The sequence below is a fragment of the Pagrus pagrus genome (genome assembly GCF_965226575.1).
Source record: "Pagrus pagrus genome assembly, chromosome: 20".
NCBI lineage: Eukaryota > Metazoa > Chordata > Actinopteri > Spariformes > Sparidae > Pagrus > Pagrus pagrus.
In genome coordinates this window covers 18,937,642-19,003,989 of record NC_140207.1, presented here as the reverse complement: position 1 = coordinate 19,003,989, position 66,348 = coordinate 18,937,642, and the positions used below count along the sequence as shown (strand labels likewise).

The 66,348-nt window shown below is 40.6% G+C and overlaps 6 protein-coding genes across 15 annotated transcripts in view; 4 read left to right on the top strand and 2 right to left on the bottom strand.

Moving 5' to 3' along the window:
- Positions 1–1,485, bottom strand: part of LOC311249283 (homeodomain-interacting protein kinase 2-like) — an 11,107-nt gene extending 9,622 nt beyond the window's left edge. For all 4 annotated transcript variants that reach the window (XM_084340203.1, XM_084340202.1, XM_084340204.1 and 1 more), the window contains exon 1: positions 1,168–1,485. The gene's annotated coding sequence lies outside the window, so the exon portion shown is untranslated. The remainder of the gene's footprint in view (positions 1–1,167) is intronic.
- A 7,076-nt stretch (positions 1,486–8,561) lies between these two features.
- Positions 8,562–14,792, top strand: LOC311249395 (uncharacterized protein). Of its 5 annotated transcripts, XR_014621176.1 has the most exons (6): positions 8,562–9,110; positions 9,194–9,399; positions 12,934–13,075; positions 13,145–13,259; positions 13,332–13,397; positions 13,498–14,792. XR_014621176.1 is itself a non-coding variant. In XM_084340406.1 (5 exons), exons 1-5 carry the CDS (start codon positions 9,099–9,101, stop codon positions 13,334–13,336), a joined length of 480 nt encoding a protein of 159 aa, XP_084196532.1. In that variant the 5' UTR covers positions 8,562–9,098; the 3' UTR covers positions 13,337–14,792. The 5 variants fall into 5 exon arrangements, 2 of the variants coding, with proteins under 2 accessions (XP_084196532.1, XP_084196531.1); XM_084340406.1 differs by having other exon boundaries at positions 13,332–14,792; XR_014621177.1 differs by lacking the exons at positions 8,562–9,110; positions 9,194–9,399 and having other exon boundaries at positions 12,627–13,066; positions 13,332–13,928; positions 14,160–14,792.
- Positions 14,793–21,227: 6,435 nt separating this feature from the next.
- LOC311249834 (uncharacterized protein) lies at positions 21,228–36,850 on the top strand. The gene is made up of 17 exons (XM_084341150.1): positions 21,228–21,407; positions 22,231–22,371; positions 22,611–22,728; positions 23,233–23,375; positions 24,145–24,222; positions 24,480–24,569; positions 24,651–24,825; positions 25,141–25,363; positions 28,989–29,134; positions 30,127–30,308; positions 31,673–31,813; positions 32,220–32,337; positions 32,797–32,939; positions 33,975–34,052; positions 34,547–34,636; positions 34,740–34,920; positions 36,377–36,850. The coding sequence occupies exons 1-17, from the start codon at positions 21,231–21,233 to the stop codon at positions 36,619–36,621; spliced, it is 2,469 nt and encodes an 822-aa protein (XP_084197276.1). The 5' UTR covers positions 21,228–21,230; the 3' UTR covers positions 36,622–36,850.
- A 3,221-nt stretch (positions 36,851–40,071) lies between these two features.
- LOC311249560 (leukocyte elastase inhibitor-like) lies at positions 40,072–48,885 on the top strand. 3 transcript variants are annotated; one of them, XM_084340675.1, is made up of 10 exons: positions 40,072–40,184; positions 41,006–41,187; positions 43,911–44,015; positions 45,314–45,454; positions 45,730–45,847; positions 46,133–46,275; positions 46,826–46,903; positions 47,183–47,272; positions 47,373–47,553; positions 47,712–48,885. In XM_084340675.1, exons 2-10 carry the CDS (start codon positions 41,011–41,013, stop codon positions 47,936–47,938), a joined length of 1,260 nt encoding a protein of 419 aa, XP_084196801.1. In that variant the 5' UTR covers positions 40,072–40,184; positions 41,006–41,010; the 3' UTR covers positions 47,939–48,885. The 3 variants fall into 3 exon arrangements, with proteins under 3 accessions (XP_084196801.1, XP_084196803.1, XP_084196802.1); XM_084340676.1 differs by having other exon boundaries at positions 40,081–40,170; XM_084340677.1 differs by lacking the exon at positions 43,911–44,015.
- A 285-nt stretch (positions 48,886–49,170) lies between these two features.
- pigm (phosphatidylinositol glycan anchor biosynthesis, class M) lies at positions 49,171–52,812 on the top strand. The gene is made up of 8 exons (XM_084340396.1): positions 49,171–49,558; positions 50,026–50,199; positions 50,352–50,472; positions 50,572–50,821; positions 51,371–51,474; positions 51,671–51,825; positions 52,243–52,344; positions 52,570–52,812. Exons 1-8 carry the CDS (start codon positions 49,388–49,390, stop codon positions 52,735–52,737), a joined length of 1,245 nt encoding a protein of 414 aa, XP_084196522.1. The 5' UTR covers positions 49,171–49,387; the 3' UTR covers positions 52,738–52,812.
- Positions 52,813–61,391: 8,579 nt separating this feature from the next.
- Positions 61,392–66,348, bottom strand: part of ahrra (aryl-hydrocarbon receptor repressor a) — a 66,920-nt gene continuing 61,963 nt past the window's right edge. Inside the window, exon 9 of the mRNA XM_084340564.1 lies at positions 61,392–64,930. Within this exon, the coding sequence (XP_084196690.1) occupies positions 63,787–64,930 (1,144 nt within the window). The 3' untranslated portion in view covers positions 61,392–63,786. The remainder of the gene's footprint in view (positions 64,931–66,348) is intronic.

Genomic DNA, 66,348 nt, shown 5'->3' with positions numbered 1-66,348 from the left:
CAGCCAGCCTGTCCCTCCAAGAACACAACCATTTGCCCAATGTCCCATTCATATACTGTATATCTGCCACAACCTCTGTTGCACAGTTTAGCCTGCGCCATCAGCAGGCTAAACTGTGCGCACCTTGATTAAAAAGCAGGCAGTTAACAACAGGACTTCTCCAAAATAAGCACACAACAGTCTGTTCTTCTCTGCACGAAAAACTGATAAAGCCACTATGTTGTTTATTAGTCGCAAGTTATGCGTCGTGGAGGAGACGTGGTATGGACGCCACTCTCATCTCTTCCCAACTTTTTCCAATACCAACAGTGCTGACTGAGCACAACAGTGAAAAGTCCTTCAAAAAGTATGATCAATTGTGAACTTGAACTCTCTCCGACAACGTATCCGGTTACACTTTATGTTCAGTTTCAACAATTATAGCAGCAAACAGAGCGGCAAACAGAGAGACGGCCCTGGTGTGTTTACGTGCTCATCTCCTCACGTTCCATCGTCTCCAGTGCACGAGACAAAAACGTTGTTGTTTTTTGGCATTTTTCAAAAAAAAGTCCCGGTCCTCATCTTTCCCCCTCAATTTTGTTGTTGTTACATTACAGATGAGGATTTTACATCTTAAACCCGTGATTAGCTCATAAAATATGATGCAGTGTTACAGATTTCAATACCAGTTGATTCTTTCATTATAACAGCCTATCGTGTAAAGTAGGTAGGCCTTTCCTCCAAGAACACAACCATTTGCCCAATGTCCCATTCATATACTGTATATCTGCCACAACCTTTGTTGCGCAGTTGTTGTTTTTTGGCATTTTTCAAATAAAGTCCCGTCCTCATCTTTTCCCCTCAATTTTCCTCATTAAATATGTAAAAATGGATGCCCTCAACAATAATAACAGTATTTAAAAATCACTACACAACCGTGAACATATTCCTCACCTGTGGCGGGACTTTCAGCACATTCTTATCATCTAAAAATCATTTTCCATGGAGAAACGTCAGTGTCACCCAAAACTGACTTTTCCTGGAAAGCTAGCTAAAATGCTATCAATATCCTATCTGTAAATTCAACAATTTACCAAGAGTATAATGCACATTGTCAACCGAAACCCACTTCTACACGTTTAAGAAGATGAACAAATACATTTGGTGTGATAATTAAAGATGTCCTACCTGCAGAGACTCTGGACAGCAGGTGCCTCGCCACAGGGGGTCCACCAGAAACCACTTCTCCAGCAGTTAAAGGTGATCCACGCTCTGCACTAGTAGTAGTAGTAGTAGTAGTAGTAGTTTTTTCAGAAAAAAAGTCTTTCAGGTGATCAGGAATAATCCAAAGGTTTATTTGAGTTTTCCAGGTGGTCGGTATAATCCAAAGGTTTGGCTGAGAAGAAGTTTTCCAGTCTATCAGGTTTTCAAGAGATTCAAACTTTCCAACAGCAGATCCGCAGTAGGTCAACTTATCGAAGTTTAATGTGCGAACAGGGAAATGGCCGCCGGGCTGCGGCTTTTATAGCTCTGGTCAACGTTCTGTTTCCATGGCCTACAGTGGCGCGCGTGCGTGTGTACGTGCGTGTGCGTGATGGAGTGACAGATTCTGTGCAGCAAATTGATTTATTTAGTTTTCTTGTGTAAAAGGTCCTCATTCAATAATATGTCATTTAAATGTGTCTATAATGTAACTTCATTCATGCCAATAAAGTTTATTTGAATTGACAGATGTAAACTGTGGGATTTGTGTGTGTGCAGCAGGTGTTTCTACAAGAGCTCCACTCATAATCTTCACTTTGTGAGGGTCTAAAATAATGAACGTGAGGACAGAGATTAATAAATACATAATAAACAAGAGAGAAAGAGGGAGAGAGGCTTCTGGAGGCGCCTGCCTGCCTCATCCTATGGAAGCATGTTTCCACCAGTTAAAGAAAGAAAAATTATTTTTAAAAAAAAGTCAAAATCATGAGATAAAAAGTCACAGTATGAAATAAAAAGTAAAATTATTATTATAGAAATGTCAAATTAAAGAGCCACCCACCCTCCAGAGAACAAAGCGTCACACACAGCATTAAAATGAATAATAATTATGGTGTACAAGTTCGCATCCAAAAGTGGAGCGTAACGCAGAACATGTTTTCTGTTTTGTGCGATTACTTAGTGTAATAAAAGTGGGTTATATGCAGTCAAGTGGTTTTTCTATGTAATTTCTGTTAATTTCCTATTATATTTTTTCTATTGTTAACAGACAAGACCAGTTAATCCTGTTGAAATACATCGATCAGGCATAACATTACGACCACCTGCCTAATGTTGTGAAGGTTCCCCTTGTGCAGCCAAAACATCTCTGACCTGTCAAGACATGGACTTCAGACCTCTGAGGGGGTCCTGTGGTGTCTGGCATCAGGGCGTTTTATAGTGGATCCTCTGGGTCCTGTATGGGTCCAGGATGACATCAACTCCAGATTCTAGCAGTATTAAAGTGGTCCCATATTTCATTTTACACTATTCTTACACTGTAGTATTGCTACTTTTACTTAAATACAAGATCTGTTTACTTCTTCCACCTCTGCCATCGACTTATTCCTTCATAGATTTGTGTTGAGAGGAAGGAGTTGTGTGTGTATGTGTGTGAGTTTTCGCAGACTTCTCTCCTTTGTGAAGTGCTTAAAACCTGTCCAATGTGCTCATCTTCCTACTCCCCTGATCATTGATGGTTTTACCAGATCTCTTGGATATGTGGGAATTTTAAAAGATATGTTCTGCATTCTACAAATGAATCCAGACCACTCAGTGTACCTGCTTGTTCAAAGAGCCTCCTGGTGACAAAGTTGTAGGAGCAGTTTAACAACAATGCACCTGATTCACCTGATTCACATGAACATGGCTGAGGTTAAAAACACATCTCACAGCAGACTGTGTCACCTCAAATGTCTGAGTGTTTTATTGATTGTGACACTAAACCAGTTGTATTGAGATAGTATGGTGACAAAGTGAGTTCAGTGGACTGCTGTGCTGCTGCCTTTGTGCGCTTCGGTTGACATCCTCTCTCAGGACTGCCAGGGACACGGGTGGAGTCCTGCCCTGTGACACCAACATAAATATGTTTCAGCGGTTTTTATTATGCAGGAAGGAAAATAGCATTTCAGTTCAATTCAAACCTTTATTTAAGCCTCAGATAACTGAGGTGTTCCTCATTTTGACTGAGTTTAAATCATTTGAAAAGATCAGTACTAATGGCACACTGAGGTGCAGTGTTTTGAGATCATCTTCTTGACTTGTTCAGGGGTAGTGAGAGTATTGATATGAACACAAGGGTTATTACTTTACAGTACCAGTGGACTATTAAGTGTTGGTCTGCAGACTGAATTATCTCTAATGTATCTAACATTCTGTCACAGGTTATTTTAGCCTAGAAAAGATTCATAGGTTCCATATTTTACACTGAGTATTGGAGCAGTGAAATATATTTAAAGACTTAAGTTATATGAAATATCAGTATATGTAAACATTCTATGTTTGTAATCTTATTCAGCTATTTTCTTGCTTAGTGAACTGAAACACAGATGACCACTGCTCTCCAGCCGGTCCTGTGTTGCAAAGAATTCTGGGAGAGCGTTATCTAGTGTGTCTTCTGAGATGCATTGAAGCACCTTAGCATCAAAAGAATTTGTACATTTCTTATCATGTCATGTCCACGTCATGAATGCACTGGAAACAGAAGAGAAAACAATAATAATCAAAATCAGAATCAGAATCAGAAATACTTTATTGAGACTTTATTAAGTCTTAGAAAATAAGCGGAAAAATAAAAAGTATAAATAAGCAAGAATAATAAAAATAGAATAAAAACATAAAAATTGTACATCTATATATACACAGTGTAATAAATAATGCTACAGTAGAAATATGGGTTATTGCATATTATTTGTGTTAATTATTGCACATTAAATACAAAAGAGAGAAGCAACGTTTCCAGAGTCCCCCTATTAACTCAGAGTGTCTGACACAGAGCGAGGAGTTGAACAGTTTGATGGCCACAGTCAGGAATGATTTCTTGTGGCACTCTGTGGTGTATCTTGGTGGAGCAGTCTAGTACTGAATGTACTCCTGTGGCTGACCACCACGTCATGGAGTGGATGGGAGCCATTGTCCAAGATGCCATGTAACTTGGACAGCATCCTCCTCTCTGACACCACCGTCAGAGAGTCCAGTTCCACCCTCACAACTTCACTGGCCTTGCGGATCAGTCTGTTCAGACTTTTGGCGTCCGCTACCCTCAGCCCCCTGCCCCAAGCACACAACAGCATAGAGTATAGCACTGGCCACCACAGACTCATAAAACATCCTGAGCATATGTTGCAGGTCCCGAGTGGAGGGACAGGCAGATTACTGTGTAACTGTATAACAGAAGAAACGAAGAGCAGAAGTTGCTTTCACAATGGCAGCTCTCGTATGAATTTATTCAAAATAAACACATTACCTTTATCTCTCTCTTAGTCATTACAAATTAGTGACCGACCGATTATCGGCCACCGATATATTGGGGCCCGATAGAACGGCCCAATTTCTATCGGGGGTTCCATCGTATCGGTGAAATGTTGCGCCGATAGAAAAAAAAAGTGTGACAATGACAAAAGCACGTGCTGGTGTACTGATTTATTTTGTCCAGTGGGACGCGCTGAGCTCAGCCTGAGACTCACATTTCAGTGAAGTCCCTCCCCCACTCTAGACCACGAAACCTCCTGACCACCTGAGCCAACCAGTGTTGCCAACTTAGCGACTTTGTCGCTATATTTAGCAAATTTTCAGACCCCTCTAGCGACTCTTTTTCAAAAAAGCGACTAGCGACAAATCTAGCGACTTTTTCTGGTGTTATTGGAGACTTGTGGAGACCCTGACGTGAAAGCACGTATCGTTCAACGAGCAGCGGGTGCTGCCGTCCCAAAGCACTCACAGGCGGCCCAGTCCTCGCGCAACAGTCCCTCCCAGCTGCAGTCAGAGCAGGAGAAGTTCACCCCTCCCGTCCAGTCTGTGAGTTGCGCATGCGCGAAGCCGCCGCTGGCTGATCCCACCCTGGGTTACAGTCAGGGCTGGATGTAAATATAAAATTTTCTTTGTCCAAAATAAATCACTGCACTAAAATAAGTTCATTTGTAGTTCTAACCACATTAAGGGTGTTTTTTTAATCTCTCCCACAACGTTATTCCTCTCTCCTACAGCGTCCCTTACAATTAAATGCACATGGCCAGTTATGCAAATTAGGTGATGACGTCATTTAGCAACTTCTAGCGACTTTTAGGACAGCCAATAGCGACTTTCCTTACTGAGGAGTTGGCAACACTGCAGTCAGCTGATCAACCAGCGGACTTTTCCCCCTTTTCCACAAGCCACGGTAAGTTAGTTCATGAAATAAGTAACTGTAAACATGAAAACATCATGGAACAACAATTATAGGCCCATGGATTAAAGTTTCCCCTGAGCTGACAGTCAAGAACCGCCTGCCCATGTTCCTGAGCTTTGTGCCAGGGTTAAAGGATAAATTCACTTGAAAATTCAAATTCAGACATTATCGACTCAGACTCACGCTGAAGGAAAGTTGGGTGAAGTTCAGTCATCCACAAAAAAGTTTATGGAGCTTCACAGCAAAATAAAAGTTACTTACACCCTCGACATGCAGCTTGTGCACCCACTTCAGACGGGGTGGATGAACGTCTTTTAGCTTAGCAACTGCAGTGAAAGTTATGGCTTTAAAAAGGGTGTCACTTAGTTTCAAGTCAATTTGGGATCTCCATCACCATTTACTACAGTATTTTAGGACAATGCCGCAATAATGTTTAGCACAGAAATGTTTTGTTGACTACGAAACTTCAGCCAACTTTCAATCTGCGTGAGGATGAGTAGATAATGACTGAATTTTCATTTTTGGGTGACCTTATCCTTTACACATGTCAGCTGGAAGAGACACAAGCAATGTGGCTGTGCACAGAGATCGCTCATCACACTTCAGACATTTCAAGCCGTGTGTCCGGAGGACTTTGGGACACTAGCATCTCTTCTCGATGAGGTTAGACCTGCCATGGATTATATTATCTGAGTTTCCTGCTGTGCAACTCTCTCCCTCTTCCAGGCGCTTTATGAATATGTTAAATGTTCATCTGTAGAAGTCAACAAAAAGTCAAGTTTGTATTCAAAACACTTCACGTCAAATGAATGAGGGCATTATCACTCCATAATAACGAAGTGCCTGGAGAAGCTGCTGCTGAACAATATTTCGCCAGTTGTCACCCCACAGCTGGATCACTTCCAGTGTGCCTATAAGGCTAGGAGGGGCACAGAGGATGCTGTGGCCTGCCTGCTTTACCTCCTCCCTCAGCACCTGGACTCACCAGGTCACTCTGTCAATATTCTGTTTGTGGACTTTAGCTCTGCTTTCAACACCATCCAAGGGTATTTGATGATCCAGAAGCTATGCCATTTCAACACCCCCTCCCATCTGATCCACCTCATTCACAATTTCCTCACTGACAACCACATCACCTACACTCACCACTGACACCGGAGCACCGCAGAGTTGTGTGCTGAGAACATTCCTGTACACACTCTACACCAATGACTGCACCAGGCCATCACCAATCACCACGTACCTCAAATACTCTGACGACACAGCCACAAGACCATTGCAACACTTCACCCAGTGGTGTGTAGATAACCATATCTCATGTCATCAAGACAAAAGAGTACTTTTTGTTTTGTTTTGTTCAGTATAGTATATATAAGTGATCCAGTGATAAATGTATACATTCACTGCTATTGGAAACAGGAACTGTCAATAGCTTACTTGGCATACTTTAAATGGCATTAATTTGTTCATTCCTCCAGGCCTCTCTGTGGCACCATCAGGACAGTTTAAGGTGTGACTCCACCTGGTGTCAGCAGTGAACCTCTGTTTGGATAAGATGAGAAAGGCAGTACAGACAGCCATGTCCTGTGTTTGTCTGAAATGACTGACATCTGCATATCTGATGTACCAAAGTTATATTTCATCAAATTTGGGACACACAGACAAAACTCCTTATATTTGAGAATTTATGAGATGTCATCTGTACTGAAGAATTAGTTATAGAAATATTATAGATTTTTAAATAATCAATAATCTGTTAAACTGATAAACCATCATCTTCAAGGTACGAGGATGCTACTGAGTGAATAGGAAGTCTGTGGTGTGATATCTGTAGGACCAGTTAGTTAAGCTACGAGGCATAAAAATGGGTTTTAAATGGGAGAAAATGGCGACGTTCTGAACTTTGAACCAAAATGGCAGACTTCCCGTTGGACTGAGGGTATGCGTCCAAGAGGGTTTTTTGTGCGTCTGGTAATGATACATATGTATACCGAATTTTGTTCATGTACATGCATGTAGGAGGCGGGGCTTCAAGTTAGAAATATTCCAGGGGGCGCTATAGAGCCAATTTTTACACTTAACACAGTATTGATGCATATACGTAATCATGGCCAGCCCCTCTACATGTGTGACCAATTTGGTGAAGATGGGAAATTGTATGTGGAAGTTATAAGGACTTCCTGCGCGATGGCCAAGGACCAAAATCGTCCGCACCGCCACGCCCACCAAGCACAACACAGGCTGTTGAAGGTCTAAGGATGCTACTGAGTGAATGTGAAGTCTGTGGTGTTAAATCTGTAGGACGAGTTAGTGAAAGTACGAGGCATAGACATATTGGGTCCGTACAGAATGGGAAAAGCTATAAGGGGGGTCATCAAAATTAACTGCACCGCCACGCCCACCAGGGATATCGGAGGCGAAAGCTTTTGACAGGGTGTCATCATCAAAGTCTCAGGATGATACTTAGTGAGTGTGAAGTCTGTGGCGTTAAATCTGTCGGACTATCCATATGTGATTGCTGAGAAACCCATTGTCGGGGTTCGATACTTTGAAACGCTGGTTTGGAAAGATGATGGCCCAGTCGGCAAACTTTAGTTTGGTGATTTTCTTTTATTACACCAAAAACCCAAAGACAAAAATACCCACAGGTGGCAAAGCAACAAAAAAAACGCAGGAATATTTACAATATGACAGAGTAAAAAAAATATTTACAAGGAACAGGCAGCAACTGTCATCCACATGCCACTCAGCCGAATTCTCCCTTCAAGTGAGCCGAGCTCTCGTTAAATACCCCCTTGGCCCCCCCTCCGGGCAAACCAATTAACAAAACACAGGGGTTAAGAAACATAAACTGGGAAACAAAGCACAAAACTAACAGAACCCCTTTAAATCTAACCCCAGTACTGTGGCACTAATAACCCCTCATATATCTGTGCCACTTTTCCCACAGAACACATACATTAACAATATTTCAAAACAATTAACACAGACATAGTTTAGTCCATGGTCACCTGACCCATGGAAGCGCGCCACAGTGCGCTACTTATGACGTGGCCCGGAACTGCCTCGGTTCGGCCCGTGAACCCGAGACAGACCTCCGCAGCAACAGCAGGTGAGCGTGTGTGTAGGTAGGTGTGTGTGTGTGTGTGTGTGTGTGTGTATGTGTCGCGTAGGCGCCGAGTGTGCACCCTCGACGACCCACGGAGGGGAGAACAGAGTTCAGGGTAAAAAGTTTATGTCACTGCTGGACCGCGAGATGCGGCCGCCGGGGAAACAGGTGATAAGGAGCTTGGCTCCGCCGGAACAATGAGGGCGCAGCGCGCGCCCCCGACACCGGCACTCTCAGAGAGAGAGCGCGCCGGTCAGGGAATGACGGGCGTTCAACAGCGCTCCGCCACACCCATCAAAAACACACGGGTATTAGTATGGCTTTGTTTGTCCCCAAAATAGGCCCAGGTGAATTCTGGGTGCATTAATCAAAGCCTCTTCCAATTGGCTCGTTAGAAAACAATAGGAGGGAATATATATAAGGCTTTGCAGAGATGGCATCGGTGTTGGAAGTAGGGAGATTAGTAACTGAAAAACAAGCAAACAATAGAAGTCATGGACAAAAAGATTCTCAAAGAAATCCTGGATTTAAAAATCCACAACATTCTGCCCGATGGCCTGACCAAACACCAGAGGTATAGTATAAAAAGAAGAGCTTCAACTTATGTGCTCAAGGGTAAGTATTGAATTGATCTACCGTCATTTACAATAAGTACATCTGTTCTGTTGTATAAAGACTGAGGACTTGTTCTTGTCCAGAGCACGGTCTTTACTACATATGTAGAAGAAGACAGGACAAGACGGAGCACCTGGCCAAAGTGGTCACCTCAGCCACAGAGGCAGACCTGGTGTTTAGGGAGATGCACTGCAGTCCACTGGGCTCCCACTGCGGTGTCGAAAAAACACACCATGCCATTATCAGCCGTTATTACTGGCCTGGAATGGAGGCTGACATCCGTAAGTGGGTAAGTAAGTTGGCTCACCCAAATTTCCCTTCAGTTTTTGACATTAAGGCCTACTTAACAAAACAATCTTTCAAGTTGAAGCAACAATACATTGGCTTGAATTAAACAGTCAGTATCTTATTGAAACCAAAGGCCTATGAGCCACATTTATTTGAATAGTTTTTGGCTTCAGGTTGCCCAGTGTCCAGACTGGCAGGCCAAGCGGGCAAGTCTAGGGAAAAGACACAGTACAAGCCAGTACAAGTGAGGTTACTTGTGCAACTGCCTCTCGCATGCAGCAAAATGTGCTTACCTACCAACTACTTCTTGTACAGATGTCAAATTATTAGGGCCGGGACTTTAACGCTTTAATTAAGATTCATTAATTACACAAAAATTAACGCATAAAAAAAATTAACGCATTTTAATCGCACTTATTTTTGCATCGCCGAACGTTTCTCACTGGATGAGTTTCAGGCGTACCGATTATACTGGAGCACAATTATTTAACAAGTTAAAAAGCCGCCGACACTGGCGCCCTGGCAGTAGCAACATAAGCAAGACAGCACCGCTGTCCAGCTCCTCTCTCAGGCCGGCCTTGAAAGTCGTCAGATCATGTCTGTGACTGGACACATGAGAGCAGCTAGGGATGGCGCGCTGATCCGCCCTGGCAACATATAGCAACATAAGCAAGACAGCTGGACTTTCAACGCGTTACACCAACCACAGCACGCTGTCCAGCTCCTCTCTCAGGCCGGCCTTGAAAGTGAAAGTTAAAACTTTACCGAAAAATCCTTGTCGCTGCTGAATCATTGTAGGTGATTATTTATTATTTATTTCACTCGTAAGGCCGTGTAATAAGCGGGATAATGTATAGTTACATTACATTATCCCTTACTTACATCAGGCTGAGTTCAACAAATCAATTTATGCTACTGCGATTTAAGTAGTTAAATACAGTAATCATCATAGTGTAGTGGCAGGAAAGACCATTTACCAAATAACGTGTTACTTAAACATTTTTCATTGTGCTGTGCTCTAAAAATAAACTAACAAACTAGTGTAGAGTCCTGTATAAGGAATGTTCATATGGAATGTTTCATCAACTAACGATTAATGAATTAATCAATAATTTTCATCCCTAGTCTGTTGGTCTTGGTTAAGTACCACCTTGAAAAAAAAATAAACAATGTTTTGTTGCTTAAGCTTATGTATTCAGTCATTATTCAATGGTATACCAAAACCCATATGAAAAACTGTCACTGTTCTCAGGTCAAATATTTATATGCGATTAAAAATGCGATTAATTTCGATTAATTAATTACAAAGCCTCTAATTAATTAGATTAATTTTTTTAATCGAGTCCCGGCCCTACTTATTATCCTATGCTGTTTTCAGGTTTCAGAGCCATTTTAGCTGGTGGGGATGGATCTGATGAGGCTTACTGTTACAGAGGATGGTAATCAATACATTTGTGTAATGGTTGATTATTTCACAAAGTGGGCAGAGGCCTACCCTCTGAAGAGTAAGTCTGCAGTGGAGGTGACCAAGTGTATTCTTGATTTTGTATACACATTTGGTGCACCTCAGAGACTGCTTACAGACCAGGGCACAGAGTTAAAAAACCAGGTAAAAATATGAGAAACATTTACAGTGGGTACGGAAAGTATTCAGACCCCTTTAAATGTTTCACTCTTTGTTTCATTGCAGCCATTTGCTAAAATCGAAAAAGTTCATTTTATTTCTCATTAATGTACACAGCACCCCATCTTGACATAAAAAACAGAAATGTAGAAAATTTTGCAAATTTATTAAAAAAGAAAAACTGAAATATCACATATTATATAGTATTCAGACCCTTTGCTGTGACACTCATATTTAACTCACAAGCTGTCCATTTCTTCTGATCCTCCTTGAGATGGTTCTACTCCTTCATTTGAGTCCAGCTGTGTTTAATTAAACTGATTGGACTTGATTAGGAAAGGCACACACCTGTCTATATAAGACCTTACAGCTCACAGTGCATGTCAGAGTAAATGAGAATCATGAGGTCGAAGGAACTGCCCAAGGAGCTGAGAGACAGAATTATGGCAAGGCACAGATCTGGCCAAGGTTACAAAAGAATTTCTGCAGCACTCAAGGTTCCTAAGAGCACAGTGGCCTCCATAATCCTTAAATGGAAGAAGTTTGGGATGACCAGAACTCTTCCTAGACCTGGCCGTCCAGCCAAACTGAGCAATCGTGGGAGAAGAGCCTTGGTGAGAGAGGTAAAGAAGAACCCAAAGATCACTGTGGCTGAGCTCCAGAGATGCAGTAGGGAGATGGGAGAAAGTTCCACAAAGTCAACTATCACTGCAGCCCTCCACCAGTCGGGGCTTTATGGCAGAGTGGCCCGACGGAAGCCTCTCCTCAGTGCAAGACATATGAAAGGCCGCATAGAGTTTGCCAAAAAACACATGAAGGACTCCCAGACTATGAGAAATAAGATTCTCTGGTCTGATGAGACCAAGATTGAACTTTATGGCGTTAATTCTAAGCGGTATGTGTGGAGAAAACCAGGCACTGCTCATCACCTGCCCAATACAAAAACAGTGAAACATGGTGGTGGCAGCATCGTGCTATGGGGGTGTTTTTCAGCTGCAGGGACAGGACGACTGGTTGCAATTGAAGGAAAGATGAATGCGGCCAAGTACAGAGATATCCTGGAAAAAACCTCTTCCAGAATGCTCAGGACCTCAGACTGGGCCGAAGGTTCACCTTCCAACAAGACAATGACCCTAAGCACACAGCTAAAATAACAAAGGAGTGGCTTCGGAACAACTCTGTGACCATTCTTGACTGGCCCAGCCAGAGCCCTGACCTAAACCCAATTGAGCATCTCTGTAGAGACCTGAAAATGGCTGTCCACCAACGTTCACCACCCAACCTGAGAGAACTGGAGAGGATCTGCAAGGAAGAATGGCAGAGGATCCCCAAATCCTGGTGTGAAAAACTTGTTGCATCATTCCCAAGAAGACTTATGGCTGTACTAGCTCAAAAGGGTGCTTCTACTCAATACTGAGCAAAGGGTCTGAATACTTATGACCATGTGATATTTCAGTTTTTCTTTTTTAATAAATTTGCAAAAATTTCTACATTTCTGTTTTTTTCTGTCAAGATGGGATGCTGAGTGTACATTAATGAGAAATAAAATGAACTTTTTTGATTTTAGCAAGTGGCTGCAATGAAACAGAGTAAAAAATTTAAAGGGGTCTGAATACTTTCCGTACCCACTGTATATGTCACTCAAGTATACAGCAAATGCTGAATCATTTTCAAAATTGAATTTAAGGTGAATCATAGACTCTGTGATTCCCTGGGGATTCAGAGAAGCTTCTGTGCCCCTTACCACCCACAAACGAATGGCTTGGTGGAGAAACTAAATGGCACCATCCAGAGATAGGATGCATATTGTGATATTGGCAGGTAATCATACACCCATGACATGAATGGTATAGACTGAATTGGTGACATTAAAAGGCTGCTGTTTAGTTGACTAATATGCATAATTGTCAGGTCCCTCAACAAGCTGGCCCATAAGCGGCCCAGCACATGGGACCAGTACTTGCAGGCTGCCATGTGGGCCAAGGTGGGGCCTTACAAGCTTTACACAGCCGATTTCCAAAGCCTGGCACCTGGGAGGGAAGTAGTAAGTGAAGTGAGTTTTGTGAGTTGTTTCAGATTTTTCCTCCTTGATAAGTTAATAATTTCAATATTCTTTGTGCAGATCTTAAATGGATATCTGGAGGTGGTGTCAAAAACCATCCCTGCAAGGGTGAAGGTGGTGGACTCATTTGAGATGACATCGATCTGGAATGGAACATCAAGGGGGGATGAGAATGGTGAGAATAATGGTTGTTTTCAAATGTGTTCACTACAATTACACATCTTAAATCTGAAATTCTCACTTGCAGCTTGACGTATCAGAGTGGGATGTGCTCATTGGGGCTGTCTGCAAGGACCGACACTGGACCTTGGTCGTAAGTGTATTTTGATGACTGCCATTTATGCAACTATATACACACAAGTCAATTCTAGTGCATCGAGGTATGCTATCTGTAAAAGGCCATGTATCCAAAGGAAAGGAGGTCAATCATTGTCGACCCCTTTGGAGCCACTCCCACTCAGATACAACCGTGCAGGGATTCAACAAGGTCAGTAAATCCAGGATTTATTATGCATGTGCAAGTAACAAATGTAACAGTTTTCTTTTATTTTTGCTTTAGGTCCTTCATGCGGAAAAAGGGTCTCAACATTTCAAGGTGGACCTGCAATACAGTCCAGCATCCACGCCAGTTAAATTCCACATCCTGTGGTGTGATTGTCTGCAAAGTAAGATTATGTACCCTTTGAAGCATTATAAGTGTGCGAACTGAGTCGCACTGACAGTTACCTGTGCTTTAAGATTGCAGAGCTACTCCTTAGGGAGCAGACAATCGTTTTCCCGGTCGAAAAGGTGGGAATTGACCACCTTCGGACAGAATTGGCCCTTACGCTGATCAACCAATCTGGTAAGCTTCAATCTATTTATCGACCTAGCTGAAATCTGCATACACTTGAACCAGTGTGAAATTGAAATATCTGTTAATAGACAACATGGCAGATTTGTGTTGGTTCTGTGGGAGGAGGGACACAGGAGGCGGCGACCCTTTGGAGACAACTGTGGATGACTGGGTAGGAAGACTACAGTTAAAGAGTGGATGTCATTTTTCCCAAAATCTCATTTGCATATCTTCTTTCAGATTGAATGCGACACATGTAGCCTATGGTTCCACTGGGTGTGTGTGGGGGAACCTAATTTGCAGCAGGAGTTTACGTGTCCTGCCTGCAAGTGACCCCAACCCAGCTGTCCCTGCTCCGCTACATCAGCTGGCCGGCTGGTACCGCCATCGCTGAGAGAAAACGCTCTCCTGTTTCACTACTTGGCAGTGCCTTGTCTGCTCAGTCGTCTCCTGGATCCACATACATTATAATTTGTATCAGATATTCTGTCAATGAAACTGTGATTTGTTCTTTTCTGTACATGTGACATCTATTGCATGTCTGTCTGTCCTGGGAGAGGGAGGACAGAGGATGTTGTTCATTGTACAGATTATAAAGCCCATTGTGATTGCAATGTGATTGTGATTTTGAGCTATATAAATAAAATCAATTTGACATTGAATGTCTTTTGCCTGCGTATATTACAAGCCCATTTATTTTTTTAAATCATGAAGTTTGATTTAGATAATCCGACAAATGGCCACTTCAGAAGGATTGTTATACCATTGGCCCCCGTGGATCATTTCCCTCTTGTTTTACTCTCCATATCTGTAAATTTGTTCATCACGATCTTTGTATATTCTGATGTATTTTGCTAATCTTGTATTCAATATTTGATTTTGGTCTGTGCTGAATTTAAAACACAACAGTTTGACGCCTATGTTTTCTTGCCAGGGCTGTCAGTGGACTAGTTTTTGGTGTTATTTCGGGGCCGATGGGTGTTCTTTGAACTTCACTATTTCCAGATGCTTACATCAAGAATTTGTGACACCCCAATAACTTTTGAATTAACTGCTTTCAAATGGCTGCTTATTTGTTATTGGACCATCACAGTACCGACATGGTGAATAGACACTGCAGTCACAAGTTGATCTGGCCACCTACACCCAGACCCCATTACATTGTCATTTATTTTGGCCAACTTCTCGAGATACATGGCTCTGGCCAATTGTTCCTCTCTCTTCTGCCCGTACTTGTCGTCGTTTCAACTCACTTTTGTTGTGAAGACACTCCCCACCTTGAAACTCCAGTGTTGCCTTCAGGTCGTCCTCACTCTCCACAGTCACGGTGAAAGTGACTGGGCAGCCCTGAAATCGGCAGTAACCCAGGCACCAGAATTCTGGGCATTTGTTTGAGCCTGTGCCTCTTGAAGGCTATGGAGCAAAATGGGTGGATGGTCCTCACTCCTTTAGAGATTAAGTTGGTCCACTGCATTCCTGCAAACCCTCTGTGTTTTCTTTTTTGTTTTAAGACAGTCCACTCTTTATTATCAGTTAAAAAGAATGATGGATTTCTTGGTAGTGGGATCCTGATGAATCCCTCGTCCTCTGATGTGTTGCTCCAGGTTTCCTATAGATAATGCACAATGTTATTGCTGTGCCATTAAATATTTATGTTTTAATGTTTCTTATTATCTTGCACTGTACATTAATAACAAGCTCTAAACATTTGTACTTTAAAAGGTGTGTTATTACTTGGCTTACGAATAAAGAAAAGATTTAGAAATGAGAAATGTAATGCAGATGCCCAAGTATGCAATAATAATTTAAAGTAAGGTATAATTCAGTACTCAACACAGGTATGACAATATTAACTTCATGTACCCTTAATAACACAAGATGTGATCAATTCATTGTAATAATGGCATATAAGAATGTAGGCAGTTTCAGTACAAAAATAAACCAACATTTAACTTTCAGTTCTGGCCATTTAATGAACATTTAATATTAAAATACAAGCCATACCACTAAAAAACTGTCAAATGACAATAAGTAGTAAAGCTATCACTACAATTAAAAATGCTTTTTAAGGTTGAATTACGGTAAGATGCAATTAGTAATAGAGTTCCCATAACTGTTTTCACAATACGTAGTGTTTCTATTTGGTGAATATAATTTAGGATCAGCATAATGGTGGTGGTGATGATGGTGTGATTGATTACTACAATATTTCTTAAAACACTTATTTACAGCAACCCTTGTGTCTTTAGATTATTTTAAATAGGCTACTAAAAATCATCACCTATATTCATTAAAACATTTCTGTATATACACTGTAAATAATTACAAAGGAACATGTGCCATTCAGTAGACGTAAACATGTAAATGGCAAACGGACTGCCTGTTTATATCACTATTGTCCAAACTGCTTTACAATGTATGCCTCATATTCACCCATGACCCATCCAAACACACACATTCATAGTTTGATGGAGGAGGCAACCTTGTAAGTTGCCAACTTGCTGATCCAGAGCAATCTGGAGTTAGTGTCCAAGTCAGTGAGCCTTTGACAAAATGTACAGAGGAGCCAGGGACTGAAAGTGGGACATTTCAATTACCAGACATGGCTTTATTGCTCCACAAAGATAACCAAGATGTTTAAATGCAAATAACACACAATGATGACGAACTTTTTCTGAAGATTTGTCTTCATCAGGCTCTTTGCTGTCTTGGGAGAGGAGGGAAGAGGACGACGGCTGTGGCTTGAAAGAACGACAACACACATTTGAGCATGTAAATAGACAGATAGGTGGACAGATACGCTGTCCTGTGTCAATTTCAGAGCCGATTGCATGAATTTTTTTATTGCTTCCTCTGGGCAGTGTTGCCAGATCAGATTGACAGTTTCCAGCCCAATCACATCTTAGAACCCGCCCAATCCAATAAAAACCAGCCCAAACCACGAAGTTGCCAGACACCTGTGTAAAACCCGTAAAATCACAACACATGCAATAGGAAACACATCCAGAGCTTCATATCTGCATCAAATAACCACAGATAAATGATAGACAAATAGGTTTTTGCAAATTGCAACCAACAAGAGTGCAGTAAATCAACCATAGGCTACACAAATTTCAAAATGAACCTCTGGCATCCTAGCGCCAGGCCCAGTAATAATGCCAGCTGCACTTTTAAGCCGTGTAGGCCTAATACATTTCATTATTTACATGACAAATGACCTGTATGAGGACTACATGCAAAACAATTTAAAACAAAACAAAATTATGCACACACAGAGCGCCTCTCCCTCCCTCTCTTTTTCTCCTCCCTCCCTCCCTCCCTCCTTCTCTTTTTCTCCTCGCTGCTTTCCACCCCTGTGGTGCTGAAAGACGCACAGCGACCTGGCCGTACAGCAGCTGATTGAGATTCCGAACACACAAAACCACGAAAAACTAGTTTTTAATTCAACGACCAAATGCCATAGAGTAAGTTACCACGATCTATTAATTTTTTTAAAGAGAGAGAGAGAGAGAGAGATGTTTTCACAATGTTAAAAACTCGCCAAATGTGGACAAAAGCAGCCCAAATTTTATTCACCCGCCCAATGTATTTTTTTCCCCCTCTGGCGTAAACAAAAGTTGCCCAATCTGGCAACACTGCTTCTGGGTTGTTCTGTTCTTCCTGTCGCGCATGCTGCGGCTCTCTGGAGATCCAGTATGGTTTCCTTCAGAGTTTTGTTTTCGTTTGAGGTAGTTTCCACTTTGGTAGTGACTGCATTAATGGTGAGTTTGACATCCTTATTTTCCATCTGTAAAGTTTCGAGCTGTGACTGGGTGTATTCGAGACTGGTTTTTAGGTCTTTTATGTCCGCGTGTAGTATTTCCAGGATTGAAAGTTTATTATTTATGGACTCAAGCACACTGACCTCGATAGCCGTGGTCCCACCATCATCCGTTTCTGGGGGCCAGTCTCGTCGTGGCTGTTTCTGCGGCCGCCGAAGCTCAGCTGGTAAAAGTAGGCTACTCGTCCAGGAAGTGCTACAGTATAGGTTATCCTGAGTATGTGTTAGTGATTCGGGGAAGATAGCCGGGTCTTTTTTAGTCGGATTTGAGAGTTGTTTGTGAGTTGTTTACGTCTTGTTTCGTTCGTCGTCTCACCGAGACGGATGAGACATCTTTCTTGTCAAAATGATCAATACTTTCCTTAAAAACCTGTTGTATATCACCTGATACATGTATTCTGCCCTCTAGTGGATTATCATCCCACTGCAGGCGGTGGCGGGGCTTTTTTGGCCTTTTCAAAATGGACACCGTCATTAAATCATCCACACACTTTTGGCAGGAAAATCTTTGCTAATTTTCGAGAAGATTAACATTTTTATTGTTACTAATTTTTTTAAATAAATAGTTTCTGTATTGAAACGATGCATAATTACTTAATAATTCATTCTTTATATTACAGTTAAATCGTGTTAAAAACGTGTGTATCAAATTTGATACTGCAGGTAGCTATATAAGGTGCGTTATCCCTGAACGGTCATGTGACATTTTTATAATGTAATCTACATCATGCCTACCACAATACAAACAAACACTATTTTGATGATTTAATTAATCTAATTAATGACTGAAATGCCATCTTAAAATACAATTTGGGTATTTTCACAATAACAATTCCTCTGAAATCATAATCGCTATGCTGTATTGACCAATTTGTTATGTGTGTAATTTTAGATGTCAAAAAGAATAGAGGAAGAAGTTGATGCACGATAGTTGATGGCGATTCAAGTGACATCGAGCAGTTAGGGGAAGATGATGAGGAGGAATGGACTCCTCAGGCCATGCATGATGATGGAAGTTCAGATAGCAGTGATGAGGAAGAGCATCAAGATGAAAGTGTAGCCCAGACAAGCATGGAAGTTGAGGTCCCAACAACAACACAAGACAGAGATGCAAGCATGCACCGGCAATCACTTCTCACATGTCTACTGTGAGAGGTGTAAGGTGCATCTTTGCCTGAGCAAGGACAGAAACTGTTTTTGTGCCTACCACAAAGTGAAATAAAAAGGCTGTGAAAAGTTTTATGTAAAAAAAAAACCAAAGAGAAAAACTGCCTGAAATGTTCTATATTTTCAAAATGTGGCATAATTTGTTTTGTATCTTAAATTAACATTGTTGTGAGCAAAAAGTTGCCAAAAACGCCCAATGTATCAAATGTGATACAAAAAATATATCACAAACAAAACGATATGGCAACATTTTTTGGGACGATTTTGTTAAAAGGTTTATAAACATCTCAGTTCCACAAAAATCAGAATTTTCTGGCTATTTTTTCCCTTAGGTAAAGTCAGCAGAAATGCATCCATCCACCCACCTATGTGCTCACTGTGAGGTCTGTGGATTAACCAGGTCATGATTTATGAAAAGAGACAGATTGCTATCTAGTTACATTAAATTTGAGAGAAGACGTCTCAGCAGCAGACATCTCCAAAACTCCACACACCTTGATGAGAGGGCTGACAGATTGCATCTTCATTCCCTTTTGTGTCTTCAAGAGCGTGGTGACGTGTGAATGTAAAAATGGCATTTTCATTATAGTGCAACTTAAATAAAACTTAATAGGCATGTTATAGGCTGCATTGTCTATACTGCATTTTGATTTTCAATTTTTTGAATCTAAATTTGAATATTGTCTCCACAGTCTTAGAAAATATCAAATTCCATTATCATGGTCATCGTCCAATTCTCAGAAAAATGCATTTTCATGTTGTGTCCAAAAGGCCCCCCACTTCCTCCTTTACAGCCGTAATAATAACTACAGCCATTAGAGGTCCCCACCTAAAAAGAAGAATTAATAAGGGTTGTGATGACCTGCTTTCACAGTAAACCTATTTGTTTTTTTTTCTGGTGACGATGTGCTGTTTTCTTAAGATGGTCCCTCACAGACACATCTGGTGGAACATGACATTGATGTTGGAGACGCGGCACCGATAAAGCAGTCCTTCTAAGAAACCTCCCCTGAGAAACGAGAGCAGTTGGACGTTAAATAAATGTTAGAAAATCCTGCCAAAATCTACCAGCCAGACAGCTAGCCTGCCCTCAGATGGAGGATTATGTGGTGGTTAGTGCTGCAAAGATTATAAGTAAACTTGATCTCTTTAAAGGTAACTGGCAAACCCTATTTAATCACCTGGCCTGGGAATGCCTCTTCATGAACCTGGTAAAGTGTGAGTTTGCTAAGGCCATGGTGACAAACATTGGTATGGTGGTTGGGCAGGGTAAATTATGTCTTGTAACAGCCAAAGTAAAGGCAATGAAGAACAGGGAGCTGATCCGATTTCTTGGAATGATAGGTTACGACCAGGGGTTTTAGTCTCAGCAGTTGTTGCCTCTCTGACTGACCTCATGTTCCAGATCAGATCTTTGTCAGAGAGCTTTTGATGATGTTAAAGCTCTTCTCACCTGAGCTCCTGTGCTTGAAGCCCCATGCCATTGAATGCCATCACAGTGAATGCTGGCAATATGGGTGCTGTTTAACTCCGACCAGTTTAACTCCTACCAGCTGAATTACTCAATAGTAGAGGCAAGACAAATGACTTTACCGTGGTTGGGTGTGTCTTTGACTGATATTTCTACTTTTCACACTTTTCTCAAGTTGTGACAAGACCTTTGTGAAATTGGTGTGTCTTTTATAAGAGGTTGTCAAACAGAACAGAAGGCGTCCTTCTGCTGATTTTTCAAAATCACTTGTGACTTGAAGACCTGTTACTTGATTATTAATTGATTTTGATGATGATGATGTGAAAAGAGGCTTAATATGCAACTTGCAGTTCTTGATTTCTCCCCTTTTCACCCGGTTTCCAATGACAACATGTCAACCAGTGATGGACGTTGTATTGAGTCTGGTGATATTTCACTTTTGTTTAAATCTGAATCAGTTTTGATTTTTGCGGGAAAAAATGACTTATAATGAGCTGCTCTGAGCTAATCTTATATGTACATATGACATCTCTCTAGAAAGTTGCATGTTAGAGACTTATTTTGCCCGGACCCTCGTGCTAAAGGTATCCCGTTCAGCAGCTTTGTAATCCAGCCTTGAATTGCAGTGTCTTTTGGGAGACGTAAAAATAAACCCATAATGATCCAATGCTGAATGTCTTCTGTGATTATTTATCCATTTTTCATGTTGTTATTGCTGTTGTTGTCAGTAAGATCGGCTTTGAGTTGTTCATATGTCACATAATCAGTGTGTCTTGTCTAAACAGGAGACTTACACGCTACAGTTTATCATGTGTTAAATAATGCACTGTCATTCTTTTCTGTATTAGACAAAATGGCAACATCAACCCCGCTATCTGAGGCCAACTCCACCTTCGCTCTGGCTTTGTTCAAAAAGCTGAGTGAGGACAACAAGACCGCGAATGTCTTCTACTCCCCTTTCAGCGTCTCTTCAGCCCTGGCTATGGTGATGCTGGGGGCCAGAGGCAACACAGCCACACAGATGTCAGAGGTACAGAAGACTCACACACAGACACACACTCACGCACATACTCACTCACACACACACAGTTACAGTTCTCATGTGAAAACACCCATTTGGACTGCAGTATTGATATAGTTTTGATATACACCCAGATGTCATGTCAAGACAGTTAATCTTGTGCATCATCGTGTTGGAGTTTTGCCACCACATTATTGCTTCAGAATGATAAGAAGCAGGCATCGAAGTGTGGCAGAGAGGCTCAGCTGAGACAGACACAGCTGAGTTTACAACTTGTGCTGTGACAAGTACGAGCCTCTCGTCCATGGCGCCTTAAGCACTGAACCCTCAAGGACCTAGTTTATATCACTTGGTAAGTGTTTAATTGAGAGAGGTTGCAAGGGCCCGAAATGGTATAAATTTCAAGTTAATGAAATGAATCCACCCAGAGCCTGGACTAGAGCAGGTGCAGATGATGCAGCAGGTCGCCCAAAAGCCACAGATTCCCCAGGTTTGGCCTTTGGTCTCTTTACAGCAACTAATGACACAGTGACACCAAAATCATCCAGTTTTGTCCATTAATACCAGACAGCATTCCATGCAAGCACATTAGCATTGACAAATTGAGTAGTATTTATAAAAGGACAGCAGTAATATCCAAGTATTAATTAACTCTGTCAGCAGTTTTAGCCATTAAGTTGCAAAAAGTGTTCAGTTTTCTATTAATAGTTGCCTCAACAGAGCGTATGCATGGAGAAGCAGGGTTAATGATGATTATTGGTGTCTATTATCTTTAGCACAAGGTAGCTCAGTGTGTCTTTATCATACGCATGTCTTTTCTGGCTGTTTGCAGTGCCTGAAACCCCAGAGCAGTCAAGATGATGTCCACGCTAAGTTTGCCAAACTGCTGAGTGATCTCAACAAGGCAGATGCTCCTTATACCCTCAGTGTGGCCAACAAGCTGTATGGGGAGCAGTCCTACCAGTTTGTTAAGGTGTGTGTGTGTCCAACCAAGTCCTTAACAAAGAAATCTACTGTCCAGATGCATTAAACAACTTTAACAAATTCTCCACAGGCTTGTATCTGTAACTGAGACGTACGGGGAGGGTCTTTTTGTTATTTCACGTTTTTTATTGACATAAACATATGGCCAATAAAAAAGTGATTAATAGATGTAAATTGCTACAAATGGTTACAAAGAGCCCCTTTAAAATGTGCTGTTTATCATTCCAGGATTTCTTAGCAGAAACCAAAAAGCACTACAATGCTGAGCTGGAGTCTGTCGACTTCAGAACCAAAGCCGAGGCGGCCAGGGTCAACATCAATAGCTGGGTGGAGAAGCAGACGCAAGGTAGATCTTACATTAACTAACAGGGCTCTATGTAGTTTTGGAGAAGAAATTCGAACTCAAAATTTTAATAATTACAATGTTAATGGGGTATTAATACAAACTCAAAAATGTATTTTTCCATAAGAACAAGCTGTTCTCAGAGGAAAATAAGATCCCCAGAACACTGTTGGAAAGGTGGCAGGGTCCTCGAAGAGGTGGAGTGTGGTTGCAGCCGTACAGTTGTCATGAAGAGATAGATTAGGTATAGGGACCAAAACCGTTTTTTGTAACAGGCTGTAAACTTGCTTATTTCTGCTGTAAAGTTGGGCATTTTAACATGGACTATTTCAACATTACATTGTTTTCTATATGTTCAGGTTCCCAGTTTAATTTCTATCCTATATCAAGCAACTACAACTTCTAGTATTTGTAAGCGAATAAGATACCAAATATTTACTGAATTTTTGATGAAAACGTTGCTAGATCCTGTGGATGATGGTGGTTTTGCTCATTACTGTTCACCAGATAAAATCAAGGACTTGTTGGCCCAGGGTGTTGTGGATGACATGACCAAGCTGGTACTCGTCAATGCCATCTACTTCAAAGGCAACTGGGCCAAACAGTTCAAGGAGGAAGTTACTGAGGATGCTCAGTTCCGAATCAACAAGGTAACACAGCACAAAGACAGCACTGAACGAAGAAACACAGGAACAAAAGCAGCATTCTGGGTTTATGAAATGATTTTGCTTGATACTGCACAGTTTACATGAGGTTTGTAATTCTGTAGCTGGCACTCTGATAGTAGACATGTTGATTCAGCTAGGTCTAAATACAGCTTGAAAGTGATACTTGTCATTATGATGCATCGTGTTTGTAATTCAATCTGCTGCAGCTTCACAGCATCATGTAGAAATGAAACCATTGGTGTGCAAACTGCCCCAAACTTGGAAAGTTCACTTTGAGGACAGTGCCAACGTTGATGCAATGTCCTATAATCGTTCATGGAGTTTTTGTTTTAGACATGGAAAGTCAAGTATTTTAACTGATTCTGGGGAAAGTTAACTAAAGTGGTCGCTAAAGGACAAGAGTAAGACTGGAAATGACTGACTTCTTTTCTTTTAGCCCTCAGATGCATTTAAAGACTGGGCGATACAAATATCTGTTTGGGAAAATTTCCATTTTCCATATACAGTGGAACAGGACCCCAGTCCCCCCCACAATGAACATCACTAGGTTAATCATGTGTCCATTAGTGATATGAAACTATGAATGTGCTGATTAATTCAGCTCACAACTATGATGTGTGTATAATATCATAAGTCGGAACTATAATGATGGAATTAAGCAGAAGGCCATACATGCTGTTTAGAGAGTGTCATTTCCGAGGGAATGAATGACTCCAAGAAAAGTGCTCGTTCTTTTTGCTGTTTTGGTTAGAATGACGCAAAGCCGGTGAAGATGATGAGACAGACAAGTAAATTCCATTTCAACGATGTTCCTGGGGTCAACTGTAAGGTATGTCCATGTCCATGTTTGTCTGCCATGAGATTTGATATTTGAATATTTTGTGAAGAGTTTTAAATGAAAAATGGTGGACAGATTAACCCAAAGAACTATTGGCCACATTTTGGTGAGGAGTCAAACCATCAGGCTCATGGTTTTAAGGATAATTTCCAAAGCCGTAACTATTAAACTCATAAAAGCAGGGACTTTTTCAGATTGGTGTTTACTTTTTAAATGAAATAAAAATAAAACAGAATGTTTCTGGACAGATCCTAGTGATGCCCTACAAAGGGAACGACCTCAGCATGCTCATCTTCCTGCCTAACGAGATAGAGGATGACACCACAGGCTTGGAGAAGGTAGGACAAATATACACACACAGTAAACAAATGCACAATTTTTAAGAGACAGACTAATAATTGAAATTGTATCCACACTAGGTGGAGAAGGCGCTGACCTATGAGAAATTTATGGAATGGACAGAAAAGATGTATGAAGTTAAGGTGGAGGTGAGCCTGCCTCGATTCAAGATGGAGGAGAAGTACGACCTGAACGATGTCCTGATCAGCATGGGCATGGTGGATGCTTTTAATCCTGCAATGAGTGACTTCTCTGGTGAGACATCTGTCATAAGTATATGCTGAATAATTATTTCAAGAGCACAACAAGACGAATAAGAGACCTCCACTTACCTAATGGAAATCCAAACATCATCTGTTGACAATCTAAGAATAGATTAGAGAAGTGCAGTGAAAAGACACTCAAATGAAAACATTATCCATCACCTGGTAAACAAAAATTAAAATGATTAGTCTACCGAAAACAAAGTTTGCAAAACAAGCATGATGTAAATTGAAACCACTCATGTAGTCTGCAGAATGTATTTACTGTGCGTGGAAAAGCAACAGACTCTCTCCTCTCTGCTGACAGGAATGTCTACCACCAACGACCTGTCCCTGACAAAAGTCGTCCACAAGGCCTTCGTGGAGGTCAACGAGGAGGGAACCGAGGCTGCTGCTGCCACTGCTGCCGTCGTGGTATCCGAATCCTTGGTAATTGGTCCCATCTTCAAAGCAGACCACCCCTTTCTCTTCTTCATTCGACATAACGACACCAAGAGCATTCTCTTTGCTGGCCGGTTCTGCTCCCCTGAGTAAGCAGACCTGTATGTCCTGAATGGATTATACAATGGGCCTCCTATAAGAGCAGGAGACACAATCTCTTTTTGCTTGGTTTGGACATAATTAGCAAGTTAACTATACAGGCGTACTTCAATGATGATCACTTCAATTGACCCTTATAGGTCCCGCCCATTTTTTCTCTGTGGTCCAATAACAGTCAAGCAAGTTTAGTACCTCGGACAACTTCAACATTTACTGTTAAACTTAAATTACTGAAGGTATGACTAGCTACCTCATTTCCAACTCCAAATATGGAGCTACAGATGGAGCACAGCCAGTTTCTGATTTTTTTGTGCAAGACGTCCGGTCAAGCACAGGACACAAGCACTTGTTGAGCTTCCATTCAATATCAATTTTCATGAAACTGACCCTTATTTGAAATCTACACAGCTCATGTGAAATATTGTCAGAAGTGAAGTGTGGTGCTTGAACTTTTCTGCTTTATAGTTTGCCATCGGAAAGTCTAAAGAGATGCAATGCATTTTTGGGGCACCTGAGTATGTGCAGTAAACTGACGCCGTATAATTAGAAATTAGAAAAATTCAAGTACAAACACACCACATTCTCAATATGACATCATCGTCAATATGAATTGAAGTGTGGCTCAAAAACAGGAAGTTGACCAACTTTTAAAAAAATAAATAAAAATGATGGATATAGTAGAATCTGGGAGGCATGTGTCCTCTTCCAAGCTTGGTTTATAAGAGCGGTGAGGCTCCTATCAACCCTGCTTTCATTTGCATGTGACTGGGAAACTTCCCAGCCAGCCTGGTGTCTTCAGGATCTGTTAAACTGTCACCAATTCCACCTCTTCAGACATGGCCTAGAGTTCACAAAGAGCTGCTCACTCAGGACCTAGGACCCCAGGGTGCCGTTGCCTGTGTAGATGCTAATTTACATTCAATTCAATTCAAAAAACTTTATTTGTCCCCGGGGGGGCAATTCAAGGCAAGGCACGTGGAGCAGTTGTACACAACACTTAACAGATATACAACACAACACAGAACAGTCAGCTAGTTAAAATAAAAATAAAAAATATAAAAAAGGTATAAAATATAAAAAGGTATGAATAGAAGAAAGGGATATAAGCAGTATCTACATGCCTGTCTGGTAATTAACACTACTGTCCTCTTCATCCAAGAGCAGAGGAAACAATCCTTGGACAATAGTGTGTTCATTTTGATTCCTGGTTTCATTTCACTGTGCCCGTTCAAACCAGGAATCAATAAATGGATCTATCTAATGCTCATGACTTGCCACTCATAACATTTCAAACCTGAATTAATATTGTTTATCAGGCACTTCCTAATATGTATTATATTGTTAATTCATCATTGAGAAGCTTAGAGTGCCACCTTGTCAAATCTGTAAACCTCAACCTCTTAACAGACATTGATAATGATTTAATAATATTTAAATTAAATGAAAGTTTGATATCTGAAAGGGACACAGGGAAGGAGTGAAGGGTCACCTCTGATGACATCACACGTCACCTCCCAGTCTCAAGACTCCTTTAAAGAAAGGATAGCTAAGAAGCAAGAAGATACAGCCAAGAGCCTCAAATCTACAGGCGTTCTCTTGACCCCCATGGTAGGGCCACCGGCCCCCGCCTTGACCTCAGCTGCATGCTGGCAACAAGAGCATGCATGGTGAAAAGAACTTCGAGGCCAGATGTCCGCTGCACCTTTGTGTCCTGCCTCCACAAAGTCAGGGATGAAGAAACTAAAGACTGCCTGCACAAAGGGTGCATGAAACAGAGAGAGACGGATGTAGGACCCCCACGGCAGCAAAGGCCGACTGGAGGATCGCGGCAACACCTCCTACCTGTTCATCCTCATCAGACATAACGTCTCCTCCTTCCCCTGCAGCCTCCTCAAGTTTAAGAAACTTTCCAAGGGTTGAATAAGGTTGATGGTTTACAGATTTAATAAATACTCTCAATACAAACACAGTCTGTTTTAATGTTTCTCCGTTCAGGGTTCGATTGTGTTGTTGAACACAGCTCCATTTGCATCTGCTCTAAACCCCCAAAGCTCTTTGTTCTTAAGTGTCTCATCACCGCAGTTTAGTTTACAGTATGTGTTGTTGTTGTTGTTGTCAGGTCTTTTTAGTAAATACATGTTTGACTATAAAGTCGTTGTTTGTGGTTTCTGTACATTTTACAGTTCGGTCACTGAGCGCATTCCGATTTTGCCAACGCTTTACTTAAATTACAATTAATTATTTCCCCTGAATTAATATGTGTTAATAGACCCACTCTTGTGTGATCAACAAGAGGTTTCACTGTGTTATTGTACTGAATATGAGGTCATATCGCTGGTCGAGAGAATAACAGTAGTCTGTATAATAACCTTTATTTACGAAGTACTAATACTAAAATTACTAAACCTCCAAAAGCAACACTTGATACCCTGACCATGTGGAAGGCGTTGTGTTTATTCCTGTCCCAAAAACCAAGAAATATTTGTCCAATGTAAAGAGTGGATAAGGTTGTGCGGTAGACCTTACCATCAGCTGAACATCAACACCATTACCACTAGTTGTCCAAAGGTAACATTACAATGAACAATCACGTTACATTGATGCCACAATTTTCATGGACACGTCACATTATGCAGAGTCACATCTTAGGTTGGCCAATGTTCATAAAATGCTAGTTAAAGTACAACAGTCAGTCGGTCTGTCATGTTAGTCAGGAATAAATACATGGGGTACTTTATTCATCTCAAGAGGGGGTAAAGGGGACATACCCAGCAGTGTGTGGCTTCTCTTGTTTCCCTTTTAGACCGGAATGACTTGACCTTAATGTGCATTGTGTTCATAAAACGTAACATTGTGAATATATCCTTCCACCATGTTCTGTCTCCGGTGAGTGGCAGTTTCTTTATAGTTGTTTAAAAAAAAAGCAATAAATAGCAACTGTGACCAGCAAGTACACGTAGACTGAACTAATCTGTTTCACTACATCGGTGAGAACCCAAAACAAAGCGATTTTGCTACACAATTAAATACAAAAAAATTTGGCAGCAAACACGTCACATGAAATGAACCTCTTTTTGCATCAATCGGGAGCTTTTGATCTTTCGACTGCGACTGTAGCTTCCCTTGCCATCAATAAGAAGTCTCCAAACAGGTCTAATGATTTTTTCTTGGAAACTAAAATTAAAAAACATAAACACAAAATGTAAGTGTTTGACACTATAAACATGTCCTTACATTTCTACTGAAATGTAGACTTGTAGACTAGACTTGGTCAGCCTCCTTGTCTCTCTGATATCGATAGGCTGTTTTACCATAACCACAAAAGTAGGCAATTGCTTGGGGCCTCCTCCGCTATGGGGCCTCGAGCCTTGTGAAATGACTGATAATATGCAGCTACTGTAATAAATAGAAATAACTGTCTACATGTAAATCAATCCACATTTCACATTTAATGGACTATTCCACCTTTGCATGCTGTGATGCTGCATTTGGACAGTCACTAACATTAGCGAAGCGATTATTCTGAAAGTGGATCTGAGAAAAGAAAAAGGAAGACACAGGATGCCCGGTTTAAGGAAAGTGTGCCTAAATTGACAAAATCTTTTTGTAAAACAGCCACAGACTCCAAAACCACAGAGGACCGACCACAGGCGCTCAGACAGCTCTAGCTCAGCGTCCAGCAGCCACAATTACAACAACACCGCGATCACAGAGCAACCACCTGAGCAGTGACAGCGACAGTGACAGCTGCAAATCAGTGGGTGAGACTGTGCTCTTTAGTGAAGACCCCACACTGTGGCCAGTTAAATTGAAATATAAAGAGAGAATTGAAATTGTAAAAAAAACAAATAAGAGTTATCTAGTTCCCAAGCAATACAGACATGAGCCCAAGAAGGTTTATAAGAGAAAACAGAGAGAAAATAACAAGGAAGTGGCTAATGTATTCAGTCAGGGCAGATGCTGCATTTTGTTGTAGCTGTTGTGTTTGCCCTGCTGATATTAACTTTACTATTTATAAACACACTCCTCTACCAGGTAATAAAAAGCGCCAGGCTGACCAAAGTACGTGTGGAAAACTACTCCTGCTAGTTTCTCCCGTTAGAACTGACAGTTCATTGGCCACTGATTCATATCAGTGACATCTGAGAACTCAGAAGATCGTTGACCAAATGTTTTTGGCCATGTCAGGTAGTAAATACAATCAGCTGGCTCAAACATAAGTCTGCCTGTAACAGTAAGGATTCTGATCACTTGATGACCTTTGGCAGTCAGTCAGTGAGTAGAGGGTTTGGTTATGATTGTTGTGGATTTAAGGCATGACAGCAGTCATTTGATGATCTAGGAAACACACAAATATTTTCCACTATACTGCTACCAAACAGGTGAGTTCTCAAAAAGTCTCAGTGTGATATTTATGTTTTTGAATCTGGTTGACTTTATGTCTGGTAACGGAAGAGCCTGTGTTTTCCAGCATAATTCTGTTATGTTAGAATATTTATCAGTTCCTGTTGTTGAATGTAGGTACAGTGAAGGATCAAATGGGAAACAACATCATGGGATTAACATCATCGTTGAATGGTATGTTTACAAAGACTTACTAACGTATCCTGTGTAGTATGTCCTTAAATCAGAATTACAGGTCCATTTATTATTTCAATGTTCCGAGGAGAAAGTGAAACTTTTCACATAATGGGTTCTCACATGCAGGTTTTAGCGTAATGATTCATGCTCGTCATTCTTTTCTTGGCATCAGATACAATGGCATCACCAACCCCTCTATCCAAGGCCAACACCGAGTTCTTTCTGGCTTTGTTCAAAAAGCTGAGCGAGGAGGACAAGACCAGGAATATCTTCTTCTCTCCTTTCAGCATCTCTTCAGCTCTGGCTATGGTGATGCTGGGGGCGAGTGGCAACACAGCCACACAGATGTCAGAGGTACAACACACCAAGGCCTGCAGTTCACAGGTTCACATGCAAAAAAAAAAAAAAAAAAAAGCTAGCATGCTGCTGCTATAGCATTCACCTCTAACATTAGGCTAACCTCAGCTTTGAGAATGTGCAAGTTGCTACATTAACTCTGTAAAAGTTGATATACCTTGCAGCATATAATGAAATTGGTTAGTGTGCTACCCATAATAATGTTAGTATAACATACAAAAACAAAACTGGAGGTTCAAATGACAAATTAGCATACTGTGCATTTCTGTAGCTAATGTAAGCTGGCTTCATGTGGCTACAATAAGCATGTCCATTTGATCTGATACTTCATCATTTTGGCAGGATTTTGGTTTTGGCAGCTGTAGGCTACAGATAAGGGACATGATTTTGGAAAGTGAAAATTCCCAAGAGGTAGCCAGGCCTACACCACCACTTAAAACTATAGGTAGCTATATAGGCTGACCAGTGCCCAGTTGTCAGTTGCAGAGCGCCTGTCCATCTGTCTCCGGTGAGTGGCAGTTTCTTAATAGGTGTGTTAAAATCAATAAATAGTAACTTTGTTCAGTCAAGTAGACACAGACTGAATTAATCTGTCTTACCACATCAGTATTAACCCAAAACAAAGACATTTCTCTGAGATCTTACTGCAATAAATGGATCAAAAGAACGCCGAAATAACAATATCATAATGCTGCCCTTGTTAAAAGCCTGAATTCATGTTTTATCAGACAGAGTTCGGATCAATCAGAGCTATGTTGTGTTGAGATATATTTCCAAAACTTCCCAGGTCGTCTGACTTTCTTGCTCACTTCCCTGCACGGCAGCTCCTTATTTTGGGGCGGCTGTAGCTCAGGAGGAAGAGCGGGTCGTCTAGTGATCGGAAGGTCACTGGCTTGAATCCCGGCTCCCCCCAGCTACATGTCAAAGCATCCTTGAGCAAGATACTGAACCCCAAATTGCTCCTGATGAGCAGCTGGCGCCTTGCATGGCAGCCTCCGGCATCAGTGCATGAATGTGTGTGTGAATGGGTGAATGTGGCATGTATTGTAAAGTGCTTTGAGCTGTCCGAGAGGACTGGAAAAGCGCTATAGAAATGCAGACCATTTACCATTTATCCTGTCTCAGAGCAAGTAGGTGTGTTAACGCTCTTGGTATCCGCAAAACGGCCATGATTAGTGTTTATTATCCTCTCCTCCATTGTTGTTCATATTCAAAAAATATTGAACTCAAGCCTGGTCTGACCAGTCTGGGAAAAGCTCAACAATTACCTATCTTTCCCAGAATCCCCTACTGCAAGGGTGTGTTCGAATGAATTTAATCAGTGCGTCAGCCTATCTAACATCAATTTAACTTTTCCACAGTGCCTGAAGACACAGGATTGTCAGGATGACGTCCACACACACTTTGCTCAACTGCTAGGCGAGCTAAACAAGGCAGATGCTCCGTATGCCCTCAATGTTGCCAACAAACTGTACGGGGACCAGTCCTACCAGTTTGTCGAGGTGTGTATGTATGCGTCTGTCTGTGTGTGCGCGTGCGTGTATGTGTGTGTATATCTCTGTGTGTTTATATTAAGTGGGCTGGAGTGAATGATAATGAATGACATTAACCTGTTTAGCCCGAGCGGAGACCATACAAATATTTCATTTATGCCGTGTGCCAACTTATTTACTCGGACACAGTGAACAAACATTTCAAGTGTTCCCTTTATTATAATACCTTGATTATTCAAATAGACATTCATCAAGCAGTGACAAAAAATAGAGGCTAGTTCTCAACAGGTTTAAACTGGATGGGTGAGTGAGTCAACAGCAGGCAAGCATACAAGGGAGTGAAGCAAGAGACTGGATGAATCAATGAGATGATTTAGTTAGGGTGAATCCATAAATGTGTAGTTTATGGTTCCAGGGTTTCTTAAAGCAAACAAGGACAGACTACAATGCAGAGCTGGAAGCGGTCAACTTCAAAACCATGTACGAGGCAGCCAGGGCCAACATCAACAGCTGGATGGAGAAGCAGACACAAGGTGCATCACACACACTAACGTACACACCATCAGTTTATTGCATAACCCCTCCATCCCATGCAATCCTGATGACAAAACTTGAGCTGAGCTCCATCTGGTGGAACACCACACTATGGTAATGTTGCCTGATCAGTCTGAAGTTTTAGCTCATCTAGCTCATAGTATGCTGGAGTTTTGGCCCCTTGATTAGAAAGTGTGGTCTGATGACTCACTTCTTCCAAAGTTATCATGGTAATCCTGAGTCAAATTAATCTCTCTTCTACCTGTTTGACAAATATGAATGATGTGGTAAATAGACTTGGTGTCTTTTCTAATTGGCCTCTTTTGCCAATTATTTTCTGTGATTGGAATCACAGCTATTATTTATTTTCTGACTTACAAAGAGTTTGCTTCAGGTTGATTTTTGGTTGGAAACATTGTTGCAGTCTCTGATCCATGTTCTTTTGATACTGTCACCAGGTAAAATTAAAGATGTGGTGGCGGAAGGCATGTTGAACCCAATGACCAAGCTGTTGCTGGTAAATGCCATCTACTTCAAATCCACCTGGGATCGTCCGTTCTTCAGGTTGAGCACTAACGATGCTGAGTTTAAAGTCAACCAGGTCAGACTGTGCAAAGAAAACAGTGAACCTTGACTGACAAATGTCAATCCGAGTCTGTCTGTCTGGGAAACTATATGGAAACATATACAGTGACTAAGGTCCAGTAGGTGGTATGTTCAAGCCTACAGTACAGTGCAGGATATGAAGTATATTAGTTTAGCAATTGGACCTTGAAAGTGATTTTTAAGGTTGTATTGTATCATGTGAAACTCATAAAAAAAAGTCTGTGAGCCTTGAAATGAATGAAAAAACATCTGGCTCTGAACTTGTTGACTTAACTTAACGCTGCATTAATTAACAAGCAGGGACAGAAACCCAAAACAAAGGCAAGAACAATTTTTGATACTGCATTATCACATTTTTATCACTAATAAAGACTAACATGTTAACAAACACCTGTTCTACCAGCTCCTATAACAGATACTTTATGTTTATGTTTACTGACATAGTGCAATCATACAAATACCTGGGTGTTGTGCTGCACAATAAACTGGAGTGGTCTACCGGCTTTACTTCCTGAGGAGGCGCAGGTCCTTTAAAGGAATAGTTCACACTAAAACAAAACTCAGTCATTATCGACTCACCCACATGCTGATGAGGACAGGATGCTGGCAAAACTCCTGGCAATCATGGACAATGTCTCTAACCCCCTCCACAAAACTCTGGACAAGCTTAAGAGCAGCTTCAGCAACAGACTGATTTAACCCCGCTGCCTAAAGGAATGGCACAGGAAATCGTTCCTTCCTGGTGCTATCTCTATCTATCTATCTGTCTGTCTGTCTGTCTGTCTGTCTGTCTGTCTGTCTGTCTGTCTGTCTGTCCGTCCGTCCGTCCGTCTCTCTGTCTGTCTGTCTGTCTGTCTGTCTGTCTGTCCATCTGTCCGTCCGTCCGTCCCATGTTCCTGCAGCGGCTTGGAGTCATTAAATCAATATTAATATCAAAAGCATCGCTCAATGCAGCTTAAAATATGCTGCAGAAGGTTTCATGTATTTTTCTCTATTATTAAAAAGACTTTCCTGTGTTTGCTCTCTTCAGAATAGCAGTAAGCCAGTGGAGATGATGAGCCAGAAGGCTTACTTTCCTTATGTCTTCATTCCTGAAGTCAACTGTCAGGTAATTCAACAACTGATCAGTCACTCAATATGTCATGGAGAGATTGTCTAGGGCACATAGGAATGATCTAATATGACTTGACTCCAAAGACAACGCGAACAATTTTGCTCAAAGTTTGGTAGGGGGAATTTTGTCCTAATATTAATGAACATGTCCCTACCCTCCGGATTCAAACCTACGTCCTTGTGTCAGCTTAAGTTAGAGCCCATGAACACACAGTTCAATCCATTCTTCAATCACTCTTCATGAGCCACATGCACACCAATTTGTCATGTAGAGAATTCAAGAGCTTGACAAGCCGGCAGTAGGCCTACCTAATTATGGATGCCAAGCTGTGATTGGATAATCAGTATTCGGAGGTGGTGTTTAGCAAACCGTCAATGGTCTCTCACACGGTTACACAGAGAAGTGTCATTGGTTTGTTAGTTGCATGTAATCTCATCAGCCATCTTTGCTCAGTTATAAAAAAAATAACAAATGTGCTTGTTGAACAGATCCTAGAGATGCCATACAAAGGGAAGGAGCTCAGTATGCTTATCGCTTTACCGAAGGAGATTGAGGATGATACAACAGGTCTGGAGAAGGTAGGACACACACACACACACACACACACACACACACACACACGTGCGCACACAAAATTTGCACACTGACACAGCTAATTGTTAATATTTTATCCACCCTCAGCTAGAGAAGGAGCTGACCTATGAGAAATTTATGAAGTGGACTCGTCCAGACAAGATGAAAACAGTTGAGGTTGTGGTGGGGCTGCCTAAATTCAAGATTGAGGAGTCGTATGACCTGAACAATGTCCTGAAAAGCATGGGCATGGTGGATGCTTTTGAGGATTCAAAGAGTGACTTCTCTGGTAAGATGGACGGCCCACATTAGAAATACAGTATACATTATACTGTATATTCATATGAACAGTATCACAGTATGTTTTCATTGCCTAGAAATAAAATAAATTGCACCTTAAGGTATTTTTTGTAAAATCTGTGCCTTTACCTATGGAGGTTTTTTAAGACCGTGCCATTACTTATAGTGGACTACTTTTGCATTGTTGAGCTGGTACTTTTTATGTGAATGATCAAATCAAATCAGTTTTATTTATATAGTCAAAAATCACAGTCACATTGCCTCAGTGGGCTTTACAATCTACACAGCGAGCGACATCCTCTGTCCTTAGACCCTCGATTCGAGTTAGGAAAAACTTGCCATACTGAGAAAAAAAACCAACAACCTTTTAACAGGGAAAAAAAGTAGATAAATAAAAATTGGTGTAATAGTACTTCGACCACTGACCAAAGGCTTGTTCTGGATATTGGATGTAATTTCCAGCTGGTCGTTGGTCTACCATTTTTTCTCCTTTTAGTCCTGGAGGTGCCTGAACCAGGCGAGTGGTTGGTACTGCTAGCTTCCTTTATCGTCCACCATGTGCTTCTTGGGTTGCTGAAAAGGCATGCAACAGCCTTCCAGCCACTTCCATTCTAACATATATTTTTTAAATGTGAAATTTATACCACCAAATATATAATGTGCTTTTGTAATGATAAGGTTTGGCTGTTTTTGTTTGTTTTTACCGGCACAGGGACACAATGGACAATTACACGTCTCTTTCCCTCTCTCTCACCTCCATCACCTCTCTTTCTCTTTTTCTTACCTCCATCACCTCTGATAGGCTATTTACATGCTACCGAAGTCTGCTAGAATTAAGTCATGAAAATACAGAGGCTAGCTACTGGGCAGAATTTACGCAATCCAAGGATGAAAAAGCACAAACGTTTCCATAACAACGCATTTTTACACCACTCACTGTAACAGTCAGTAAATTAGCTTTTGTTTTTGTAACTTTATTACCATACCTGTTTTAACTGATGCCGTAGAGACACTGGTCTTCTTCGAAACTGAGTTAATAAGTACGTCTCTGCCTCTCCTTTGGCAATCACACTGACCTGACGCCAGTTGGACTGACTGATTAACAGGGGCATCTCCTCATGTGGGCAATATGGGCAGCCGCCCAGGGTGGCATTTGTGGAGGGGCAGCATGAGCTCCTGCATGAAAAAAAAAATGGAAAAAAAAAGAGAGCGGACAGTCGCCCACAGTAACCTGCTCTGGGCTTATTTCGGCAGATTGACCCTGGTGCCGACCCATTTTGATAAGCTTTGGCTAAAGTAACAAACATCCTCAGTCTCCACTGGTAATCCAAAACACAAAGGCAGCCTGAATATTGATTATTGTGTACTGTGTAAAATATAGCAGCTAAACACATGACAGTGCAGTATTTTGTTGGTTTAAGTTTTTTTTCTCTCCTCTTTGACAGGCATGTCTGAGACCAAAGGCCTGGTACTTTCCAAAGTTGCCCACAAGGCTTTTGTGGAGGTGAATGAGGAGGGAACTGAAGCGGCTGCTGCTACCAACTATGCAGCTATTTATCTGTGTTCAAATATGCATTTAGTCACGTTCAGAGCAGACCACCCCTTCCTCTTCTTCATCCGACATAACAACACCATGAGCATCCTCTTTGCCGGCCGATTCTGCTTGCCTTTGCCAGCACTAGGGCTTTAAGATCAGTGTGACTCAACTGGTTAAGGGTTTCATTCTGACCACTTCACCCTCACATTAACATGCAGAACTATAAAGCGGAAAGAGTCCCATTTATTGGCCAGAGTCCGTTACTTGCAGCTGTGCTTGTGCTAAAGTCCATATCCATATTTTCCTGATGGAAATGACTTTGGAATCTAAATTTATGAGTATAATGAAAGATGATTTTGTCCGCTAATGAATACAAAGTATTGAGACAATATATGCCTGAGCTTGCATTAAGGGAATAAAGGAGTTTGGTTTGAAAAACACTGTGCTGTGTTTTGGTTTAATTACAAAGTAAGACCAGTAGAAGGAGCTGATGATCTCACCTAATGTTTTGGGGATTTGTAATGGTGTTTTAGGTAATTTGTTCAAGCAGTTGAGAAAAAATGCATATCAGTCAAGACAGCAAACATTTGTCTGGGTGTAGGCACCTTTTATGAAGCTGAGTCTATGAATGAATCCACGGTGGAAAACTGATAAAGGGGCATGGGCTGGGAAATAGATTTACAAGCTCTATGTCTGTCCCTTATCACTTTTTAAATGGCTGATTCTGTCCCAATCTCCTTTTAAAACCATAATTAGTCGAAAATGCTCTGAAAATAGCTTGCACAAAGAGGGGTAACTCCACCAATTTGCCACTTTAAAGTGTGTTTACAGGAAAAAGTAGTATAAATCATTTTGACGCTCCAGAGGAAGCCACATGTAATCTGATAAATTGCCCCCAGTGTTGTTATTCAGTGGCTAAATTGCATTGTGGGTAACATAGGCACCAGGTTTTGAAAAGCAGTCGACTGGTCTAGAATTTCACAGCATAACCAGACATATCGCCTTTTTATTCCCCACATTAATCTTCCTTCTCAAAACCTGGTGCCCAGATTACCCACAATGCAATTTAGCCACTGAGTGACATCACTGGAGGTAATTCATGTGATGGCCCAAAAAAGATAGTGACTTACAGAGCTGCTTGCTGAAGTTGTAAAAGATGTGTAGCTAACTTTGTCTGGGCTTGAATAACCTATAGCGTTGTGCTTGGAATGAGTCACGAATTCTTGTGAAGTTGCTCCATTGATTTAAAAAAAAAAAAAAGTTGGCATTGTGACAGTTACTTGTGCGTTCAGTGATTAGCCAATATCAACTCCCAGTTATGCAAGTTTTTTTCTGTTGAAATTATCAGTGATAAACTCACTCACAGCTTTCTCAATTTTGGCCCAATAAGTTGTGTTGAATGCAAGATGGCTCCACATAGTAAATAATTACCTAAATAATAATAATAATAAAAACATATTGTAAGACTTCATAAAGAAGGGAGAGGGTACATTAGCATCAGAAGGCTACTACACATAAGCAGTGATACAGTTGCAGCAATGGGTAGGAGGTATAGGAAGAGCCAAACTTCCTATAACAAGAGGATGCTCTTGACACTGACACTTCGCTTAAACAATTCACTATTTATGCAATCTTGTGTTGAAAGACAGACGGACAGTATGATCTGTGGAAACTGGTGTTTCATTCACTACTGCAGCTGTGTTTTCCCGACGTAGAATGTAGTCATACAGTATGAAACTAGAGCAGGAATACCCTCCTGTTTCCAGGGCTATTTACTACGTACTTACATCAAACGTTCTTACAGCCCAATCCCTAAAGCATACCTGTGTCATGGTGCAATTAATGCTGGAGAAATGGTTTGTTGTCATGTCATGTGAATAGGCCTTATACAGCCACTGACAGGTCATGACATATACTCTCCTACCATCGTTGTCCCTGACTTACTAACAACTTTATAACAACAGGTGAGCTCTACAGTATGTGCAGTGGAGACGCTCCATAACAAAGTGTGGAGGAGCACAAAAATCTAGGCCCTATACACATGCAGCGTCAGTCACCTTTTAATCCACAGTCACTTCAGTACAAATGTCAACAAATAAACACATGCATGTAATAATTGTGATGGAATTGTTATAAAAGCGTTTATAATATATTTAACAAAGTTTGCACAATCTGAGTGTATTTCAGCCCCATTGCAGGGTTTTATTATAGCCTACTCTGGGCATAAGACAAAGGTGAGCATCTTATCAAATCTTACTGAGAGAGGTACAGAAGCCCCATGTAGAAAGTGAGGAAAATGCTTTTTTTTCTACGTCTGATCTTAATTGTTTTGGATTAGAGTTAGTGAAACTGGTGAAAAAAGGTTTTGCCAGGATATTTCCTTATTCCTAAATTCCTTATTATTTTTCATCCATGAAAACACAAAAACACATGGAAAAAGTATTTCTCCTGACAAAAAAATTGCACTTTGTGGCTTTTATTCCCCACATTCTTCTTCCTTCTCAAAACCTCTCCACATGACCCACAATGCAACTTAGCCACTGAGTGACATCACTGGAAGCAATTCATCAAAATGCATGCAGCTTCCTCTGGAGCCACAAAAGACTTTATACTACTTTTATCACTATGCAGTTGCACTCCCCAAGACCTTCAAACACACTTTAATGTGTAAAACTGCTGGAATTACCCTTTAACTAACAGTTGAGAACCCTTTGCACTTCATCAGCACCTGCAGTTGATACCAGCTGCTGGACATGTGCAGGAAAATTGTTGTTGTTGGTTAGATGAAGGATGGCCCAAACAAGATAGTGATTTACAGAGCTGTTTGCTGAAGTAGTAAAAAATGTGTAGCTAACTTTGTCTGGGAATGAATAACCTGTGACCTTGTGCTTGGAATGAGTGATGAAATCTTGTGAAGTCTTTGTTGCTCCATTGATAAAAAAGTCAGCATGGTGACTAGTACTTGTGCGTTCAGTGATTAGCCAATTTCAACTCCCAGTTATGCAAGTTTTTTTTTCTGTAGAAATGATCAGAAATAAACTCACTCACTCACAAAAGTGACAAAGCCTGTGATTTCCAGTTAAGACAAATTGAACAAGGTTATATAAAGGTCACAACTTTCTCAATTTTGGCCCAATAAGTTGTGTCGAAACTGGTGAAAAAAGTTTTGCCAGGATAATCTTTCCTTATTCCTTTTTGATTTTTTATAAATCACGTTTTCACAGATGAACAAAACAATCAAGGGACTTAAAAAGCCTATCCGGGCAAAACTTTTTTCACCAGTTCTCAAGTCATGAACACAGAAAAAATATCCTCACATACTCCTCAGGGCTTCCTTAGAAGGACTGCATCTAACAAAAAGACAATAAAACAGTAAGACTGGGACAGTCATCATGGGAGTAACATTATTAAAATGCCTGGAAGCTTGATTAACTGTATTTACAAAGCCATCAGTGTTTGGTCATTTTGACGCTTTGCAAGCCGCACAACTTTGGTTAATTTGTTATTACAGTAGCCCATCAATTAAAGAGTAAAAAAAAAAGCGAGTGCAAGCTAGTTTTATCCGCTCGGCTTCCGTACAATGACACAGGAGAACACGGAAGCTCATCACAAGGTTTTCGGGGCGTGTCGGCTCGGAAATAATAAAACTGATGCTTCCAACAGAAGCGACCTAAAGACTCCTGATCTCTGAAGGACCTCAAGGCAAGTGTCAGTCAGTAAGTAGATGATGAATCTCATTCAGTGTGTGACGGAGGGATTTGATCATTAGGTTTGTTGACAGTCGGTGAAACAGCAGTAAGCGGGCTAAAAGCACACTGGCTCTTGAATCAGTTTTACTGGTTACACAAAAAAGGCGTTTTACTCCAGGTGAAAGGCCTGCTGTGACAGTCTTTGATCCTGGTTCATTCATAGTCAGGCGTTATGTAAAGTGTATCTCAGTGGTAGTATATGTCATCTTAAATATAAAGTAATATGAGTAATTCGTTCAGAATGACACGTAGTTCCCTTGTGTTATCCAAGAGCGACATAAACTCTTTCAGTTGTTTTCTGTTATACCATACTTCATTAAAAAAACAGCAAGTTTAATATTTTCTTGGATGTGTGATATTTTGTTAATATATTTACAATCTGTTGCTAAATTTGCAGACAAACCATTAATGATGCAGCTAATTTCATAATAATAACATAACTACCACTACTTTACTTTGTTATTGCTAATAAGGTCAGGGTAGGTGAGCAGGTTGTTTTAGAAGATATATTAAATTAGCCCTGCTTGGTCTTTAATGTTTGCCGGACTAAAGACTGAATCTTAGGTGTTTAGAAATGTTCTTAATATATCATCTGTCATGTATTAATATTCAGAGACAGTCAGTGTAATATGGTGTAAAAAAACAACAACTTTTCAGTGGAGTTGGCACAAAGAGAAAAAGTGAGATACTAATCAGATAAAGGATAAAAGTGCTATGAAAAGTTGAAATTTTAGAATAGTTATTAAAAATATGTATGTAATAAGTGCTCTGCCCTCCCTTCTTTACAGGCACAATGGCATCACCAACCCCTCTATCCAAGGCCAACACCACCTTCTCACTGGCTCTGCTCAAAAGGCTGAGTGATAACGACAAGACCGCAAATGTCTTCTACTCCCCTTTCAGCATCTCTTCAGCCCTGGCTATGGTGATGCTGGGGGCCAGAGGCAACACAGCCACACAGATGTCAGAGGTACAACACACACACATACACACACACATTAATGTTAATGGCTATGCAGGGTGGTACACTAAGTTCAGTTTGATTTTAGGAAGCTCATAATCTTTTTTTTTTTCCTTTTAAGTTGGTATTATGGCTGTCCACCTGGTGCACAAAATGATGATATAAATGTCACAAAAAAGGCGTTTTACTCGTTTTTAATGATGGCGTTTTTAATGAAGGGCAGCAAGTAGTACTGCAGGCCCTTATTCAGTATGAATCACCAGATTTTTCTTTCAGTATCAGCAAGAATGACAAAGTCTGTCCTGTTCAGACTCTGACTACGTTTTATGGGGGGCAGCTGTGTGTGGTGTTACTATAGAAACGTTATATATAACATGGAAGTGTAAAGGCAATAAAGATCTAGGTAAAGTCATTTGTGCACCTTATCAGTTCCCAGTCTGTGCAGCCTATTAAGAAATATGAGGACAAGCAAGAAAAAAAAGCAGTACAGTGGTTTAAGGACATAAAATAAGATAATTATGCATATGCAGTAGTATTTATAATGTTTAATGGTAACAATAAGTTACAGGTTTATACTCTTATAGCGCTCAGTGAAATCACTCTTCAGTTTAGCAGACTGTATACTCAGCAGAGATAGTTGGAATGAAGGTCGAAATTAACGTTTACTGCCTTTTTTCCTGAACGATTGCTAAAACAAAGACACACCCAAAAAGTTCAGGTTGGTTGAAGTTTGAGTATGTCAAAGAGGCAGGGCCTCACACTAAATCCAACGTGTTTCTTAGGAAACTTCTTTGGAAGCGATTACTATTACCACAAACTGCTTAAAGCAGTATATCTGTAAATACTGAAAATATCTGTAATATCTAATACTTGGAGTGGTCATTGAACACTTGAGATTGTCTGCTTTATTATTTTGTTTTATTGTCTACTTTACTATTTTATTTATATCTTTATCTTTATCTCTTGTTTCCATTCATGCTATATTTCTATTTCTACTTTCCACGGAGCATCTGGGAAAAAAACAATTCCCCCCCAGAGGATTAATGAAGTGTTCTGATTCTGATTCTGATTGAATTGGTTGAAAAGCAAGCTGACAGTTAGTATTGATAAGTTATTCACAGCATGTGCAGGTTGATTTTCATAATGATGCTTTATGTTAAGACAGACTGCAAAAAATAGCAGATATTACCAGTCATTTTTGTATTTTCTTCTTTTTATGCCCTTCTTTGATCAGATGCAATAACAGCAGTATTGTTACCTGGCTATTTGACAGGGTCAGGGACAAAGTTGGTGTTTTATATATATACAGTGGCATGCAGTGCCTTTCATGACAGTTCATTGGTTAAAACAAGCAGCTGTGACGCAACCTCTTTTGTGTAAAGCCTGGGTTTGTTCCAGAAGGTGGTAAAATTGTTGCAGAAGCGTTCAGCTTTGAGTCAGATGACTGCAGGTAAACTGCACCTGAGCTGTACCAACAACCAAAGTAGGGGGAGGCAGTAGAGGGAATGGGTCACGGATCCATGATCGTTTTAAAGTTGAGTCTATTGTAAACTTACTATACTGTGTAAGTTACCAGACACAGTGAGTTTCTGTTAAATTACACAGTAAGAGGGGCACACCCAGCTACACCAGCAGTATCACAAAGACAAAAATCCACACCATTGTATTTTTCTAAGATGTTGTTCTGATTGTGTGGGTCAAACATAACAGAGTGATCCTGCCTGTGTCATGAGTTGTGACGATAGGACTGTGTGAATGCATGTCTTTGTGAGTAAAGGTAGGTGTGTGATTGTGCACGCATGAAAGAGCTCAGAGGTGACAGTAACATGTGGCTGCTGTGAGGATTTTTTAGCAGCCAGTTACCAGAAAGTCCAGTTGCGTGAACTGCGTTCTTTTAACTTGTTCATTAACCAACTGGCCAACAAATACCACAGTCTGTTGATGGGAATGAGAAATGTGCATGTGTAGGAATCACTGGTGTAGACGATGCAGGCTCACAATCAATGCTCTAATTTATCAAAAAGGTGCAACAACAAAATGCCTTTATAAAACATTATATGCCACATAAATCAGTTACCTGCAATGGATTCTTTTGGGAAGGGAAATCTCAAGGAGCCACTTACCAGCAGCTGGAAATCGTGTTTGCTCAAGTCCATAGGTTGAAGTTCTTACCTTGATCCAGCAGCTTAGAAGCATATGCAGGGTGTGGTGGATACACCCTGACAACATTGTTGGTTGTGGTTACTCTTCAGCTCCTCACCACCACGCAGAGAGAAATGTGACAAAGAGCCGTGACAGAACATGCAACGCAATCACTCTCACCAGTTTTCCATTCAATGTAATTCAGCAACTGTAGAAAGAAAAGTTGTATGAATTTACAGGTGATTACTTTCAGTTTGGTGATGGTCTTTGGACTTAATACAACCCATGTATTGTAATATAATATGTCAGTACAATCATCATCTCTGTATGTCGTGTAGCTATAGATGGGTTTGTCCCACAATTCTATTTTATTGAACAAAACTATGATTTTACGCACTTCTCTCAGATCAGCATTCAAATTGCCTTGATTTCTGACCCATCTTCCAAATCTAAGGGTACTGTACTATACAAGGCCTGCAGAATATGACTCGACCCACACATCACCGCTAGGATGACTTCATACTTCATGTATACAACCAGAGACACATGATGTCTAACTTGACAGTTAACACTCCCAGTTGTACCCTTAGGTCCTCTGCTTCACTGAGGCAGAGAAGGTGCAGCATGCAGGACCACAAGAGATGCAGATGTTGCAGCAAGTCCAGTCCAAAATACCACAGCACCTGCTGAAGATGGTAACAAAGCCACTAGTACAGGAGTGAGGGGCATTTTTACTAACTATCTGGGTCTGCTTGGGTGGTGTCATCTTGTGAGGAGATCCTTGGAGACAAAGAGCCACTGCTTCCAGGGAGAATTTCACATTTGTCTTTAATCTGCTGCTGTCCTCCTGGACTGAATATGGAGAAAAAACAGCAATGCAAGAGAGCAGCCTGAGTTATATGCTGTTTACTGAATGGTAAATGTGTGTGTACAACAACTCAAAAAAAACATGGTGGTACATATTACACATGAATGTAGTCCTGGCTTTTCTTTTTATGGTTTCTTCCTGGTGTGCTTTTATCTCTTAAAAGCAGCTGCTGGAAACATCAGCGTGATTAGACTCAACTGTCAAAAGTTTGAAATTATGACAACAAAATGCCTTAATGACAAGAGAGTACACACATAAAGCTGTTTCCTTTTGTATATATGCTTTATACCAGGGTATTACTCTGATAACACTCTTGTATGTGGATAATGCCACATCTTGCAAATGTCATTATGGCTGTCAGCGAATGATAATGGTTTATGTTTTGCTGATGCCAAAGCATCCTGAATTCTGTTTTTCAAGATGACAGTGTAAATAACAACATGGTGGAGGGTTGGCATGTGTCTTCATGTGAGTGTTTCTGGACATGCTGGTCAAACCTTGGGGAGGCGTTTCCATGGGTTCTTTAAAGTTGGTGTTCAAGGTGTTAAAGTGGTCCCTCTACTTTTTCCATGTCTAACCCCTAACCCCCTTTTCCTTTTTACAGTCTTTGTTGGGATGCTGGGCAATTTGTACAGTATATGAAGAGAAATGGTTACTGAAAGCCTGTAACTCAGAGGGACAGTTCACCCCAACATCAAAAATGCATATTCTTCCTCTCCGTCTAGATTGTTATGGTCTGATTTGATGAGTTTTGTAACTAGATGGTAATCAGCAGTGGTTGTCAAAGCAGTAATGTCTACTCAAGACGACCCACAGACCCCATAGATGGATAAATAGCACAACAGGTAAGAGGAAAAAGCTGTATTTTTGATTTTGGCGTGAACTGTCCCTTTAGGTATCTTAGGTGAGTGACTTGAGTGACCCACAATCATTCAACATAATGTATATAAATGCATAGCAAGGAGCACCAAAGTCAACCATCTACAAATAAAACCTTGCCAGTGTTGTAGTCTCATCTCTTAATAGGCAAAATGATCGCCACTCTGGTCTAATAAACTGTTTATGACAGACTGGTGTGTTTCTTTCTTAGTGCATCTATTAAACCCTTGACTTCTTCATCCACAGTGCCTGAAAACCCATGATGTCCAGGACGATGTCCATCGCAGTTTTGCACAGCTGCTGGGCGAACTCAACAAGGCAGACGCTCCGTTTTCCCTCAGTGTGGCCAACAGACTGTACGGGGAGCAGTCATACCAGTTTGTTGAGGTGTGTGTATTTTATCTTCATGAGTAGGTGTGGTTGTGTTAACATATTTCTAGGCCGGAGTGAATGAGATACGTAGACAAGAATATTTGAGCTGAAGGAATGATGAATGAGGGAGTGGGCAGCAGGCCAGTATAGAAGCAAGGAAAGAAGTGGTTGTGAGAAATATTCTCGCTGTAATGACCTTTAATTCCACTTACTAAATAAACTAACTAACTAATAAATGATTTATTGTTTTGGGTGATCACAATCAGTAAATGTGTTGTTGATGGTTCCAGCATTTCTTAGGAGACACCAGGAAGCACTACAACGCAGAGCTGGAGTCTGTTGACTTCATAACCAGCTTTGAGGCGGCAAGGCTCAACATAAACAGCTGGGTGGAGGATAAGACACAAGGTGGTTCATACACACTAACATACACACCTATCAGTATGTTAATAGACACTCATGTTTCCTTCATCCAATGCAATTATTATAACACCGGTCAAACATTATAAACTGATCTTTAACTGGAGGAGCACCATATTAATGTTAAGCACACTCAGTTATGTCAGTCTCATTTTTGATTGAACTTCATTCTATGTCAGGGAAACATGGCAATTGAGTGTACCATTTTTCAACACATTACATGCTTTCAGTTGAGTGAAATCATATCATATACCGTATAATTTTGTCCTCTAGGTAAAATTAAGGATTTGCTGGCCCAGGGTGTGTTGGACAGCATGACCAGGCTGGTGCTGGTCAATGCCATCTACTTCAAAGGCAACTGGAACAAAAAGTTTAAGGAGGACGCCACACGTGATGCTAAGTTTAGAATCAACAAGGTAACACTGCTCAAAGAAAACATTAAGTATGGTTACAGTGATTGACAAAAGTCAGTTAAAGTTAGAAAATATGGGGTTTTAAAAATATTTTATAGCATAGCATACACCATTTAGTCAGCTTTGAACTGGTCAACAAAACCCTGAATCTGCAGTGATTTGTAATTAGTGCCATCAGACAGGGAAAAACCCAGAAACACTGAAAAACCAACTCAACAGCAAGCCTCCATACTGTGTCAGCTTTTCAAGGTGTTATGGGGAACTTGTTAGTGAACAACTAGCAACCTGCACACTGCAACATGTAAGGCAACCTGGCTGTGCCATGAGAGCGTTTTCACTCACCACTTGATGAATCTAAGTCCAGGTTTCACCAATATCCTACAAAGTCACCTGCGCTTAGCTTTTGATTAAATGTTCACCTTTCTTCATTTCTTTTTTAGCTCACCACCATTTCTCACCGACTGGATAATTTGTAGTGAGTTTTGTTGTATACAAGACTTCAGCTGGTGTTAAGTTTCTCTTTAAGTTTTTGTATTTTTCTGTTTGATTTCAGAATGACACCAAACCAGTGAAGATGATGCACCAGAAAACTAAGTTCCCTTTAACCTTCATCCCTGAAGCCAACTGCCAGGTAATCAAGCTATTCAGTTAATTCATCCATTACTGCAGTATGTCAGCTAATATTTCTGTCAGTCCATCAACCAACTGGGACCATTGAACCAATCATACTGTATATTCCCTTTTGTTAATGAGGTGACTTAAAGTTACCTTAATCATGAAGCTTTTACTTAACAAGGGTTTTTATTGTTGCATGTGATCCAATACATTATCTTGTTAAAACAAAGGATAACCAAACAGTTGACTAGTATATGCTGTATATTTGCTGTAATGTCCTAAACCTGTTGAACAGATCCTAGAGATGCCATATGTAGGAAAGGAGCTCAGCATGCTCATCTTTCTACCCAATGACATGGAGGACAGTACAACGGGTCTGGAGAAGGTAGGAACACCCCCACCCTCCTTTGCACACACACACACTTGTACACATACAGAAACACACAAGACACAGACAAACTGATTGATTTTATGTCCACCCGCAGCTGGAGAAGGAGCTTACCTATGAGAACTTTGTGGAGTGGACTCGTCCAGACATGATGGATGAAATTGAGGTCCAGGTGGGGCTGCCCCGGTTCAAGATGGAGGAGAAATATGACATGAAGAGTCTCCTGGTCAGCATGGGCATGGTGGATGCTTTTGATATCGCAATGAGTGACTTCTCTGGTAGGACCACATCAGACATATTCATAAAAATATAAAAAGATATCAGTATAGAACAGATGTTCTTCCAAATCAATGTGCTCTGCGTTTCTATGGTGTAGGGTGAGCCCAGGCATTATATTTATTTAAAATATTCTTTAATCCATCTCTTCTGCTGACAGGCATGTCTCCCGCCAATGACCTGGTCCTGTCAAAAGTCGTACACAAGGCCTTTGTGGAGGTCAACGAAGAGGGAACTGAGGCTGCTGCAGCCACTGCCGCCATCATGATGCTGCGCTGTGCCATGCGTCCACCCACCTTCATCGCAGACCACCCCTTCCTCTTCTTCATCAGGCATAACCCCTCCATGAGCATTCTCTTTGCTGGCCGATACTGCTCCCCTGAGTGAGCACTGTATGTATCACTAGAAGAATGCTGAGAGGATCACCACTCTAGAGTTCCCTATAGCTAGTCACACCCTGAGTCTTCATCCTATATTTTCAAAACCAGAAAGATGTTTGATTTTCTGAACTTTGGCTTCTTGTCTGCATCACTTCTTATGAGTGATTCTGTGTTTATCCTGTGCCTCCTTGAACATAACGTTCTTGCACTGTTGATCTTTTGCACATAATCTCATCCTGAGGATATGGTTTACTTCATGTCTGTAATGCATGTATGGCCCTATTTGCTGCACCCTCATACCCTACCCTAGTTTAACTATATCATTAAATTCTGGTATGTCTTATCTTATACCTCATAGCCTTTGAGAGAATTTGCCTTTATCACATGTCTATTATGCCTGTTTTTTCAACTACCAGCACAGATGTTGACTGTAATTTTATACCATATGAAAATGTGATGGGTGCAAGATTCTCTGCACTTTTGATCTTTTATATATTCAGTTAACCAAAGAAGATAATGTGATAAAATCACATTGTCAAATAGATATGTCCTTGAGGATTATTAAAACTACAATCAAGCAAAGTGCAAAAGTACTATGGTGCATTTAGTTAATATAGAATATATAACAAGATCTTTGAAGTTTTTAACTGATATTTTCACGAGTTTATGCTTTTACATATTGAATAAACATACAGTATGAGTGGTTTGCAAATACTGTTCGTCACATTTAATTTTTTCAACTATTCTTTTAATTGACATTTTCTCTGATCTGGTTTCGTGTGTAAATGGATTACCTGCAGTTGGATCAATCCTTGTGCAAGTGTTGCTGCTACTAGTACTGGTGATTGTCTCTGAGAAGTCTTTATCATACGTTGTTAATTTTTAACCAAACTAACAAAAGTATAATTCTCTCTTTCATCCTATATGAGGAAGAATAAATATATATGTGCTGTTTCTTCGGCCTTTCTTCCCTAAGAGCACAAGTGTAATACATGCTCTTAAAAGAAAATAACACAGAAGCCCTAAGACTGGGGCTGTTACACTATCCAAGTATGCATGTCTAATAATAATCCAAAGAATATGTTTAAAGGGATTAAATGCACCTGCAAATTGTCTCTAAAGACAAGACACTTAATTAGTGTAAGGTCTCACTCCGGCACAGTAGGTGGCGCTAATGCATCTATGTTATGGTGCCCTGAGGTACAAGTCCAAAAAGAAGAAAATGTTGGGAAACGCACTTCCGCATTATTTCCTCGCTGTCATTTTTGAAGTGTGTTTATTCCAAAGATGAATCGCTTATTAACAAAAGACGACGGTAACATTACTAGAAATCTCTAAACCTTTAAGGCAAACTGAAACAGACAATGTGGCTAACCTATTCTAGTTTGAAGGCGACAAACCAGCTAACTTAGCTCCCAGTGCTGCCTGCTGCTAATCTGGTTCTCCCTGCTTGGTGATGGAGAGGCTAATAAGCAAGCTCACAGAAAAGCATGTCCTCTTCACGGCTTCCTTCGCTATACGACTGGCCTTGGTCGCTTATGGAGACTACCAGGACAGGACTATGGTGGTGAAGTACACTGACATTGACTACCATGTGTTCACGGATGCTGCGAGGTTCATTACTGAGGTAACAGCAGGTCTTATTATAACTTCCCCAACTGTTACTTCGCCACATTATGCTAACGCTTCACTATGCTACTGTTACAGTTGACGTTACTGCACTAAGTTACCTTTAAAACATTGAAACAAAGCTCAGCTTGTATAAAATTATTTTTCACCCCACTGCATATATTCTACTATAGGTACTAGTTGCCTCTAACATTAAGCTTTTACATACAAAACAAATGTTCAGTTTATATAATATGATATATTGTTACAGGTTAACATACAAACATTATATGACGCAGTTAAAATGAGCTCGACCTTTATCAGCTACAACATTAAAGTACTGCTTATTGCATGCTAATGACTAATAATGATCCCATGATATGATGATATAACACTGACTGGTGCCATGCTGCATAATGAGTACTTTAAGTTTTGATATTATTACAGTTTTCTGTACTGTAATACATCATTTCCACCTTTCCACAGGGGCAGTCCCCTTACAACAGATCAACCTACCGCTACACCCCTCTCCTTGCCTGGATGCTCACCCCTAACATCTATGTCGGCATGGTATTTGGAAAGATGCTCTTCATTGTGTGTGACGTGCTCTCAGGACTGCTCATCTACAGAATCCTCCGTCTGAGAGGTCTGCGCTCGGAGGTATGTTTTCCTTTATGAGGATAGTTGATTAATAATTGCTGACTATAGCTACAAATATCCTTACTAACTTAGTCCTGTAAAACAACAATGTTTAGAGGCTTATGGGAATGCGCAGTGCAGATAAAGTTGTGTTTTGGGGGATTTATGTTCAGACTGCACGTCGTGTTTCTTCTCTGTGGCTCCTCAACCCACTGCCCATGGGAGTATCCAGCCGAGGGAATGCCGAGTCAATTCTGGCTGCCCTGGTGCTGGGGACATTACTTTGTATGGAAGGTACATCTAAGCTCTGTAGAATGATGTATACATGGCTAATTTGTGAAGTAAAGTAGGTATTCAGCTTCTCTGCTTTTTACCTTTTTCTTCAAACTCCAGCTCGTCATCTGATGTGGGCAGCCATACTCTATGGTCTGTCCGTCCACATGAAGATCTACCCCATTACATATGCTCTGCCCATCGCCCTAACCCTGCGTACACAAGAGACCAGATCTGATGGGGACGGAAAGAGGTGGAAGTGGAGGAGCTTTATTGGATTTATAGGAAGCTTCCTCAACCGAAAGCTGTTCCTCTTTGCAAGTGTGGCCGGAGGAGTCTTCTGTGTGCTCACAGCGCTCTTCTATTACATGTGAGATAAAGAAAGAATTACATACAGAAAAAAAGGTTTTCATTGCCTGTTATTGCTTCTGGTGCCCCTGCTTGATAAGTATTGAATATTGCAGTTAGTGCCCAGCTATATTTAAGCTTTGAGTAAGATTTTGCAAAAATGCGGACATGTCCCGTCTTTGTGGAGATAACTTAAAAATATAAGAATTATCCATCTGTTTACACTAGATGTGGATAGTCATTGTTGATATTTATAGCTAATAATTAACTAATTTATTAATAAAAAACAGATGCCAAATGTTACTTAGAAGATGATCGGCCATTTGGCAGCAGTGAAATCTGGCTCTTCAAATGAAATTAACAACTTAGCTTCTCTGACTATTTGAGATATATTAAAACTATGCCCTTGTAAAGTGATTAAAAAAACATGGAGCCAGGTGTTTGAGATGTCTGATTTATTTTATGTATTTTTTAGAAAGCCCCTCTACATTGTCTTTTATCCAAAGAAAAACTTTTGAATAATTTTGAATGGAAATGCTCAAATCATGTGACTCCTCTCCTGTGTCGTCAGGTATGGTTGGGAGTTCCTCCATGAGACCTACTTGTACCATCTGACCAGAAGGGACATCAGACACAATTTCTCTCCATATTTTTACATGCTCTACCTCACTGCAGGTACTCACCCATTCAGCCATTCGTAACCTCTTAGTGTGACACGTTGCTGTAGACCGACATACATTGCATTTTGTCAGCACCTATAATTTGCTTGTTTATTTCGTCGGTTATAATGTGGTAATGGGGAATGTAAATTTAAAGAATATGGTGTGGGTGTCTAAGGATGGTCACATTCTTTTGTCCTTTGTTGGTGCAGACAGCAGGTGGAGCCAGTGGCTTGGCCTGGCAGCATTCCTGCCACAGCTCATCCTGCTGTTGGTGGCATCATGGGCCTTTCACTCTGACCTGGCTTTCTGCTGTTTCCTGCACACCGCCATCTTTGTCTCTTTCAACAAAGTCTGCACTTCACAGGTACATAAAGCACCAACAACAGCAGAGATCAGATGATGCATTGCCTTGCATTTAGGATTGAGATGAGGATTGAGATGACCTGTAAAAAGAAAAGGGATGGTTGTTTTCATCCAATTAAGAAGAGACTTCTTAGTAAACTGAAAAAAATGATTTTTTCGAAATGTTTACAGTTTCACTTCATTCCACAGGGTTGTGTGTTACTTCTTAGTGTTATCTGTGAAAAAGGGAGACTTTCATTTAAGTATTCCACCCGAAGTTTGACAGCTAGTTTGGGTATTGAATTGGATCCCATCCATTTATTTCGTCCTCCAGCCACAATCACTGTGAACTTTAATGCATGTGTACACTACTATACTCTAGCCTTAGCTCACACTCCTCACACAGCTTTTAACTATGTTGCTTGTTATCCTTTGGTAGTACTTCCTGTGGTACCTGTGTCTACTCCCTCTGGTCCTTCCTCACCTGAGTCTGTCAATAAAACAGGGAGTGGGACTGCTGCTCCTCTGGTTTGCTGGACAGGTAATTCAATTTATCACATTATGCTGCAATTAAATCTAACTTCTTAGTATCTCAAGTGGTAGATGCATTGATGCCTACCAGACAGTATTGCATGCTGTTTGGCATCTGTCAGTGGTACCTGTATGATTCTTCTTTTCACAACATAAAAACAATAGATTAACTGAAGTTGTTCTGCAACGTTTTAAATGTAGCACTGAAACAATTATATTTTCTCTCCACTGTTAGGGTATTTGGTTGGGTCCAGCCTACTTCCTGGAGTTTGAAGGCTACAACACCTTCCTGTTGATCTGGCTTGCCGGTTTGCTCTTCTTGATCATCAATTCCTCCATCTTGATTCAGATCGTAGCCCATTACAAACCAACACAAACTCCACAGAGACTGAAGGTTGAATGACATTCAGTAGTTTTAACTAAAACAGATGATAAACTGGGGATGCAAGTTTAATAATAAAGTATTTATTTTGGTAAATTTCAAGTCTCCCTCGTACTTATTCACATTATCATGCTGCCCATTCACTCTTTGCACAAAGCAGATTCATACAGGGCTATTTCTTGAGTGACAAAACCACAATTGAATCTCCAGTCACTCTGAGTTAAACCCATTGGTTAAACACTAATCCTCAATGACTCACATAGGGCAGAAAACTGCTGCTGCGCTGTTTTCTCTGGGTTGAAACTTTGAAGTCTGTTCCACCTGTGACCACACCACACAGATGTTTTTCAATTTTTCCATATGCTGTCAAGAGCAAAATACCTGCTGTAGATCAGAGATCTCACAGTCCACCCACACCCACAACTATGATGTTAAACAGCTCTGGACCAAAATATTTACACAGAGCTTTTGGTTGGCATTGTCACATCTTGAGGATGGGAAAATCTTTCTCATTCCAGAGGGAAAAATGTTCAGATTGTGTGTAGGCGGTATTCAACCTTCTCATGTTATTCTCACTTCCAAAACTTGTTGCAGGGATTTTGATGCATGATTCAGATTTGACTTTCGAAAGATCAGGGAAATGATCTAATCTAAATCATGTCATGTCTGTGACCTGACTAGGATGAATAGGACCCGGCCTGCACATTAGTCTAATGAGTTGGGAATGTTTTCTTAGTTTGGCGCAAAATACTGTAAAGTATTAGGCTCATTGCTCTGCACATTATGTTGATGAATCACTGTGAAGAAATGCCAGCTGAATTTAGACCTCACCGATGCACAGAGATGCTCTTTGGTGTGATTCGAGGTACTAACATTCATGGCAAAATGTTGCTATATTGAAATGTTGAATGTTGGTTGGTAATTTGATCATAAAGGAACCCAGTAATGTCAAATATTTGTACATAGGAACATCTGATAGTTTAAATAGCTTGGCGATTTGACTTTCTGTCGACCACAGGTTGTCAAAACCTTAAACTCCTAGACATATTCAAGGCACATTCAAGGGATTCTAGTGATGAGTAAGAGGAATGAAAATGTTGGTAATTAGATAAAGGAATGCTTGTGGGTTTGGCTGAAGTTTTAAATAAACATCTCTGTTCTTACACTTTGTAACTCAGCACTCGGGTCCAATAATGATTACTTGAGCTAGATTGTGCTTACAGATCTGGATATTATCTACTGTCCAGATCAAGTAAACTAGGATAGAGAATCATGCTGTTCTGTTGCAGCTGCTTCCATTTTTCTATGTAAATTTTGGCCATGGCTACATGCCATCCGATGTGATTTAAAAAGTCCTTCACAGCTGCAGTGTGCAATTGTTACCAGTAGGTAGAAGCATACGCCAGCAAAAGAGACAGCTTGAGCATCTATCCTTGTGTAACCCTCACAGATTAATCAGTCAACTGGAGCATGAACTCAACCCAATAAAATCAGTGCTGGCAGTGGCTCCCTAATCTCACTCTACTCTCCTTCTAATCTCACATGGAAATTATTAGAGCATCCGCTTGTTGGTTCTGACCATGTTTGCTGGCCCTGGGACTGCGTTATAATAATATCCTATATGTATGTCTGGATGCATGAAGACTTGAGGTACACAGTAGTTAAGTTTCAATTAGTGGCTTTCTGGAGAAATTCTTGTAAACCACTTTGTGTATCAGTGGGAGTGAAAGCGCTTGCTTGCCTGTGTGTTGCGTATGTGCGTGCATGTGTGTATGACTCATGGTCAGCTGCGGCCTGCATATCTAGTTTATGAATCACCAGGTTGCACTCAGTAACCTTTCAACTGGCTAGTCGCCCCTGGGCACATGCATAAAACATTTCATTTTAACACTGCATCTCACTGCATAGCATCACTTTAATCAGTTCATTTTTATATCCCACTGTCTGAAAAATATCTGTGAATGAGTTCTTATTCGACTGCTTTCTTTCACCTCATTTTTTTTTTGTGCAGTCATAACCAACAAGGGATAAGCCTACTTGTACAGGAGGTGGCTCTGTAGTTGCCAGGAGGTACTTTAAAGTCAATTTATTTGACAAAATAAGAATTACAACTCTTATTATACTTAATGTCCACATTTTAATCAATCAAAAGAATATTCAATATCCATATGGGCTGGTTGAAGTCAGCTGCTAAACATGAACATGTAGGACTAGCATTTGTGAGTGATTCGGAAGTAGTTAGAAAGCTAGAAAAGAAGACCAAATACAGTGGTTAGCTAAAAGTATTGGATGAATAGTCTGAATAGTTAGGTAGGCTAAATGTATTAGAGGCAACTAAGACCATAGAGTCAGCTTAAAGTAATGAGTATACAGTTCAAATAGTTAAGTTATTGTACTGTATAGTGGATAAATAGTTTAAATATCCTTATGGCACTATTGAAGTCTGCTGTAAAAGGTGAACAGCAATTGAGAGTGATTGGAAAGTAGTCTAGTTAACAAGCTAGCAAAGAAGACTAAACAATTAAAGTAATGAGTGGTTTAAGTAGTTAATCCACTGTATAGTGGATGAATGTTTTTTTTAAATTAAAAGTTTAATTAAAAGTAATGGATGATTATTTGAAATAGATAATAGGAATTGATGAACAGTTGAAATAACTTAGCCTTAGTAGGAAATAGTTAGTAAAAAAGTAGCCTAATGGATAAACAGTTTAGCCGAGCCATTCATAAAGTTAGAAATACCTTTTAGAATAAATAGCTTAAGGTAAAAAATGTTGTAACAATCCACCTGTATACAATGAATAGTGTTATTTGAAATGAATATGGAGCACGAAGAGTGGCTTGAGTTTGTCTGACATGACTTTAGGGATACATCAGACCAAAAAGGTTGGAAACTACTGTTTTAGCGGCTACACACACACACACACACACACACACACACACACACACACACACACACACACACACACACACACACACACACACACAGCTAAAGACATTAAGCAATAAGGCAAGGTGCTGTTTATTGTTCATTGCTAATTGTAGTCAGGAAGGAAGAAGTGGCAAGGTTGTAAGGGTTACGGGCAGGGGGATTGCGTGACTGTCTTCCATATGCTTAGTAGGGTGTGTGTATATGTGCATAATAATGTGCATGCATATGTGTTTGTGCATGCGTGTCTGGGACATACCCTCAAGGATTCTCCTCATTGTCACCGGGGGATATGGGGAGAGGAGATGCGGACACTGTTGTGTCTATGCATTGGTGCATCTGCCTGTGTGAGTGTGTATTAGTGTGTGTGAGAAAGACAGAGAGTGGGTGTGACCAATTAGGGCAAATGGTGTGCGGAGCAGCAAAGAGTGGGGTATGAACGGTCACGCAACCTTGCATGGTATAGGATTATAGGTCTTGGTTTGCACACACACACGCACACACACATACTCTCTCCCCCTCACAGATACAGCTGTCAACAAGCATCAAACACTTTGCTTACAACACAGTTGCCCTAAGCGGTCGCTCCTCTTTCTTGATTGGATGTGCTCTTTTCATTGTTTTCACTCCTTTCCCAAGCTAACTTCTCTTTTCCCACCTCAAGGTTTCATCTCTCCACCTCTCTCTCTCTGTCTCCGTCTCTTTCTTTGTCATCCTCACCCTTACCCCTCCCCGACCAGAACAAGTGTCATACAGATGGCGTGATCGAAGGTTGCGTGCATGCTGACGAATATTAAACATTTAAAGTCAGCCTCATCCGCCCTCCCCCCCTTATTGTCACATCATCAGTCATGAAACTACAGTGAGACAAAAGCAAAGTACTCCTTTGGGGAAAAGTGAGAAAGAGAGAGATACTACACACTGTACTCATTCAAATGAGTTAGTTGTTACTCACTCAGGAAGTCTGTGTGCGTGTGTGTGTGTGTGTGTGTGTGTGTGTGTGTGTGTGTGTGTGTGTGTGTGTGTGTGTGTGTGTGTGTGTGTGTGTGTGTGTGTGTGTGTGTGTTTGTTAGAGAGACAATGCATATGTTATTCATCTCATAGAGCTTGATCCCAGTAAAGCCACACAAAAACGCGATGCTTCTCCTTTGTTCAGGCGCTATATTACAATAGACGGTCGACTCACAGTGGTGAGTACTGTATATTCCATGATACCGGTTAATAATCACTGTTCCTTTACAGAAAACCTAAAGAGTGTTTCCAGGGCCAAAGCTATTAAACTCCACAACACTGTCCATGGATTATTCATGGCTTATTCCTATATGAATCAAAATGAGTTATGAACGCCATTTAGCTTTTGCTGTTCCTCCCGCACTATATTTTCATACACCTTGCCAACTGCCAAGTAAAGAATCTCATTAATTCTTTTGGCAGTTACACCTAACCTGCCACAAGCAGCCTTGGAGCACCATATGCAAACTCTAAACTCTATAGAAACTCTCTGTTAAGATGAGATACGTGTTAAGTTACTGTTCAATTGAAAGGACAAAAAAAAAACTGAATGCCGTGTTTCATCTCAGGATGAGGAGGAAGTGCTTGGTTTAATCCAAGAGGAAGAGAGCAGTTCTTCTCTTCAACTGTCTGGGTCGACATGGGTGTGCAAAACTTCACCGCTGACACGCATAGGGCCATTTTTGAACTTGTTGCTTAGTAAATCAACAAAATCACCAGAGGAATCAACGAGGTTTACGGGAAGTGTACGTTAAAATGGAGAAATACTAGCTTTGAGGATGCCAATTATCTTTTGACAATTGATCTTCAAATTAACATATGGTCAGTTGGGCATGTTTATAGGACCAACATGGACTTCCATTATGATGTGAACGTGTGTTTTTTTTGATGCAGGATAATGTGAACCTTCAGGTGGTGTATAAGTTCCCATGGTTTTGGAGATCTGGTACATTAAGATTACCATTTTCAGGTACCTTTTCCTCAAATCATGTTGATGAAAATAAAATGACACAAAAAGCCTTAAAAGTGATACTGCTGAATACATATGAGACCATGAACCTGTACTATATATGAAAGTTGGACCTGGAATTTATATTTTTAATAACTTGGTGGATATTATTTATACAATATAGTTAAAGATGTGAAGCTCATAACAGGATTTCCTGAAAATTCATTAGTAGTCTGTTCGTAAACAAACATAAGATGTGGCTATCTGGTGCTTACCCTATTTACAAGCATGCTGGCACACACACGCTTGCACGCTCACGTACAGTACACACTCACAATCATCCCAATCAGTAAAATCCCCACACTAACTGATCCTCGTGTATCCTGTAATTCCCTATAAGCTATACTCTGACTGTGGTGAAACAAACACAAGCTTCTCGGAGGGATTAGAGACAAGGATGACGATCGCTGTGGCGACAGTTAGAGAGGCTTGTTTCTCTCAGTTCAGAGTAAACAAGTGAGGGACCCAGTGCAGGTAACACTAATAAAAAATCTGAGTCCTGATTCTGTTTGATTCATCATCAAAGTTTTTTATCGTCATAGGAACTACTGCTAGTACCAGGTTCTGATGACACTACAGAGAGGTCAGATGTCAGGCAGGCACGGTGGACAGGAGGTCATGTGGCTCGGGCACCACCTGGCGATGCCTTGTCCTGCTCAGTCGTCTCCTGGATCCACACACTTTATATATAATTTGTATCAGATTTTCTGGCAATGCAACCTGTAAACTGTGATTGCTGTTCTTTCTGTACATGCGACATCTATTGCATGACTGTCCGTCCTGGAAGAGGGATCCCTCCTCTGTGGTTCTTCCTGAGGTTTCTTCCATCGTCTTTTTTTTTTTTCCCCCTGTTAAAAGGGTCTTTTTTGTTTCCCATCAAGATGGCAAGTTTTTCCTCACTCGAATCGAGGGTCTAAGGACAGAGGATGTCGCTCACTGTACAGACTGTAAAGCCCATCGAGGCAATGTGATTGTGATTTTGGGCTATATAAATAAAATTTGATTTGATTTGATTTGAACAGCACCAGTGCACACACACTGAGAATGGACTTTACAGTGTAGTGAGACACGTCTTGTGTCCAGCAGATAAACTTGTGAAACTTGCATTTTCATGTATTCTGCAACTGGTCTCACATGGCCAAGTGCTCACACAATTAAATTACCTAATAGCATGAATTGTGATAAGTCAAAGAACAATTATTGAATGTGTGTGACTGTCAGGGAGTTTTTCGGTGTTGCACGTGCAATTTGTAGTTTTTTCTCGTTTACAGATAGGCAATACTGACAGTTTGGTTGGTGGACGGCCTGACCTTCCAGCCCCAAAGTATTTGAAGACCTAGAAAACCCAAAGCATCAATATGAGACTAAACAGTCAGCTGTCTTTCTCCAGAATCCCTATTTGCATCATTAAGCAAAAAGTATGTCACAGTCTCACGATGACATAATCTGTGGTTTTGAATAGGGCTACTATGCCAAATAGTGCTGATCAACAGAGCGCTATTCCTGCAGAACCTACTCCTGTGGTGATAATTCAGTTATTTTTCTTCATTTGCACAGTTTTCATGTTCCAGTGTTGTAATTGTTAGCCGCCAACTGATTGGCACACTGCGTTTGCTCTTTTCCTAAAGTTATATTTTGTGTCCTATTATCTGCAACCAAATTAAAAGTTTCTCTTGATATATGCAAGCTACATGGCCTGCTGATGGCCAGCTGGATTGGAAATGGTAAACATTTTTTCTTCATGCTGAAGACACATGAACTGATCTATTCACAATTAAGAGCTTTGTATAGCCCATGAAACGCCAAGGCCATTGGTAAATGAATAATTTTTATTACTGTGTGGACAATGACCTCTATGCATCCTGAGTGTGGCCTCAGAGTCACTATGATCTACATTTAGGGTGGGTGACCATTTACTGATCAAAGACCTGATTGGCTCTGTCACAATGCAGCCTTTATATGATTATTTTTTGGATAAGGGTTAGAAAAGGGAGGGCCTTTGGATCAAGGAGACAGCGAATCTTCAAAGACTACTTTAAACCTGATGTGCCAAATGAGTAATTAACTACCCAGTTAGATGGAGGTCCAGCCCTACTGGGAATCCAGAGGACCTGGATATAACCACAGCTTTTAGGCTACATCTCTTTCTCTTCTTGTCCCCTGCCTCCGTCCTTGCCCTCTACCACTCTGTGGATGCCAACATTCCCCTGGCTCCAGCCCCTGTCCCAGACAGTGGTGAGAGACGGGTGTTAAGTTTCCCAGATCGTGTGAAGGAGCTGTCATGCCAACTTTACAGCACATTAATCATACAGGCAATGTGGCTAGAGATACTCTGTATCCTGTTCTGCTGAGTATTTATTATTAATAGAGACACAAATCTGAAGGATGAGACCACATTTGGTATATGTGAAAAATTCAGAAGCTACTAAAGAGACAAAGACGGAAACGGAACAATTGAATTTGGTCACTTTTCATTCAGGAAATCGTTCATCAGAGCAGGAGGCCATTAGTTTGACCATGTGGTACATTATTTCACATTATTTGAGTTGGTTGTAAAAATGTTGGTTTTTTTTGACACCATGACAAAGTCCTCACACTACATGTTGCTGTTTGCTTTCACTCACTGATTGAAAAATTTGAATGATTAATAAAGATGCTTGTCATTTACAGCTGTGTAATATTCATATTCATATTCATATAAAAAGCAATAAATAATATTTTATAATGTATATGGTATTCTATATTCTTAATATAATGTTATACATTGTCTGTAATCTGGTGACTGTGGATATTTTTTGTGTGATCATCCTGAATGCGTCACGTTTTATATTAAGGTCCTTGTAATAAAGCATTACTGGTGTTATGGTAATGAGGCCCTGATGAGTCCTTATAAGATGTTTATAAACATTATTTTGTGTTAATATGACTATGTAAGTGTTAAAAATAGCATCATAAACATGCTTATTGTTACATTATAAAACATTTATAGATACAAGAAACTGGTTGACAGTTTATAGATGCTTAAGAACATTAATTAAAGCCGTAAAACTGTTAATGGGTGCATAATAAAGGATTCATTAAACTTCATAAGGCGTTGCTCTCATTTTAGGTCTATAAGCTGCAAAAAACTATTGTTTATTGCATAGTTAACTGCTAATAAATGCATAATAAAGTTTGTATTAAGTGTAATAAAGCAACAAAGATGCATAGTAAAGCTTAACAACGACATAATAGGTAAGTTAAACTTAAACTTAATAAATTGTTTGCAATGCTATTATAAACAATTGTAAGAAACTGAAAAGGCTTTGTTAATGTTCATATGCAGTCTCTAAAAGATCATTGTCAAACAGTCTAAACTAACAAAAGTTTCTTATAATACATAAATATCTTGTTATCTAACAATAAACATGTTTATGATACTATTATTAACACTTGTATAGTCTAATTAACACATACTCATCTAATGAGGACTTATACGGCCCTTATTACGTATTAACTTTAATGCTATTAATGCTTATGACAAGGATCTTGATACAGTATAAGAGAGCCATCACATATGACACGTTGTTATGCTACTGCCAAACAGGCCGACAGAATTGTGTTGACTTGTTAAATATCAGCTTAACAGCAAAAGAAAAACACCTCACTCAGATTTTCCATACAAAGAAAAGTCTTTTAATAGATAAGTCCCATTTGCAAAAACACGTAGAAACATTGGAAGACACTGCATATGTACACTGTGTTCGCTACCTTGCAGCTACCTCCTCCATGAGACAAGTATGACAGTCTTTTTAACAATTATCAAAAAGATAGCAAGAAAAAAAAGCCATATTTATTTACTTTAGTGAAACAGAAAAGCCTTCAAAACTGTAGTTTTTTTTTAAATTATGCACTTTTGCATCTTACAATAAATATGAATCATCAAACATTTATTGAAATGAACACACACAAAGAGAAAAAGGACAAATTCAAAAACAGTGACACCATGTACAGTTGTGCGCGTCGACTCAAAAAACTTGTCTGGCTAGGCTGAACTTCAACTGAACTACTCCCAGTAGTGCAATTCAGAAACTACTACAGTAGCTTCACAGAACTGAGACTCTGACATTGAATCAATTTGGTGCTTTTAATTCATTTGTGCAAAAATACTGATTGTGAAGACGATGTCTGATGTTTTCGGACTGAGAAGACAACATGAAAAGTGTATATTCATTTCAAAGGAAATGTGTTGTATCTGCAGTGAGATAGGCTGGTTGAAATGCTGATCTTGTCATAAACACTAATCCACACAATACAACATTAGTCTTGACATAAATTAATATTATTTGTACATTTAACAGGAGTTTCATGACTTAAAATACAGGATTTTTGTGCGCATTGAAACCTTGTAACAGTTTTCCTTCAGTTCAAAACAAACACTTCTACCTTGTCCAAACAAAGCTTCAGCTGATAATTAACACACCATTTAACCAGTGCAGACCATCTGTCATGGGTCCAAGTCCATCTTAGGGCCTTTAATTTAAAGGGCAAATCTAGTGTGATTTGAATCGAGTTGTCACTTTTTACTTTTGAATCTGTTTTCACTCTGAATTTCACTTTTCCTTGTTAGGATTCAGTACCTTACTCAAGGACGCTTCAGCAGGACACATGGTCGAACTACAGGTTTCCCTACTTGCCATGTATTGCCCTCATGTGTGTAAGCAGGCTGTTTCTAACACAATAAATCAATGTACTGAATATTCTTAAAGCTTTGGCCATTCCAATAGTTTTACATTTTTGATCCATTTACTATGAATTGCATACAGTTTCATTATTATAAAGTTGTTGTTGTTGTTTTTTTAAATGGCCTTAATGCTGTCTCAAAGGATGCTCTAACAAATGTATTGCAGTGGTTGCTACACTGCCGGAAAATCATATTCAGAACACAAACACTGACTAAGCAGGGATGTTGTTGAATGCAAGTGTCTTTGATGAGTGTTTACAAAATATACCCTGGTTGCAACATTATGTAACTTCGATCAAAGTATTTTTTTTCTTCAAGTGATCAAGTTTAAAGTCTCTGGAAGTTGATTTAAAGATCCAGTGTGTAGGATTTACTTGTATCTAGTGGTGCAGTTGCAGATAGCAACCAAGTGAATACTCCTAACCCTCACACTGTAGGAGAACCTACGATGGCTGCTAATAACTCTCTCCAATGCCATTGATTGTCCATTCTTGGCTACTGTAGAAACATGGCAGACCCGCTCCCTCAGTAGATAAAAGGCTTATTTTAAGGTAACAACACCAATTCTTATTTTCAGGTGCTTACACACTGATGAAAATATAATTATTGTGAATATTATATTGTATTTCTGCCAATAGTTCACCCTAAATCCTACACACTGTCCCTTTAATACAATTATACAATGCATAGAAACCATTTGTTTCCATCTGTACATCACTGCAGGCAGTAATGAATAAGGTAGGCCATTTATAGTTAAAGCAATAAAACATGCAAAATCACCATCAAGGCAGATTATCCTTTAAGTTGTTATCACTGACTCCAAAGTGTGCTCTCATAATCAGCCATCTCCCTTGATAAACCCAGCCGTGAGGTGTAGGTCATCTCCTGTGTACAAAGTTTTTTTTAAAAAGTATCTTTTTACAGCAAAATCTTTGTTTCTCCCACAAAAGCCAGGTGTACATGACACAATAAAACAAAATTAAACTGTGTTTCTAGACAAAATTTGTCTCATTGTCACTAAATCCAAAAGTGCTTGGAACCAGCTACAAAATGTATTCCTTAAAAACTAAATCATCTATCCATAAACTGGATTAAAAGTATTACTTTTGATTGTCACAACACTAACACTAGAACCTGAGCCTCGTCGGTGACCTCTTCATCAAGCAGAAGAAGTGGTTTAAATGTCGACATCCTGGGAATCCTCATAATCAAAGACTGTCCTTTTGTAATGCTGGTGCATGTGGTGCAAAATACAACATACTACTTTAATGCACACTTATTGTTTGTATGTGTGTGTGTGTGTGTGTCTATGTGTGTGTGTGTGTGTCTCTGTGTGTGTGTAGGGCAGACGGGGGAAGGGGGGCAAGTAATTATCTGCTGATGTGTTTGCTCCAGTTGCTTCTACTGCATGTAAATGTAGGGACTGGACTTGTGGTGCCCTGTGCTCATCACACAGGGCATAACGTTCCTTGGACCAACCATCATGGACTGGCTCATGTCACGAGCGTTCTCGGACCACGGTGGGGAGTCCATTGGCTCCCGCTTGATCGAATGGATCAGGCCGTGGCCTTTGAACTCGTAAGCGCCATGCTTGTTGTAGTCCGGGTGCATGTAGGCCTTGTGAGGGTCTTGTGGGTAGACGTGTGAGTCCATGAGGTTGACAGATTGGTTGCTGCATAGAGAGTCTGTGTGGGAGAGTCTGTGAGGACTAAACTGGTTGTTGTCGTTGTTATTTCCCAAGTCTTTGTCACATTTTAACAGACGTCCGGTTGTGTTGCCGCTGTTGTTGACTGCATAGTTCTGGTAGTTGCCGTTGTTGTATGGTGGGCTGATTCCTGCTTTCCCGCGCTGACAGGGCGAGTACTGCGGATCGTAGTAATCTGCCTCTGCTTTGAGATGGAGGCCTGAGGTTTGGTCGTATAACCCGTTAGCATAGCGACGATCCATGGACTCTGGGTCGCGGCAAACCCAGGGTCGCCCATAGGCATCACAGCCGTTCTCAGAGTCCGAATCATGCTCTACCTTGATGGGTGGCATCTCGGGCATCAGATGGCCATCGTAGCATTCTCCGTAGCCATTCTCGTTCTTCACCAGGTCCACGCAGTAGGCGTCTGGATCTGTGGGAATCTGAGAATTCCCATAGAGCTTAGACACAAACACCTCGCCACCTCGGCCGCTGTGGCAGCTGGGAGAAAGGCGGTATGGCTTCCCATACTGGCCAGCCTTGTTCAGGCGGTTAGAGGGGATGTAGCCAACACCCTGGCCCGCTCTGAGAGGACCTGAGTTTGGCCGCAGAGGCCAGCCGCCCAGGCCTGGGCTGACACCTTTATGAGGAGCCATGGAGGACTTGCAGTAGTTGAGGGGCTCCTCCTGGTTGTAGTAACCATCAGGGCGGTACTTGAGGTTGTCTTTGGAGAGCGGGGTCCAGGGAGTGTGGTGACCTCGCTGGGAAGCACTAGGAGAGGGACACGAGAGGAGGAGAGGGTCTGCAATATCACCCATTCCTCCACTGAAGGAGTGCCTCCGGAGGTGTTCCCCTCGCTTTCTGTGAGGGACAAGGATGGAATGAGAAGTGGGGTGGGGTGGAGAGGACAGGGATCAAAACAAGAATGAGATCATTAGTCACGAAACAAGAAGATAAATCAATCAACACAAACAAGTTTCAAGAGGAGATGGCCTCTTAAAATATCAATGGTCCACTCATGTCCACAAACAGAATGTTTTTTCTACTGATTGATGAATGACTCAAAGCCCAAATATCTTGGTTTGGTTCACTTAAGTTCGGGAGAGAATCATTCCAAAAGTGACTCATCTTTTCCAGGATTCATCCCATCTGAAAATTGAGAACAGAGTCAACATCCAGGACCCAAAGATCAATGACGGCCAGCTCTCCATGTTTATAGGCAGTACAATGCTGTACGTCTTCATATTCTATTAAAACAGTGCAGTGTTTTTGAGTGCGTGACAATGTTTTTTTTTTTTTATTAGTTGTTCAATTGTTGTTTTTGAACTTGTTGCACTGTGAACATTTTTGATCAGACACCACAGCACATTTCTTATCATACAGTACATCAGTATGTTGATTATTATGTAAGTGGAAGCTTGAATAAGGCAACTAAACAACTAAGAACATTCTTTTCTGCAATTTGAATTAACTTTTTACTATGTTAAGCAAGCTTGGCTAATAACATTTATTAAAAAAATACATTTTTATTATTACATATTGCACATATATTCCTTATGTTGAAAAAGGGCCATTTCAAACAATTGTTGATAATGACACATTTTATTTCTAAACATGTTTTGTTCCTGGTTCTGATCAACTGGTTCATTAACCACTAATGATAAGATGAGAACAGCAGCTAAGGCTTTAGATTAGTGTTATTGGATTACAGTTGTATTAGAGTAGAGATCTTTAAGTAAGTATATCTGAAGTACTGTTTGTTCTATAGCGATATATATATCCTTAGTAAAAGTAAATCTGTTTTGATGTGAAGAACTTTTATGATCTAAAGTTGTATGCAGCACATGTGGAGAAACACATTTCCATAGTGGGTAATATCTATTAGTGGATCCTGACAGCACATGGGAGGTATTTTGTGTCTATTCAACAAAATCAAATATACAAATATACACATTCTCAAGCACTTTTTCCTTTAAATCAGGTGCCATGTATATATATGTGTATGTATATATGTGTGCATGACAGTTGAGTCAAACTGATGGCTCAACCCTCAACCTATAAACTTCATGGCCTCCTAAGCCAACCAGCCAACATGCTGTCCACTTATAACTAATTGGTATTTTTCTAAAGAAATCTAACCTTATCCGTGTTTCCCTGGCTGATGCTGAGCGGGACTGAACAGCAGAGGGGGTGGTAGGGCTCTGCTTCCTGACTACAGCTCAACTCTTGGCCTCTCAGCCTTCCAACATAGTTAATGATGCATGAAGCGCAGAGGGCCT

Coding starts and splice junctions, on each gene's coding strand:
- LOC311249395 (XM_084340405.1), top strand. CDS start 8,990: ATGGACAAAAAGATTCTCAAAGAAATCCTGGATTTAAAAATCCACAAC. Junction 9,111..9,193: donor TTCAACTTATGTGCTCAAGG/GTAAGTATTGAA, acceptor GTTCTTGTCCAG/AGCACGGTCTTTACTACATA. Junction 9,400..13,144: donor AGGCTGACATCCGTAAGTGG/GTAAGTAAGTTG, acceptor TTCTTTGTGCAG/ATCTTAAATGGATATCTGGA.
- LOC311249834 (XM_084341150.1), top strand. CDS start 21,231: ATGGCAACATCAACCCCGCTATCTGAGGCCAACTCCACCTTCGCTCTG. Junction 24,570..24,650: donor ACACCACAGGCTTGGAGAAG/GTAGGACAAATA, acceptor TATCCACACTAG/GTGGAGAAGGCGCTGACCTA. Junction 30,309..31,672: donor CAGCCACACAGATGTCAGAG/GTACAACACACC, acceptor ACTTTTCCACAG/TGCCTGAAGACACAGGATTG.
- LOC311249560 (XM_084340675.1), top strand. CDS start 41,011: ATGGCATCACCAACCCCTCTATCCAAGGCCAACACCACCTTCTCACTG. Junction 45,455..45,729: donor AGTCATACCAGTTTGTTGAG/GTGTGTGTATTT, acceptor TGATGGTTCCAG/CATTTCTTAGGAGACACCAG. Junction 47,273..47,372: donor GTACAACGGGTCTGGAGAAG/GTAGGAACACCC, acceptor GTCCACCCGCAG/CTGGAGAAGGAGCTTACCTA.
- pigm (XM_084340396.1), top strand. CDS start 49,388: ATGGAGAGGCTAATAAGCAAGCTCACAGAAAAGCATGTCCTCTTCACG. Junction 50,473..50,571: donor GACATTACTTTGTATGGAAG/GTACATCTAAGC, acceptor TTCAAACTCCAG/CTCGTCATCTGATGTGGGCA. Junction 51,475..51,670: donor CATGCTCTACCTCACTGCAG/GTACTCACCCAT, acceptor TTGTTGGTGCAG/ACAGCAGGTGGAGCCAGTGG.